Source organism: Akebia trifoliata, chromosome 3, assembly GCF_017979445.1.
Source record: "Akebia trifoliata isolate Shusen 1 chromosome 3, ASM1797944v1, whole genome shotgun sequence".
In the NCBI taxonomy this organism is placed as follows: domain Eukaryota; kingdom Viridiplantae; phylum Streptophyta; class Magnoliopsida; order Ranunculales; family Lardizabalaceae; genus Akebia; species Akebia trifoliata.
In genome coordinates, this window is record NC_141377.1 from 49,033,185 (window position 1) to 49,090,589 (window position 57,405).

The window sequence follows — 57,405 nt, forward strand, 5'->3', positions numbered from 1 at the left end:
CTAGTTTATAGTAAGATAATTAAACAATTAAATTATAAAAAAAATAAGTATTTTTGTAAAAAATAAGGAAAAAAAAATCAATTGACTCGGCTTAGTTTTATTGATTTGTCCGATATTTTTAAATATCGTACAACGACAAGTCAATGAATTGAACGACTCACATTGCATATCCGGTCCATTCGAAAATGATACTAAGATGACTTGGGCAAGTCATCTCAATGTTGAACAATATTTAAAATCATTCGTCTATGATATAACAACCTTGTGTCAATAATGGACATACGATTTATTCTTGATAATCGATTATATAGGAACCAAATCAACCCCAAATCCCAATTAGAGATTAAATATTCCTCTAACAAATCTAATCTATATACAAAGGATCCTAATGGAGTCTAATCCTATCCTAATTTCTATAAAAACATGATTGGAGGTATTGCAGTACATCTTATTACAATGCATCATACGTAATAATCTAACAGCCTCCCCCAAATTTATGGTGATTAAAGATCAGTGTGAGTTGCTAAAATTAGTCACCCCCAAAAATGTGATTGTCGATGAAGAATTGCCTATAACCAAGTGCTTATTGAAGAATTTAACAATTGAAATCCACCTTACTTTGTCAATTATAGAGTGTCTACCCGAGAACAAGGATGAATTCAAATATTAATATGTGGAAGAGAAATGAGCAAATAGCTCAACATTATTGGGCCTTGATTGGGCCATGAGCCATTGTGTGCGAAAACAAAATTTCATCGCTTATGAGTTTTATATTGCCCAAAACTCCCCTAAATCAAAAGAGTGCCTTCTAAAAATTTATTGATTCTTGATTGATGATTAAAAAGTCTAATATGATTTATATAGAAGAATCATAATCATATCTAATCAATCTAGAAAGATCTTATCTCAATCAAATCTGATCTTAATCATTATCATGATCTCTAGATGATCTGGTGTATCAAGATACACCTGATTATAATGCATCCTAAATATGATATGATGTATTTAAATACACCTTATTACAATGGATCATATTAATACTCTAATACCTTGAACCCTCCATTTGCGGAGCTTAATGCTATCAATCCATTAGGTGAATGCATATACTTGTTACAAGTGTTTCATCATTAATATATATATATATATTTGAAAAATCAAATTTTCAAGGCCAATAGTAGACCTTATTTTAAAATTTGGCCATCAGACTCATGGATTCAACTCATCGATATTGCAAATCATTTGAACTATCTTGTACATTGACTCAAAAACTTATTTAGTCTCATTATAAAATTGGTCTGAGTTACATTCCATATTTAGTATTCTTTTTTAATATTAATGTAAAATTTTGATATAATGATTTTTTGATATTTAATAAATTTTATATATAGTTTGACCGTCCTCCAATTTCTATATATATATATATATATATATATCTTTTTTCAATTTTCTTGCTACTGTTTTTAAAAGATTAGGGTGTTGGGTCCATGTGAATTATTACATTGAAAATCCAACACGATAACCTATTCATGGACAAGCTTAGATTTAAAATAAAATATTAAGAAAATAACTTTTTGAGCTTGATCCAAGATCTCTCAAATTTAAAATTATAATTCAACAATGAAAATTAAATCTTTTTGAATTATTTTTTAAGTTTTTAGAATTTTGTAATGTACAATCATATGGCATCAGATCATTTTTTTTTTTGGGTGCTGGTGTGCCACAAGGTGATGGTGAGAGAAAACTTTCCTTACAAAACTTAGTTCCCTCCTAAGTAGTTTTTGTTAAGTATAAATAAATAACTTGGAGGCCAAAATGAAAAAGAAAGATAACCTAATTTTAATTAAGGCCACATATACATCTTTATTGGTATAATGAGAGAAGGTGGATTAAAGTGAGGGACACCAAAATTTTGAATATCTAAAATGTCCCCCACAATCCACATACAGTTTTACCTAAGGGACTGATTAGTTGCACACCACTCATTACCAATTGCACTTCAACACTTAAAAATTCCCCTTAATTTGCACTCCATTTGGATGATTACACTCCAACAATAATAAAACAAATATTGTATTTTTTTTTCTTTTTTTTAATAAATTATTTTCCTCTCTCTCAACAATGCCCACATAAATAATAACACCACAAACAAGATTTCACTAAAAAAATCAGTAACATGCAACAAAAAGGACTATGTTTTTATATATATATATATATTTAAAAATCAATGTCAGCAATTTTTTTTAATATTTTTAGAATATTCTGTGTTTGTGATTCGTACTATTTAAAAGATGAACAATTGCAAAAGAATAAACAAAAGCACCATGATTCTATAATATAGAAGCAAAAGTAAATATATTTCTATCAACACTTCGAGTAGATAAAAAATCAAGAAAATCCAAGAGATGAGATTCAAATATAGATTCATATTAACTTCTAAATAAAATATAAAGAGAGATTGGAAAAAAAAAAAAAATACCTGAATTAGATTGGACCCAAAGAGAACACATGCAAAATCAGACAAGAGAAAAATAGATCACAAATGGAGATCACGAGTAAAGTACAACACAAACAAAGAACACAAAATTGCAGGAAGATGAATAAATCTTAAACTCTAAAATGTTGTGTATTGAAGTGCAACTTACAGGTTAACATACGGTTTTTTTTTATTATAAAATAATAATTTTTTCAACTTTGGTGTGCAACCAATGATTAATGGAGTGCAACTAGTTAATCCCTTTACCTAATTATTATTTTTCTCAAATTACCAAAATATCCTTTTATTTTCAAAATCATCTTTATTAATATAATGAACAACAAAAATGTACTTACAATATATTAGATGATAAAATATGAAATAAAATTAGGTTGTCTTTCAGAAAATTTTAAAATAATATTTTAAAGTAATTACTAAAAATTAATAATACATAAATCCTAATTTCTGTAATACGGGTGTATGCTACTAATGTCATAAAATAATGTAAAAGACAATTTAGAAGAAATTAAAACAATTGTGAGAACTTGAAAAAAATAATTTAATTTTGCATGGATCATCAAACAAAATTGATGCCGAGAAATTAGTTGGCATGACACTCACGTTGGACGAGTGAACTAAAAAAATGTATTTTCTTGGATAATACTCACAACATTGAAGAGCTTAGTGGTACAGATTGTAAAAAATGAATTTTATGCGATTGGCATGATACTTGATAGGCAATCCAATCTGTTGCAGTTTTATTTTTTTTTAAATCCCTTACTTTATCAAGTTTTTTACTTGAACAAATCTTATTTTATAATCATACTACCATGACTAACCTAGTAAGATTTCAAATCTTATTAAGATTTGTAGGGCCGACGTGGATTATCAAAAAGATATAGTTACCCAACTCCCAAATTTAAAATTAAAATTTAAAGGTGAAAATTATTTTTTTTTCTTCAATTTTTTTTTTTTAATTCTTAGAATTTTATTCTTTATAACTCTTTGACATGAGATCATATTTTTGGATGCCACAAATTAATATAGTTAGAATCCACTCCAAAGTATGTCAAGGAACAAATTAACTACATAAATTTGAATTTTATGACATGGATCTCAATCCATGGTTTGCTCAGTAACAAACTTCATAAAGTAAAGTTCCCTTGTTAGAAGTCTAAGATATTTTTTATGATAAAAATACAGCAGTTGAATTTATTTGATAAATCTCTTATAACAAAAAGCTCAATTTTATTAGAAGAGACTCAGTGTTAATAGCGTGGTAATTACTTCCCTCGTAATAGTGACACGTAGTATAAAAAGATAAGTGTTTTATTTGCTTAGTTTCAATCCTCAAATACAAGTAAAAGATATTTTGGGCATTGGATTTTTAAAATTTGGCGAAAGTAACTTTTATCATCTAGTATTTTTATTTTATTTTATTTAAAGTTAAATTATTTGATATAAATATTCTAATTAAATTAAACTTTTTATCTCATCTAAGAAGAGATGACATAAACGAGTCAACTCAGAATTACTAAGGTATGAGATGAACTGCCAAGTTTTAAAAGAAAATAAATAGAAACATTGTTTAAAAAATCATTTGAGTTTAACAAGTTTTTGTAATTTTTTAATAAAAATAATTAATAATTAATTATTTAAATATTAAATATTTATTTTTAAATATAAATATGATCATGTAACCTGAAAATTATCTAATTATCTATTTTTTATTAAAAAAATTATAATTTTATTCATATATAAATATGATGATGTGAATTGAGCATATTCTATTTCACCATCTAGTTTGAAATGGGATAAGTCAGACAAGTCAACTCTTGAGATGGGATTAGGGGCGGAGCTACCTAGGGACGAGTCATTGAATTTTTTAAAGAGGTAAAAACTCTGATTTAACCCCCTACCTTTGAGTCATATTAAATTTAACCCTTAGTTTTCTGATACTGACGACGGAAGTTGTTGTAAAATACATAAAAGTTGATTTTAATACCTATGTTTTAATTGATACTTGATACACCTCGCCCACTTTTCAAACTGACGACTTGCATCCTAGTTAGAGCCCATTGGGTTTTATTTACAACAATGAACTGCTATTGGCACTCCAAATTCTACTTATTACACCTAAATAAAAAATATGAGCTAATAATTGAGGATAAATAAAAGTTGGGGGTCCTAGAAGACCTTTCTTGTTTCTCGTTTTTGCTAGATTTCTACTTTTTGGATTTAAGATTTTATATGAGCCTAATTATAATTGTAAAACAATTATTGAAATTATTTAAACTAATGTAATAATATTTAGGATATAATTAATAAAAGTTGAGGTGCCAATAGCAACTCATAAAAAAAAGTGATTTAACTCTCTGAATTTTCTATCGATATTAGAGAGACCTTCATACTGTTAAAACTAATGACATGCATCCTAGGCCTCGATCTTCTGGTACTCATATCATATTAAAAAAAATTGATTTTTTTTTAAATTTTATAAAATTCTCAAAATTTGAGATTTACCCATCAAATCAATGAATTAATAGATAACTTTTCAATTAATCATTGAATATGATAAAATAAAAAAAAATTACCCTCACCCTTAAATTTATATTTTTCTTCAACATTCAAATCCTATAAGAGAGAGAGATTTGAAAGAGGTTGCAGATGATGTGTCTTATATATTAAGAAACTCAAAAACTTTATTTGTATATTTATTGAAAATTCCCCTATTTTTAAATGAATTGTTTAACTTATCCAAAGTACCCGAATTGTGCCCCTATTAAATAATTACCTATATGAATTCTTTTTATGGGTCCCGTTCAGCACCCTAAACTTTACCACACACTTTAACAAACGTGTTTTGTCCTACATGGGTTAGAAGTTTTGGAATGGGCTGATTTTTGGTGAAGATGATCTCTATGGTGAGGAGATCATCCTCACCAAAAATCAGCTCATTCAAAAACTTCTAACCCCATCAAAAATGGTTTACAAAAAATAAACGGTCCACGATTTTTCAACGTGTAAACATGGGGCTAAACATTTCGGAATGGGCTGATTTTTGGGGAGGATGATCTTCTAATCATAGAGATCATCCTCACCAAAAATCAGCCCATTCCGAAGCTTCTAACCCATGTAGGACAAAAAACATTTGTTAAAGTGTGTGGTAAAACTTAGGGTGCTGAACATTTCCCTTCTTTTTATAGGACTCATGAAAAATGGCTTGAGGAACCTCACTTTCAACATTTATCCAACTATTTTTTTTGGTTTTTGAAAAGGAGGGGGGGGGGGGGGATTATTAATTTAAACCTCCACGTTTTGATCAATTTTAGAGATAAGTTTGTGTTTGCATCCTTCACAAAGACCCTACTGAACTTCAAAAAAATAAAGTTGGTGATTTAGTTCCCCACGTTTTGATGGATATTAGAGATATCCCCAGTGTTTTCAAATTGACGATATGTGTCCATTGGCCTCGATCTGACTAAAGGACCCTCACATTCAATCGCTATTCATTATTAAGAAATATAGTAACAAAGTTTGGATTCTGTAATTTTTTGAAGGAGATTCAATTCAGATAGATTCAATTTTATTTTATTTTATTTTATTTTTTTAAAAGTAGGAAAAACTTTGAGAAATATAAAAATGATGTTTTGAGTTTCTTACCAAAATATATCATCTTCAACTCCCTAAAAATCATTTCTTATTCTTGAGACTTTAATGTTGAAAAAAATAAATTTTTTGACATATTAACCCTAAGCTGAGCTTTTCATATGTCCTGACATCTATGGTTTTAGTGAGAATATTTTGTCACTATTGTGATTATTGGACAACCATCATTTATTGTAATGAGCCCAACATTTATATAAAAAGAAATCAAAATTATAGGTCGACTATTGTTTTCACTTCGTCTCCACTAACAAAAAATCTTGGCTTCGCCCCTGGATGGGATGACTCAAACAATTCAAGTCGATCGCTTTGCGGGGAGATAGATTACAAGGTTTTAATCTCAATCATTGGATTTCATTTTTATTTTTTGGGTGGGGGGAATTGTTTTCTGTTTATGAGTTTCTTTTTTCACAATTACAAATCCCAACCCATATGAAATTCAAGAAAAAAAAATATGAAATCCAACATAATTAGAGTGAAACATGTACTTAAGGATGCAAAATGTATATCGAAAATAAATCTTGATTGTTGGATTTTTTGTTTTTATTTTTGAGTTTCTTTTCATGAGTCAATGGGTCCTGGAAAAAAAAAAATCCTAAACAAAACAAACAATTCCCATCTTATCCATCGAGGGATTGGATCTGGAAAAGGATACCAACTAGCTGCACACCACTAGCTTCCAATGGCACTCCAATCTAAAATATTATTCTTTTATTCTAAAGAGTTGCCATTGCCACACCAACTTTTACTAATGCCACACCAAATCTTGTGTAAATCACCAAAGAATTGCACATGGTTGGTGTGGCAATAGTAACTCTCTCATTTTATTTTATTTTATTCTTTTGTTATTTTTAAGATTTTTAACTTAACCTACTAGTTGCACTTCATGTGTTTGTATGGAAGAAACTTCAATCCCCCTATTTTTATTATTGTGTAAGTGAGTTTGTGTTGTTCATTCGATCATGAATCTTAGAAATTTATGTACATGTTATATTTTTCATTATGAATTTTCTTTACATTTTAAACCAAGCAAAGGTTTTCGCTCTTTCAACTACTTGATTTAAAGAGATGATTCGATTAGAAAATTAGATTTAGAGCATGTAAGTGGATAGACTAGTTATATTTTTTTAACATGTTCGATGGACAAGTAAAGGAAAATAAATAAATAAATATTATATATTTAATGATTTTAGAGTATAATTATACAAAACGGAGTACAAGGAGAATTTTAGTGGTGGAGTTGTCCGCCTTGCGGCTTCCTCAAAAGAAAAGTCCCAAAAATTTGTACTTATAAATAGCGTCTACATTCATTGAACCTAATATGATGTGGATATGGTTATATATATATAATTATTTTAAAGTGTAATTATACAAACGGAGTACAAGGAGATTTTTAGTGGTGGAGTTGTGCACCTTGCCGCTTCCTCAGGAGAAAAGTCCCTTAAATTTGTACTTATTAATAACGTCTACATTCAATGAACTTAATATGATGCGGGACAAGGTTCATGTGATCCACGCCCAAACTTTTCATTTGGTGGACCTAACTATGGCTTTTTGGACAAAACATGAGGATCATATTGTTGATAAAAGAGTCACTGCTGCAGTAACATTGAAATGTACATTGCTCCTGACATTCTGATGGAGTGGTGCATATATAATCATAGATGTTTTTCACTCATATCTCGATGAAAAGCATCTATGATTATATGTGCATAATCGATGTTCATTTTAATGTTACTTCAGCATTATTCTCGATGAAATGCTACACGGCACTGTTTTGAGTATATGATATATGATTAAATGACCCAACTCTTTAGGGGTGAACTTAGAGTGGGGGTCGTGGGGGCATTTGCCCTCACAAAAATTTTCAAAGTCTATGAATTAGTGAGCTATTGTAACAGATTTTAACGATAGATAAAAATAAAAAAAAGGTCATTATTGTCTTTACAATTTTTTTTTTTCAATGTTAATTGTCCTCACAACTATTTTTTTTACTCTTAGTAGTCTCCACAAAAAAATTTATACTCTTGATTGCCCCCACATGGGCAAAATTCTGACTCTTACATCTCTTTGTAGTTGTAGATCCCAAATATCAATCATAATACTAAACTCTAGACGTCCTTATTCATTACATGCTTTGTGCAAATGCATGAAAAATATAATTTAATTCAATATCAAAAAATAGTAACCATCAAATCAAACTGATTTTTATTGAGAGCTGTTATTGGCACCCACATTTTACTTCATGTGATTCACGTCCTAACTTTTCATTTGGTGGTACTAGTAGTGTTGACTATGGCTTTTTGTACATAACATGAGGATCATATTTTGATTAAATGCTACACGGCACTTCTTTGTGCACATGAACCATGAATTGCCCATCTCTTTGTCGATGCAAATCTTAAAGATCAATTGTAATAATTATTGGAGTTATATAGTAACTTATAGACATATATGCCTGCCAATCCAACGGGTCAAAAACTATTGAGATGAAGATGCTTCATATAACATGTAAAATTATGAGTCCGCCTAACCTTACTAAAAGGTCCTTTGGACTCACCTTTTGGCATCCAAAAACAAGACCAATGCTTCAATCTTGAAGAGGATAAAATTTAAAGAACTTTGAAAGAAATAGAAATTTAAAAAAAAAAAAAAAAAAATTTCACAACTCAATATCAATTTTAAGTTTGGGAGTTACGTAGAAGTTCAATAACTGTACTTTTTTCAGAACCTTAATTGGATGAAGTCAAAAGAAATTATTTTTAATTTTTAATTTTTTTTCGAATCTAAGTTTTTCGAAGAAACATAGAAAGCTGTGATTTTGAATTATTGATGTGATAATCCACTTGAACAAAATGACCCTTAATAAAGTTGAAAATCTTATTAAGTTAGATTGGAAAATGTTTCTCTAACATTATTACCATTTTCTTATAACTCACGAAGGAGTCAATCACACGATTGAAACTACTTGAAATTGTAACTTTCGTAGTCGAACTTTGATTGGGGCCCACAGAGTATCATAATAAAGTACTTTGTGATATATTAACAATTACCCTCTCCAACAGAGAGAATCGAGGAACAGCTCCACTTTGATTGACGTTGTTTACTCCATCTTTTAAAATTAGTATGATTTGGATAAGATTTTATATTTACTTATATAGTTCGACAAATATTATATTCTCTAGGCAATTCCACCGGCTTCACTCGCCGCGCTTACTATAAGAAGAACCTAGCTGGCTATTTTCAATTTCCCGATGCAAATCCACCTCTTCGCCACTTCCAAAGGCCAATTTTGCCACGTCATCATTTCGGATTACTCCTAAGGTAATAATTATTAAAATGCGAATGCGCAGCTATTTTCCTTTCCTCATGCATTGGTTATTTTAAATTTTAAAATCACTAGAAATATGTTCCTATAGAAGAAACAGTCCTTTTAAGGAGACAATTAAAAATAAATATGTTCCCATCATGTGTAGGGCATCTGTTTATTGGTTGAACACACCCATATATTAATATAAAACCCTCAAACCTTAGAGTGGGGATTTAGTCATAAAATCCAAATTAATGCGATTAATTTGTTACTTAACATATGTTAGAGTGAATCTTAATTGAGTCAATTTGTGACGTCCAAAAGTAAGATTTGATGGTATAAGATCATAAAGGACAAAATTTTAAGAATTAAAAAAAAAAAAAAAATTCACGATTGAATTTTTATTTTAAATTTAAAAGTTCAATAGCCATCAATTGTTAACACCTTCGATCAAATTCAAAAATATTTTTAATTTCAATTTCTTTTTTCTTTTAATCTGAGTTTTTTTTATTAAATTTAGAAGGATATGATGTTGGATTGTCAATTTGATAATTCATATGGACCCAACGACTCTTAGCAAGATTTGAAATTTTACTAAGTTAGTCATGCTAGCCTGATTCATAAAGTATAACAAATCAGACAAAGTAGGCCAGTCATGTTAGCCCGACTCTCTCTATAAAATCCCGGCACCCCCGCGTGTTACATGATTAATCACGTCTTAAGCTAATCTTTTGAATCTAATTCTAAGCTGATGTTATATAAGAAAATATAGGGCAGTGTTATTGTCACACCAACCAATATAATATGAATTCAACCCATAAAATCTCATTTTATATGAAGTCACTTAATGAAATCATATCATAATGGTGTGTTAGGTAGCATATTCCAGAGGTTATCCTACTTTGGCTCCCTTGTAACAACTAGACATATAAAGGGAGACCCGAATTTCTTCGTGACACCACATGAAAAGTTAAATTTTTTATTGCTCCACCAGTTCGATCTCATCCTTGAGAATTACCTATCCTCAACAAGTTAAAATATCTCAAACTCCTTGTCATTCATTTCTCATGACCACAACCAACCTACTCAAGTTTCTTTAGCTATTGTTGTCACTTATTTATACAAATAATTCTTCTATGTATTTTATGTTATCTTAATTGATGATAAGATTAAGTATAACGATTTTGTAACTCAGTGTGATAAGGTGACAAAAAAACTCAACTAATGTGTACCCTAAGAGAATCGTAGATTTGCCCCTTGGGATACACAATTGCATATCCACATAAAACATGTGCAATTGTGTATCATAAAGGAAAAATCTACAATTCTTGCATCCATCACGTCAACGAATTTTTGAGTTATCTTGTCAGGTTGAGTTACAAGATCAACACTCTAAGATTAAATATAATACAACCCTTTTTTCTTTGAATCTCTAATGTTAACCCTAATGCTCATATAGGTGACATATGCATATGAGTTGCAAAAGTTAATATTTTTTTACTATTAAATTATTTTTTATAATTAATTTAAGATATTTTATTTAATGATATAATGTGTTATTCAATGTAATACAAGGGTATTTTCATAATTTAGAAGATTAACTAATAGATTGGCATCAATTAAAATTTTATAAAATAATAATTTTTATTATTATAAATTATAAATCTTAGAAAGTTGGCAGGTGATAAAAATATAAATAAAAATAATCCGGAAACATCTTATAAAAATATGAATACTTAAATATTAATTAATTAGTAAATGAAATTAATAGTGGGTCCAATCATTTCATGGAATATACTTTTAATGTTTTTTTTCATGATTTAATAAATAAAATGTCTTAAAGATGATTTTGTAAATCTTTACCAAACTCATCACGTTTTCATGGTCTTGAAAAATTCACATATGTTTTATTTTTGACATTTTATTTATGAGAAAGAAACAAAAAAATTATTTTATGATAATTTCATTATAATTCATCTATTTCATTTTTATATATACATATATTTTATAATTTAATTATTTAATTAGAATTCATAATTAAAATAAAAATATTAATAAATAATTAGATATTAGGAGAAGCTAAAGAAAGTTGGGCGAATCAAAATCGACGGATTGGCTTATATATTGAGATGAGAGATGGCGAAGGTTTTCTACGCTTCCTATCTTTTTCCTTCTCATGCAGATATATAAAGAAGGAAGCACATACAAACTCTTAACCTCATTTCTCTACACCCTTCTCTTTCTGATTTTGTGTGTATTCTTATCTAATGGCGATTGAAGAAAACGAGAGTTGTTGTAGCAATGCTTTGAATCGATCGTCTACATATCTTCGGCAAAAAAAAGAGAAGCTTGGGGTTTTCAATGAGGTTCTTCGTCGTCTGAAGGATTTGAATAACGAGGAAGCAAATCTTCCTGGCTTCGATGACGAGCTTTGGGCTCATTTTAATCGACTACCGACTAGGTACTTAAAACCCTAGTTTCCGTTTTCATTCTTTTATTCTTATTTATTATTTATTATTTATTTTCCATTGTGTCTGTTGCGTTATCGCTCTATCTACATAGCTCTAAATCTGATCCTTGAGGGTTTAGTTTCCGATTTTTGTTTCTCTGACGTCCTTTTTTATTTTTGCGTGATTTTTTATTTATTTTTTTTTTTTTTGAGAACCAAGATCATAACGTTATTAATGTTTTTATATTAATTATAGTGGTTCATTTTATATCACCGTTACCAGAAATTTTATTTGGATTTAGTGTTTATTTTTTGTTTTTAGATTGTTACAGAGAGTGGAAGTGAATCGATTCTCGCTTTTCTTCTCCGTTATTTTCTTATAGTCATTGATAAACAATTGATTTAGTTTTTCTTTTTGTTTTTTGCTATTATTATTATTATTATCTGATTTGCTGTATTGTAGGTATGCGTTGGATGTGAATGTGGAGAGGGCAATAGATGTTCTCACACACAAGAGACTACTGCAACTGGCGCACGATCCAGCTAAGAGACCTGCCTTTGAAGTCCGTCTTGTGCAGGTAAGCACCATGATGCCAAAGTGTTTTGTTCTATATTGGCTAAAAAATTCGGAATGGGCTGATTTGTGAGGATGATCTCTACTGTGAGGAGATCATCCTCACAGAAAATCTGAATTTCTAACCCCAGTTGATAAGTTGAAGAATGGTGGACTGTTAATTTTTACCATTAATTTGTAAACAACTTTTGATGTGGTTTGAAGTTTTGGAATGGAGCGATTTTTTGTGAGGATGATCTCCTCACCATAGAGATCATCCTCACAAAAAATCAGCCCATTCTAGGACTTTTAGCCCATATAGGACAAAACTTTGACTCCCATTTTGGCAACCGAACGCTGTTCATATATATATTAACTAAGTACATCTGATAGTGGTAACATAGAAATGTATCGCAACAAATGATAGTGATCTTGGGCCATTATGAAGTTTGAATCAAAGATCTCTGATTTCTTGATTTGTTTTTGTTTGGGATACTATTGTCTATTGTTTCCCATCATGGGCTGCAGTGTTATTTTGAGCATTTGTACATATGTTCCAAATGCTTCTCCCATGCCATCCAGAGTTTTTTTATGGGTATCCAGAGGGTTTTTGTTCCTCAATTAGGTTTAGAATTCAGATGATACTCCGTAAGTATCAACATATAACTTTTGCAAGAATGCCCTCTCTACAAGGATTCTAATCAAGATTCAACTTCTTAGTCTTCAAGTGTGTAAAAAATATAGATATTTACATCTAATTCCATGAAATTTGGTTCACACCAGCTAGGCTTTTGAATTAACAAGAGATTCTTGTAGGTGTTAAGTGACTCTAAAAGTAGATCATATCATGATCTATGCAATATGTTGGATGCTAGAAGATATATGTGATAGATGTTTACACGTTTGCGCGAATTAAGGGACCATAAAACTAGAAATTTAAATAATGTTAGATTCATTAAAGGCAAAGATGAAAGAGTGCTAGTAAGATATGAAGAGATTAAGGAAAGGTGGAGGGATTAGTTTCGTAAATATTTATTAAAGGACGACCACTGAAGAGACTTAGGACTAGTAAGAGATATAGGGGATACATACTTTCTTAGATTTATAATTTAAAAACAACTTTTTCAAAGATGAAAACATATAGGACGAAGGGTTGAGGAAGATGTAGCTCATAGATTATAACTGGATGGTTAAAGCGGAGGTGCACTTCTAGATTATTGTGTAGCAGATGCATACTAATCAAACTATAAAAAAAAATTATTAGATAGTAGTAAGACTAAAATATGTTTTATAGAGCAGAATGTTTGGTAGTCAAGGAATATCATGTTAATGAATTTAGTGTAGTAGAGTTGATGGTCTATATCTAGATGATTGGAAAGAATAGGAGAGAAAGAAACGAAAGCATCCGAAAAAAATGTAAGAGTAACTCCAATAGGCGATTAACTAAGAGAAAGTCGACTAAGGTGGTTTGGGATGTTAGCATATTACTGACCCCAGTTAGAAAATACATTCAAATTGAAGGTCCTAAAAGAGAAAGAGGAAGCCCCAAAAGAACTTGGATGAAGATACTGAAAGCAGAGATGAACTCTCTCTCAATAGCAAAAGACTAGGCTTTGTGCTCGATGGAATGGAGGAAAAGGATTCATTTAGCCAATTGCAATTGAATCATGTATTGACTAAGCTGCAGCTAGATCACCCTTTGGTTTATAAGCTAAGTGATTTCTTCATTATTGCAATTGAATTCACGTAACTCTTCCTCCGGTTGAATTTGGAGGGTTGCTTGAACCAACATCTCCTCTCATAAAGAGTAGAAGTCAAAAATCAGGTTGATAAGCCACACCTAGCTTCAAATCTTTGAGATAAGCTTTGTTGTTGTTGTCTTCTAGGCATTTGGAAACTTATGTTACTCATATATGGCAAGACCAATGTAGATTGGATACGATATTTACAGTTTGCCTCATCCAATTTGAAATTTACTGCCATACTAGCAACAAAATTGGTGCCAATATTCTTAGCGCCGAAGAGAGCTTGGGGTTGTGGGTTTGTTTGGTGGTTGTAGGTCTTTTCTTTTTCGAGTTGGTCACCTTGACCTCCTTTAAAAAAACAAAAAATCATCTTTATTGATCACAAAAAAAAAATGTGGTCAATATGTGCTGGGCTTCTTGAAATCATATTATAAAAGCTTGGTTGTTCGGGCCACTCGGGACATCGAATATCCAGTTATTTTCAGTTACCCTTTGGTTGACTAAAAAATTGATTAACTCAAGTTTCCCTTGAATTGGTAAGCATGTCTATTCCCCTTGATTTGAACTACTTTGTATATATACAACTAGAGTTTGCTTGTGCCCTCCGGCATGAGCATCCTCTTTGGGTTAAGGGTGTTGAAGAGGAAAGAAAAAATAATATATATATATATATATATATATATTTTTTTGGGGGGGGGGGGGGGTGGAGGGGGGGGGGTATTCTTGGAAAGGAGGAGATGATAAAGGAAATAAAAAAGTTGTTCTCGAGAGTAATGGTTAAATTCCATTTATTATATAGATAGATATATCCATTCTTCTTATCAGAGAAATGTGTTATCTCAGTTTCATCCAAAACTGATATAAAAAAAGACTATCCATGTAATAAATTATAATTGTTCAATAATTTTGAAAATGCTTTAAAGTTTAAACCTTTGGCATTGTGTAGGATCTCACAACTTATCTCCTTTCTATGATAATTTATTCAGCTACTTATCAAAAAAATAAAATAAATAAATATTCAGCTCTCTTTGAGGAACTCAAAAAAAATTCTATGCTTTTATGTCTGTAATTTTTATAGGTCCTAATAGTTTTAAATTATGTGGGTACTAATATGTACACTCGCTCTAAAGAAGGTACACATAACTCAACAATTTGTAAAATTGTGGGAACAAAAATTGTTTGGATATTCTATCCATTATGTTGATACCATGCCTTAAACTTTAGTTATTTTACCATTTTTGTAGAATTCATATAATATCAAACTTCATAAAACTTCTAGTAATGCAACAAATTTTACAGTAGGATTTGCTACCTACAATGTACAGTTTATATTATTTTTTGTAATAAAGCATTTGTGTCAATGCTGGAGCATTGGTCATGATAATTTATTTTTTATATCATAGCAAAGTAAGCCTTTGGCCAAAAATCCAGGAGTCAGTTGATATCAACTACTTAGCAGCAAGGGCTATGATATCAGCCACAACTATCTCAATACATACCATGTCCTTGTTATATTGGTTGAGAGTAAAATGTGTTGTTCATGTCCAACACTTCAAAAATCCTACATGGGTCGTGTCCTTGTTGCTAGGTTGAAACTTGTCCTTAATAAGGTTTAAGCATGGCTCAATCCCTTAATGTGCTCTAAGGTTTAAGATTGAGAGTAGGCAGCCAACATTTATAAAATCCCACACATATTACCATCATGGTTATGAAAAATGAAAATTGTTCCTTTTCTACTGAAGAAGCTCTATTTTCTTTATTGCATATATCTTAGAGAATCTCTTTTTAAAGTATACTGACATAGAAAAGCATTTGCTGCTTTTGATCCCAATGCTTAAAAGCATTAATGTAAGAATGTATTTCTATAGGCATGTGAGCTGTATGTTTCAATGTGCATCTAAAGGGAGGCTCACTCTCACCTAGACGGAAGGGAAATGTAAAAACAGCTGAGGCATACACATGAGACCAAGAGGTGTCCCAAAGGCATGTGCAATGCGTGCCTAAGGTGTGCATCTTTTGGCTGAGGCACACGCTTCACATGTTAATAATTTTTGTTTTGCTCCTGTTTTTAAACATATACTAACCCTTTGCATTTTAATTATCTATTTACTGAAAGAGTTGAAGAAAGGCGTAGAGAATGGGCGGTATGACTTCCAGACCAATGTTTTTTGTCCATTTTCTTGCTGAAATGCAAAATAGTAATATTGTATATTACTATTAATATAGGGTATTAAAACATGGGATTTTATTTTGAGGATTTAAAACTAGGAACTTGGAAATATGTGGTGATTACCTTAATTTTTCTATTTTTCAATGTTATTTAATCATTCACTATCTAGCCTCATGCCTCAACGTATGAAAAAATTGATTTATACAATAGTGAACACCTTAATGTTGTATTTGGGTTGGAATGAGGAAATAAGAGGAGCAAAGTGATAAATGGAGGAATGCACAATTGTGGAAATTAGAGGAAAATAGACGGAGTTTGAAAATCATAGCTGACTTCTGATTTTGTGTTTTTGGTCCTACAGATTGCTTACCTTGATGGATCAATGGTCAGTTTTTTGAACACCTCTTCATTGGGATAGTTGGATTGAGAGAACTCTTAACATTAAATTAATTGCAAAGCCCTAATTAGGCTTTAAAGGTGATTACATAGTCTAATAAGTGGAAAAGACTAAAAATGACAAAAGACATAAAAAAAACTAATAACATAAAGTTATTCAAAACTCCCCTTCAAGTTGGTGCGTGGATATCGGCAATGCCTAGCTTGGACAAGACACCTTCAAAGGCGGTTTTGCTAACACCTTTAGTAAAAATACTGGCAATTTGCTGAAATGTAGGAACAAAGGGAGTACAAATCTGCCCATAAACAATTTTCTCTCTAATGAAATGTCGATGAACTTCGATATACTTCGTTCTGTCATGTTGAACAAGATTTGCTGCTATGTTAATAACTGATTTATTATTACAATATTGTGAAAATGAGGCTGTCACAGGAAAACACAAATCAGTTGGTAAGGTCTTTAGCCACAACAATTCACACACTCCAAGTGTCATAGCTCTGTACTCTGACGTAGCACTGTACCAACTTTGCCAAGTTACCATGTTGTCACCAACTTTAGTACAGTACTCAAAAGTGGATTTATCAGTCACTGAACCAACATAACTTGCATCAGTCTATGCTTCAACACGAAAGTGACTATGATTACTGAACAAAATACCTCGACTAAGATATCCCTTGAGATATCTAAGAATACGATAGACAACAGTAATATGAGATGTGCGAGAAAAGTGCATAAACTGACTTACAAAACTAACAGCATAGGCAATATCAGGATAAGTCATAGATAAGTAGATCAATTTTCCCACAAGACGTTGATATTGGCCAATATAATACCTCGTCAAGAAGGTCTTTCCAAGCATAGGACGAGGAATAGAAGGTCAACTCTTCACATCGAACACGTAGCTATGATATATAGGTGGTGACTGAAGAGTCACTTTACGAAAGGCAGGAAATCTCATGCTTTAAGTTAAAGATCTGGACATTGTTTTGGAGTTGCGAGTAGATACTCTTTGCGGAATCCCATATTTGATTTGCGGTCTTGAAGACTATAAAATCAACCACAATGTGTGGTTGCATAGATGTAATCAACCAAGAACGGACCATAGAGTCATTAGTAAACCATTGGGGGTAAGAAGTGTTAGTTGGTGCAAGTTGTTTGTCCACCCCTGTGAGGTAACCGATCTTTCCTTTTTCACCAATAAACATTTCAACCGATTGTGCCCAAAGAAGGTAATTAGGACCATCAAATTTCAAGATGGTAATTTCGATGTCTGGAAAGTCGATTGAATGAGAGGGAAGACCACTCGATCCATCACTATTATCGGTGATCTAGGAAGAAGACGTCTCAAATGCCATCAAAAAGTTGATGTGCCTTGGTTTGAAGAGATTTCAAATAAGAAACTGATCACAGCACCCTAAAGGTGGCAATACATGATCATAAGAGGCATGGAAGGTGATCAAATACTGTTGTAGGTGACCAGAGCAGTCATTAAGTGTCTGTTCTTTACAGAAGCTAGCTTTAGCTCCAGAAACTGGTTTCCAGAAGCTGGCTTCTGTAAGAAGCAAAAGCCCAGAGCCTGAAAAGCCATATATGGCAGAAGCTTGTTCGTTACAGAAGCACAGAAGCAAGAAAAGCCTGTTCGTTTGACAGTTTTTTATTGCTGGATTCTGGTAAAATGACCAGAATACCCTTAATGTTAATAATGCACCCATAATGCACAAGAAATGACCAGAATACAATAAATATATATAAATTATAAAAATAATTATTTTTAATTTAAATAAATGTATAAATTTTATAATTCTATTGAAATTTCGGCAGCATCTCCTCTTAAAAATGGATATATGAAATTTTCCTGATAAAGAAAATACATGCATAATACACAATCTAATATCCACGTAACATCTCATACACATCCTACATCCACATAATATCCCATACACAATGCGACATCCATATAATATCCCATACACATTAACATTCTAACAAATACATATTATACGAAATCAAAAGTGTTGTAATGTCATACAAAAAGAGAAATGAATACCCTGATACATTAAATGAAGTACCGGATCTTTTTCCTTTCTTAACCAATTCCACGTAGATAACAACCCAAATCTTATGAAGATAAGGTGTCCATCTTGCGGAATCAATTTTTGACTCTGTTTCTTTTAATTTTGTTATTTTTTGTCTCGGCATCTGACAATTTAATTTTTTTTTTTTTTTTAAAGAAAAAAGTAATGGATAAAGATAAGGAATGAAAAACGTAATGAAATATGAATAACAACAACAAGGATCATGAGCAAACAAATAATTATTGTAAACAAATATCACTGTAAGTAAATGTTAAAAATATCAAATAACATGCTAAGCACCCCGTTCCCCAAAATAAGATTAAATGGATATTTTTTCATTAAATGGATTAGTGTTCCCCATAGACAAACACTAATACCTAACAACAATTGTGTGTGCAAACACATACTACATAAGATCTTATTTGTGAAGACTCTCTTTCTTTTTAATTCTAACTTGGGTCCATAAATGATGGCATATCACAAAATACAATGACATTGTAATAACAAAATGACATTTATTCAATATAAAATTATACTAAGTTTTACAATTTTTAAAACACTTTAAACACCATCAACAATAATTCACTTAAGTTTGGTAATTTTACAAACACCTAACATACAATTCATCTAACCATTCACCTAATCCTAACTCATAATTTAAGAATCAAATAAAATATCAACCAATGTCATCAAAATCCAACTTACAGAATAAACTCAATCAGAAATCAACTAAGCCTTAAATTCAAAACTAATTTCCTAATTTATTTTACTAACAATCAACCATCAATTTATAATTAACTTCAATGAAAATAACATAAATTACCTAGATTTTAGATGAATAGCATTCCCTCGTATATATAAGCTAACAACTCTTAGTTTTTGGAAGTTTCTAAGAATTAAACTCAATTGTTATGTGCGCAAGAAGGGTAGTGGAGTACGATACACCAACCAAGCTATTGGAAAGAGAAGATTCATTTTTCTCGAAACTTATAAAGGAGTACTCCATGAGATCACAAAGCTTCAACAGCTTAGCAAACTTATAAAATGCAGATCCTATTTCATAGATCTCCTAATTTTGGAAATCTATTACATGAAATAGAGATTGGCATGCTAAGAGGAAGTAATAAAAGAACCACCATCCAAGTCAGTGAAGATTGTTCGAATGAACTCTCAACCTGACCACATCAGAAGTGTTGTATCTTTGTTTGTATTATCATATATGATATCAAATACAAGACTAAACTAATTCTATTTTCCATTTTGGTTTCAGAAGTTACAAGTAATGAAATGTAAATTTAAATGTATGTTTGGGAAACCATATTCACAACTAAAAATGGATGTTTTTAAGGTTATTAAAGGAAAAAAAATGGGGTTCCAAACAAATCCTTCTAAAGAACCACAATTAAATATACCCTTAAACTCCATACCATAGTCAGAAATTTCCAACCCCTATATATTTTATTTTACCCAATTTATCAAAAATCATTAAAACCCATCATTTTCAAATGGAAATAAACACCATCCTTAATTTTTAAAAGCAACCCAATGTAACAGTAATATAATACTACAATTTTTTGATGAATTGCCCAATAGTCCTCCAAAATCCAGGGTTTCTCGAGTGTCTGAGATATTGAAATTTGAGGATTTTTTGTTTTTGTTTTCTTCATTTTCATAATCTAGGCCATATATGTGTTCTTCTCTCCTCTATCTAGAGAAAATAGCTCCCCATTTAATCATAAATGATAAAATTCATGAGTTGAGACAGAATATCTCTTTCTAAATAAAGCTAAAATTTGTACCTCATGAGAGCAAACCCAAAGAAAAAACTACTTGATTTACAGTAAAATCAGTAATAAAAGAGACAATCAAAAAAATTGATACCTTAATTGGTCGTTAATGGCGGAGAGCAAGGGATGAGATTTGCCGTTACAGAAGAAGTCGTTAATGGCTGTCTGTAAAGAGACGAGATCTGCCATTTGTTGTTGGGCTTTTTCGTTTAGTTAGCTGTGAGGAAAAGATGAGAGAGAGAGGGAAGGGATCTTTGCAACAGAGGGAAAGATGGGAGAGGCAAGCTGCGACAGTGGATCGCTTGACCAAGGCACTTGGAGACGAAGATGAGAAACGTAAAACGTTTCTCGATTTCTTAAAACGTGAGGGAAAGATGAGAGAGGGGAGAAGGAACTCGACTGTACATCGTTTGGGCGAGGAACTTGCAGGAGATGAAGACGAGAGAGGCGAGAAGGGTTGCGACAGTCGATCAGTTCGATTTTTCTTTCGATTTAGGTTACATTTGGGTTGAAAATTCAATTAAAGGTAGGGGGCATTTAGGTAATTGTACTAGAACCGTTTTTCGATAAACGGGCTTCTCTCAAGAGCCTTACGAAGAAGCGGGCCTGGGGCGTCTTTAAAAAAGAGCCATTTTTTGGCTTTAATTAGAAGTTGTTGGAGCAAAAAAGCCCAAACGAACGTTATTGCTCCAGCTTTTTAGGCTTAAAAGTCAAAAAAGCCAAAAAAGCTGGCTTCAAAAGCCCAAACGAACAGGCCCTAACTCAATCGTAGGGCACCAAAGAGCAGTTCTGCTGCTGCTGTAAGTTTCAAACAACAACTTGTTGTTGTTACCTTCAAACAACAACACTATTGTGAGCACAGCCCCCAAATAGCATAACTGTTGTGGTTGCAACCCCCAACAACAGTTTTCTATAATCGCAAGTCACAAGAAAAAAAAAAAGCGCTTACCTCAATTTTTTAACAAATAGCCAAGGAGCTATTGCCGCAAGTCTCTGTGGATGATCCAAGGGCCACCATTTGGCCTAAAACCCCCATAGGGGTGATGTTTTAATCTAAGACGAGGGGTGTTGAAGATGGATTTAAGACAGGAGGGGAACGATGGGGTTTGTAGCAAGAAGGAGGGGAGGGAGAGACGATGGAGGTAGGCTCTGATACCAAGTTGGATTGTGAGAACTCTTAAAATTAAATTAATTACAAAGTCCTAATTAGGCTTTAAAGATGATTACATGGTCTAATAACTGGAAAAGACTAAAAAGGACAAAAGACATAAAAAACTAATAAAATAGAGTTATTCAACAGGGATTAACTTTGAGTCCCATGCATCTTGCATAGAACTTCTCTTCTGGAAGATATTGAAAATTTTCACTTCACGTTTTTTGTTCCAAGTTTCTTATCTTATACAAATTGTTGGATAATGTAAATATTACACTTGACTTGCTATTGCATTTGAATTATCTGTCATTTTTCTCAACTTCCTTTAATGTTGTATTTGTGGTGCTTTTTTGTTCTATTAATGGTTATTTGACCACATGGTGAGTAATACATATTTGTAACTTATATGCTTGGCCAAATGCATTGTGGCGACCTCTTTCTTGTGTAGGTTCCTTCTGATTCTGATGGAAATTTACTTGATTCTTCTCGTTCAAATTCTTCAAGAGAAAATGATGCTCAAAGTCCTAACTGCCCTCGTAGACAAAGGTATATTTTGTAGTGCATCCTTCATCAATTGCATAACACTTCTCCTCAAATGCAATTTACTCATAAACACGGATGCTTGCTTTATTCTTCTTCTTCTTCTTATTATTATTATTCACTTCATTATTTCTGTAGTTTTTATTGATTATACTGTGTTTCTATCTGTGTAACAACTGTTCAGCATTCATCCACCACCTGCCTTTGGTTCATCGTCTAATCTTGAAGATCTTGCACTTGAAGTGAACCTATTACTTGTTAAAAATGGAGACAACACTGTGAATGCCAAGCCACAGTTTTCCGGGTATTTACTGTCTTAAAATTTAGCTCATGCTAGTGAGTTTTTCCACATAATCTTATCACCTTTGTTATAATGTTTCTTAATTGCTTGATGTACTATATCTATCTTGCAATGTTTTTAAATATGTTACCTCTTCAATGTACATGATGTCAAAGGCTCAAGCTTCAAGGTGGTAGATACCTAATGAAAGTGAATTTTATGCAAATATTGCTCGGAATAAATGTCACTCATGTAGTAATTCAGCTCAAACGTATGCTAGGTGATGGAAAGAGAACCACAATACATTGTTGTGATGAGCAGACTTTGGAGATAGTGATGAAATGATTAGGGGTCCATTTGATTTACTTTGTGACACATATCCTATACTTGCACGATTCCCACTTATATCCTATACTTGCATGATTTACTTTGTGACATATATATATATATATATATTCTGAGATCTTAAAAATGATAAATAAATATGCGAGTTCAGCTGTTTACCTTAATTTTTCTCATATAAGGCTTCGATGACGACGATGATAAAATCGTGCAAATTTATTAAGTTTTCCATGAGATTCATTGTTTACAATTTTACAAAATATTCATCTTTTAATTTTTGTAAGGATCTGTTGATGTTTGGAATGTCGAAGTCTAAATTTACAACTCCTTGAGGCCCACATGGCAGTGAGTTAATGACTGATTTTTGGTGAGGATAATTCTCAGACACGGAGACGATTTCACAAAATCAGCCATTCATTCATTTGCATATGGGCATTCCGAGTGCGTGTCTCTTAGATGTGAACATTCCTGACGTTGGTGGATTTTAAGAGACCTCCAATGGCAATGCTATATTTGCCTCTTCAATTCCATATTTTGAAACAATAAAGTGAAAAAAGTCATATTTGACACGTGCCTCTCCAAGGACATATCAAAAAAATGCCATTGTTATGCTTTGGATGGCAATTTGGTAAAAAAATAATTCAAAATAATATTTTTTTATACTTGGTATGGCAATTTGGTAAAAAGAATAGTTCAAATACACTTTTTCTAACACAAAAGTCAGTTTAGCAAATTTTGAGATATTCTAAAAGTAATGCCAAATATAGCATTGCTTTTGGCATATTCCATTTTTTAGAGTCCATGTAGCACTTGCATTGAAGGGCATTTATGCGACGCAATTCCAAAATTTGGAATTGCCACCAAAATTTGAGACTCCGTTGGAGATGCTCTAATCCTTTGATATTTATAGTTCCCCTTTTTCTTTCTCTTTTCATACTTCGCGTTTATTTATGAGGTAAGTGAATAGAATTTTCACTGATGATGGTTCATGGATAAATGGTTATCTAGTTTGATTGCCTATCTATTTTGTAGTTTCAGGAGATTTCACGCTCTGCCAATTGACTGCAAGGGCAGTAAATTGCCGTAGATTTATTGAAGTTGCAAAATATTTTCACCAATGGATACTTTTTTATAGTAAATAATTTGCAAAAACAAGGTTCATTGTGCAATGTGCTTTCAACTATGAGATGAGCAGATGTAATTTATATTTGAAGGAAGCAGTAATATGAACAGAAGAATGCTTCCAATTAAGAAATGATTGATCCATTGCCGAGTGGGACACATTTCTATAACAACTTGGGTGATTGTTGAGCTTGTAACTTGAAGAAATCAGTTTCCTGAGGTCCCGAGGTCCATATTGTTATTTTAAGGAGATATACTCCTTAATGATTGTCTCATTTAGCTTTTCAAGGGATTAGTTAGTTGCTTAACTATGTGTGTTACCTTTTATTTTGTGCAGATGGTCTTATATTCAAGGTGAGGTACATTTGTGTATGTTATTTGTACTAGTTGTATTGTCGGTAAATGAAACTAGATGGGGAGTAAATTCACAACTAGAATAGTGAACTATAGAGACATTTTTTTAAAAGTGAAGATATTTTATTAATAAAAAGTGGGATCGAGATGATCAACCCGAAGGAAAACAAATATCACAAGAAGATAACAAACCAACCTAAGGCGCCTACCACAATACACTACCCCACATCTATCCCATATTACCAAAAAGCTTTCAAAGAAAATTCCCCTAAATTCTTTAAATAATTTGCACCAAAAGAACAACAACGCCAACGAAGAGACAATAAAGCCCTGAATAGGCAGCTCCTTTTTCCTTCAAAAACACACGCATTCCTTTCCTTCTAGAGGCTCCAACAGATGATGAAGGGAACCGAACACCACAATGTCTCTATAATGACATTTTTTTGGCTAGGCAAAGGTGATTACTGTTTGGTAATTAGTAGGTGAAGGCTGGCATTTATGGACCTGAATATTGTGCTTTCTATAAACAAGTTTGATGGAACAATTGTTGTAAAGATGAGGCTGTTCCGATGGATGAGTAGTAAGACTAGGTAAGAAAAAACCACCTATGAAATTTAGGAATAGCTCTAGCAGGAGACACAATAAGTGCTTTTTTTTTTTTTTTTGGGAGGGGGGGTGAGGATGAGATGGTTTGGGCATCTACGAAGAAGACCAATAACAATATTAGTGAGAATGAGTGCTATGGCGCAAGTCGAGGGTCCTAAAAGGGTAAGTGAAAGATTGAAAATGACTTTTAGTAGTATGAAAAATATGTAGGGACATGCTTTGACTAATGCCATGGTTCATCATAGAGTTAAACGGAGAATTGGGATTTATGTTGCTGACCTGGTTAATTGGGTTAAGATGTAGAGGATGACGATGACATTTCTATTTGTTGTTTTTACATCTCTTGAAGATGTGACTTTAGTTAGACTTGGTTCGGGAAAAAGAATTCTTTTTGATGTAGTGATGTTTGCTACTTCTTTTTTCCCTTATATTTTCATAATTCGTTCACACGCTGCTTTTTAATTATTCATAGATGATATAAAACTAATATGGTGCACAAACTGACAGTGAATGACAAGTCTGATTAAACTCATCTTCATTGGTTCTGGGTATACCTATTTCAACACTGAAACTGCTAAGAACTGGAATAGTAGGTTAGGGTATACTCGTGCTTCGAAACTAGTTGAAAATGGAATCCATGGTATGGAGCCACTTTCTCTGTGCATATAATAGATTCTGTTTTTGGTTAGTCTGATGTCTTACTGATCTTTTCAGATATTGAGGATTTTCTTAGAGGATTATGATTGCTTTTAGGGTTTGGACTTCACTTTCCTGCTAGACTTCCTTTATCATATGTGGTTGAATGAGCTGAGATGTATGTTTGAATTGTTTATTTCATTTAAGCCTAGTTTCAGACTCATCATTTTAGGTTCCAGTGTCCTGCTAATGCTTAAACTTGTTAAGATAATTCGGCTAAGTGGATAATTATTCCTTGGAGTTACACTTCCAGATGTTTGGTTCTTCACTTTGTGCCCATCATTGCTTGTGATAGCTCATTGATGTGATATTCTTACATCTTATTCATAAAATGCATTAAAAATAATAATCCCTATATTGTAAATGTTCTTTAATGTCTTTTATTTTAATATTCAAATTTATCATTCTTTTCTTTCTCTTTCTATCATTGGTAGACTAGTTTTTTTAGTTGTTATGGATGAGATATAATTTTTTTTACCTATGAAACTGTTAATAATCAATTAGCCGACCCAAAGCTAACTTTGGGATAAGGCTTTGATGATGATTCAAGGAAAAAATGTTGACCTTACTTATCATTTTATGAGAGTACTGTTGGAACACAGGGATTTGCCATGATTCTTTTCGCATTTGTTCATAGAAAAAATATTGCTTATTGATTGTGAGGAGTTTTATTTTCTATTCTTACTCTTCTATACTCTGAAACTCATGTTTCCATATGATTGATAATCATGTAGGCCTATGCATGAAATCACTTTTTCAACGGATGACAAGCCGAAACTTCTTAGCCAGGTAACTAGTGGGTTTGTTTGTTCTATTATTTATTCAAGTAAATTTGTTGCATTCAACTAATATATTACAAGCCGTACAAAAACCTGAAAGATATTACCATATACAAAAGGTGTATACACCAATTAACCAACTGTATGGTTAGCAATTTTTCCTATGTGATTAATATACGCCAAAAATTGATAACAAAGTTCTCCCCCTTGAGTTTGTGAATCTTTTTTTTTCCAAATGTTAGTTGACTACTCAAAATTTAATAGGCTATACACATCAAAATTTACTCTATTCTGCTCTTTTGACACTCACCGACAAACAAAAAGGAATATCCTCTAAAGAATCTTTTCTCTAAAGCCAAATGGACCATTATTCCAACTAAAGAAAACTATTCACAATTCAGTTTTGGAAAACCCAGTTGATGTGAACAAGCCACGAAGAAGCTCCTCATCTTCATAGTTAATTTGCAGTTAATGAAGGAATGGTTGTCATATTTTCGTGCTCCTTACATCTAATGCATTTATTCTTAATCATCAACTTGCAATTGTTGGAATGATCAACTATTCGAAATTTCCCTAGAACGTGAATCCGAGCAAATGCCTCCCACTCTATGGAGAACCTGACTACCACATATAGTCTTGATTGGACATATCTCCTCTAAAATTCCCATTATTACATTTTAGGATGACCACACAAATAGATCTCTTTTGTATCCTTTTTCCAGCACAGGAGTTCTTTTCATTGGGAGGAAATATTTTGTTCAAGTAATCACATTGCTTAAGATTTCCTTTTAGTGAATAAATGCTTAAGTAATAGAATTGTCCATCAAGAAATGCTTAATTAGTGTTGATCAATCAGAGAAGGAAATAAAAGCGGAGAAAGTTGAACTATACTAAGTTTTTTTTTCCTAACATAGTGGTAGTAATAATGATCCAAGTTAACTAATCATAGGAATTTAAATTAAATAGAAGTTTAATTGATAGATAGGAATGTTTAATATTGTATGTCATTGAAAAAACTTGGGACAACTTTCTTAAAGAAGGTTTTTTTACTTCTCATCAACCCTGGTGAGAGCTTTCTTTACTTCGCATGCTAGTTCTGGATTTTTTTTATCCCCTTTGGAAATATTGATATTAGTAACTTTTTCTCCCAAGGGGTCAAGTGTTTATTAGGTGTCACTGAATAGAATTGGTGATGCTGAACTTATGCATAAAACTCCTTTCACCCTCTTCTTGTCCTAAATAAAGATTGTATGTATCATTATGCGTTTAAGTCTTTTCTTTCATCTTTGTGATAGATTTATCTCTGTTAAACTTCCAGTTGACTCTATTACTTGCTGAAATTGGTCTGAACATCCAAGAGGCACATGCTTTTTCCACAACCGATGGGTACTCTTTGGATGTCTTTGTTGTTGTAGGTTGGCCAGATGAGGTATTTTCTACTTTCTCTCTACATCTAAATATGAAACCAATGACTTTAGTAGTATTGAGATAAACATTCTGTTATTAATTTGTCGTGTGTCATCAAGACAAGGCTAGGTCACGTAAAGCTTTATCGTTATCGATTTCCTTCAAGAGGGAAACTGCTTTTTTTTTTTTTTGTCTTTTATCTTGGTTTCCACTTCTTACTTTTTATTATTAGGTTGAATTATTCAGTTTGGTTCTTAAACAATATATATGTAGTTTAGTAATATATTACATGTTCCAATACCTGGATGGTGGATTAAATAGTCTAGTTTACAAGCAAAGTTTATTCGTGCTTATTTTATTGAACATTATTTGACATTTAACAATGTTTTAAAATGCATTTGAGGCTCAAGGCTTGGCTTCTCCAAATTCCTAAAGGCTTATAAAAGCTTAAATGCCTGGGAGGGCCTCATCAACCAGGGCTTTAAAATAGCCGTATCTTACACCTTTTATCCCTTTTTTAACACCTCTTGTTAGAGGCTTGCACCTCACATGCGTATGCAACGGTTACAAATTTAAGGTTGCCTTTCTTAAAAATACTCAATTTATTTCCTTTTTCCGTTTCCCATCTGATCGTTAGTTAAAAAATAGTAAGTTTATTCTAACGTTTCCCACATGAATTGTTCCATTCTTCTTTTTTTTCCCCTTAATTTATTCTAACGTTCTATTTTTTTATTATCAAACTGATTATATTACATATTAATTATTTTTTTAGCATTCTTTTTAATAAGGTGTGCTAGGAGGCTTATGGTTCACTATTTATTCATGGAACCACCTCAACTTGTCTTTATGCTTTTAAAATCATTCGGAAACCATGAGCCCCTTAGATATTTGAATATCAAATCTATAAAAAAAAAATTGGTTGTTAAAATTTCTTCCTTTTCCCTTCTTTTTTGTTTTAGTGTTGGAATTAAGCTTTTTTTACCACTGTGCCATTGGTTGAAGACGGTTGGTTGTTCTTGAGGATTGCTGTCAAATATTTTGCAATTACCACTTTCTTGATTAAGTAGGCTGGAAATTTTGGAAGTTCTATGTCAGAATTGTTGTTGAGAGGGTTATCTAGATTGGCATTCAGTGCTGGGAAGCTGCCCTCAGTTGTAGTTCTGTCAAAGTTTTTCAAAAGCTTTCGTTGGCAGAATAAAGTTATGAGGCTTCACTGACTGTGAAATTTGCATTTTGCTTGTTTCCCTACTGTACATCAAGTGCATCTTTTATTAACTCTGCTCTGACATTTAACTATAACATTTTGACAGTTAGACATTCAAAAGATTCATAAATAAATATGCAAAAAATAAATAAATTGGGTATTTAATTATTTTCTTTCATCTGAAAGTAAATTAAGGAAAAGAGATGCATAATATTTCAAAAAATTTGTAAATGTGGAGTATTCGGCAGTTTGAACAAATATGAAAGGGTCACAAAAACAATAGTAGAAAAAACCTTAAGGGTATGTTTGATTGCATGGAAAGTCACTTTCCATGGAATTTGAAATCCATGGAAAATTAGTTGTGGAAAATAGGTAGGGTTGGAAAATCAAATTCCATTGTTTGATTTCACTTGGATAAAATCATGGAAAAATATGAGAAAAAAGAAGAAGAGGAGAAGGAGGAAGAAGATGAGAGGAGGGGGAGAGGAAGAAGATGACGAGGAAGAGGGAGGGGGGAGGATGTGGCGATGAAGGTGGCGGCGGCAACGACGACGACGGCGGCGATGGTGGCGACGGAGGTAAGTGAGGAAGATGGGGGGAGAACGGCGTCGTGGTGGCGGCGGAGGAGGTGAGGGATGGAGAAGTAGGAGAAAAAGAAAAGAAGAAGAGAGAGAGAAGATGGTCGGAGTCGGAGTCGACGGCGACGGCTATGGTGATGACGGCGATGACGACGACGGCGAGGTTAGTGTAATGGTGGTAGTGGTGGTGGTAGGGAAGAATTGAAGATGGAAAATATGGGTGGATTTCATTTTCCCACCCATATGGGTGGGAAAGTGAAATCCATGATTTAGTGGACTTTGAATGGGGTGGAAAATGAATTTCCATTTCCATGTGCAATCAAACACTTGAAAAATGTCATTTTCCATGGAAATTGATTTTCCACCCTATTTTCCATGTGCAATCAAACATACCCTAAATGGAAAGTACTATTTTCCATAGAATGTTTCCTTCTAACTCTGCTTATTTGGATCATCTTCCAGGTTAATATCAAAGTAATCCGTGTTTTCGTATTTTTTCATCATATAGGAGTGCTGATTTTATTATTTATGTTTTCATCTATTTTTTTTAATATGATTATTGGTCCTGATCCTGTTCTTGGCTTACTATCCTTTTCCCTAGTTAGTGTATAGTTGCTGTTTATTTGAAAAAGTGACTAATTTTAGTTCAGAATCATATAAACAACATAATTGGGTTCAGATCGAGGCTTTCTTTTTATTAAATGTAAAATATTAATATTTTCTTTATCCCCTTTTGATTCACTATAAATTGCTTGAGCTACTCACATTTTTTTATTTTTTTAGGAAACTGAACAACTTAGACATGCGTTGCAAAAGAAAATCTTAAAGATCGAGGTGATTTTTTACTGTGCATGATTTTGAATTTTTTTATACAGTTTTCAAGTTAAGCATGAAGTTCCTAGCCATCTGTGACAGTGCCATATTGCTAAACTTGTCATATTTAACAGTTACAGTATTTGCATATGCTGATGCTATGAAAAGATTGAGAACTATGGTTACAGTTATTAGAAATGGTTGCACAGAAGTTACATTTTTCTAACCCAATTGGCTGCATTAACTAGAGACTTAATGCAACATTTTTGTTGATTAAGAGCTTGCTTTCACTGTATCCCTGTTGAATTGGTTCTTCACTGTGATCATCATCTAAAAGCCTTCTCCCAAAAATTTGGGGTCTTCTGATTCCAGAAGCATCAATGATTTCCTTAAAGTTCACGGCATATGATGTTTCTTTTCTAGATGATTCCAGAAGCATCAAAGATTTTGCAAAACCATTAAAGCAGTGGCATTATATAATTAACTTAATAGAAAAGGAAGGATCTGACCATGTGTATGGGGAGCGCTTCATTTTGTGTAGAATTGCAATGTTCAAACAACACATTTTGAATACAAATATCTTTTTCTAATTCCACCTGTATGTATGTTGTGCGCAATGAGACATCTCAACCAAGGCTGAAACAAACACTAGGAACAAAACAATGTCTTGATACAAATAGATGAATTCACATCCTACAAAATCCATCATACCTTGATGTTCCTCTAACCAGAGATTATAAATGATAGGGAAGAGAAAGGAGACGAGCTTTGCTAACTCAACTCAACTCTTTTATTGGACGTGCAAGAGCTCTACACCGAAGAGTTTCTACAAAACGGATAAAAACTACTTTGTTCTCCTAATGAAAGGTTTAGACACTAAATCCTAAATCCTTTTTTTCAGTCCTAGCCTTGGGACTTCCCAACAACATCCTACCACACATTTTTCGAAGATTACATTAATACCCCCAAATGACATATTCTCCTTTTGGTTTGTGTTTGGATGTTGAGAGAGGACGCCCAGTCCACACTACATTAATGACATTATGATTTTCAACATTAAGTGGACAAGTTTGTTGTGTTATTTTGTATGATTTGTAAAAAATATACATGCTTCATATAAGGTCTGAATTTCTTAAATTAGTATTCTGGTACAAGATAGTACATACCCTGTGTATCGTGTATGTACTTACTGAACTAGAAGTCTCAACAAGGATGGAATAGGACTTTGGTTCAGTGTTTTCAGATGTTGAGGCGTGAGGCGAGGTGCTCTAATAACCAATGACTTGACGCATAAGGTGTAAGCCTAACATGCATGAAATTTTTAAATAGATAACAATAATGTAACATGTGTAAATAATATAGAAAATATAAAAAATGGAGTACCAACCACATAATTCCAATTTTCAAGTTTCAAATCCACAATCAAATTCCAAAATTTAATCTTGTGCATCGATAATAATATAAAATATTATTTTTACATTTTTTTACAAGAAATAATTGTTTTATATTTGAATTATTGGAAGATTTTTCAGTAGATAACTGCTTTATATCTATTGCAAAAAATATAATTAAATACTACTTTTTTTCAGTAATTGTATACAAATACTAAATACTGAAAAAAAAAAAAAAAAAATTGTTTATGAACAAATCAATTGAACAATTTTCTTTGAATATATTATCCTGTTAGATTCAAATTTATTTCTAAATGCCCAATTATGTTGCATGTCTTGCATCGACAATGAATAGAACAGAATTAAGAAAAGAATAAGCATAAAACAAGAGGGAGGAAGAAATAAAAAACATGTTCAATACATTGTTTTGTACAAATATAAAATTTTACGTGAGGTGTACACCTCAGCCAAAAGGCATGTGCTTCAGTGAAGCCTCATATCAAGATATGGTCCTTTTGTCAGCCTTTTGGTCTGAGGCGTAGGACTTAACTTTTATTTATTTTTATCTTCTTCCTTGTGCCCTAGGGCGTATTTAATAAGCCTCACCTCACCTGAGGCGTATCCCATAAGTGTGAAATGATTCTAGAATAGTTCTAGATTATACCCCCAAAATATTCATTTATTTATCTGCATCCCGTAGTTTCCCATAGACTAAAAGTTCATTTATGCCTGAACATAGTATATTCTTATCTAATGCATATTTTCAGAGAATAATTAAGTGTTGATACCTTGATGGCATGCTGAAGAATTTCAGCGTTCTCATCTTTGTGTTTATTTATTTTTTGGAGTTATTGTTTCTCTTCTATCTACAATATCTTGGTTTTATAGATTAGAATCTTATCATCATATTGAACCTGGACAGAACACACAACTTTCATCATTTCAGTTCAGAGGCATTTAATTGAGCTTTATATTGTTGAACTTATGTCTTTCAGAAGAAGTCTTGGTTGGATTCTCATTCATTACCTTTTGTCGGAGAGCAAGAAAAAAGTGGGGTCAACCCCATTCCTGATCATGTAAAAATACCGACTGATGGAACTGATGTTTGGGAAATCAATGTCAACTTGTTGAAATTCGGAAACAAAGTTGCATCTGGATCATATGGAGATCTGTAAGTTCCTTCATTTTTTTTTTGGCCCCACGTTTGGATTGTGTACGAGTGTTTTTTATTTGTGTCTTTTGACTGTGCTTTGGACACACATTTGATTTTTCAGGTACAAGGGTACCTATTGCAGCCAAGAAGTGGCTATTAAAGTCCTCAAGTCTGAGCACGTAACTGAAGATAAGCATCAGGATTTTGCCCAGGAAGTCTATATAATGAGGTTTATTAAACTAATGCGCTTTTACATGTTAATGGCATTGGTTGGCTCTCTTCAAATCTGTTATTTACAAGTATTTTTATTGATATACATTTGCTTCACTTTAGTATCGTTTGCCCAAGCAGAAAACTTCTCATATTTTGCTGGAAAATGCTTTAAAATTATTGTTTTTCTTTCGCATGCCTTGGCACAAATAACATGTTCATCCTGAGTATATTGTATTTCAGATTTCATTTTATCTAAGCAAAATTTATTATACCAATGTCATTGTTTTTCTTTTCCTACACGGTTTTCTTTCACATGGCTAAGCACAAATAACATATTTATACTATCCTAGAATAGAATTCGTCCCACCACATGAAGTATGGAGACCTGAAAAAAGGAAACTGTTTTTCAGTATCAATTTCATATCCCACCAACCATGTCTAATCAGCATTGAATTGAAGGCTCCTCTTATTGTTTAGTTTAATCATGGTCCGAGCTTTAAATTTGTGATAAACACACCCTTGTTATATAAGTCCAGGATATGGAACTCACTACAGAGCTAACTTTAGTACTCTAAAATATGAAACTTCTTCTTCCAAGATGCGTCTATGTTCTCAGTTGAATCCCATTGTTTTTTTTCCCTGTTATCTCTATATCGAGGAAACAGATCTCACCTGTCTTGAAAAGGATAAAGATCTTCGTTTGTTTCTCACATGGATTTCTTCATAAATTTTGCCTGTTTCAACTCTATTCCTTTCCCTTGCAGGAAAGTTCGGCACAAGAATGTTGTGCAATTCATTGGTGCATGTACCAAACCTCCTAGCTTGTGTATTGTAACAGGTGTAAAATTCTACATGGAAAGCTTTAGTTCCATAATATCATTTGTCGTGTCTAAATTGATCTTTTATTTTGTTTCTTACAATTGCTAATTTCATGTTGAGTGTTTGTTTTTTTCTGTTCCAGAATTTATGTCTGGTGGAAGTGTGTATGATTTCCTTCATAAACAAAAGGGGTCCTTTAAACTTCCAACCTTACTAAAAGTAGCATTGGATGTTTCTAAGGGAATGAGCTATTTGCACCAAAATAACATAATCCACAGGGACTTGAAGGCTGCCAACCTTCTGATGGATGAAAATGAAGTAAGGGATTCCCGTACATGCCCATGTTAGTTCGTCAGTTTCTTTCATTAATTGTCATCTTTTTTCTTCTTTTTTTTTCATTGTATATGATACTCTTAAATTATCTAAATCTCGAAGTGCTATTTTTCCATCATTTTTTTCACTAAAAGTCCTTTAACATAAATCAGCATTTGATTCTCTTCTTCTGTTTCCATTTCTACATAAACTGCCAAGCACAGTTATTGTGATCAGTTCACATTGAAATTGGATATGAATGACCTTTAAGAATATTTTGGGTTAAAAACAGATCCATTTCTAGCTCTTGGTTTGCTTCATTTCTCTATAAACAAGTAAATAATTTCGTTCTTATTTTATTTAATCTCCTTATTCAACTCACGTGTCACATCCTTGTCTTATGTAAAAGACTATCACTAAACTTAATTAAAATTATGCTTAGTTTATTTATGAGAGATTCTATTGCCACATCAACTTGGCTAACGCCACCCCAATTCATATGTAAATCACCAAAAATTAGCACACATCCTGGGGTGCTGTTAGTAAAAGTTGGTGTGGCAATACTTCTTGTCTCTTATTTATAGCTCTATAATTTTTAGTAGACTTGCAGTCTCATCATACTTCCACTTCTCTAAAATACCTTGGGCCTTTGTGTCAGGTTGTTAAGGTTGCTGATTTTGGAGTTGCTAGGGTGCAAGCTCAATCCGGTGTGATGACTGCAGAAACTGGAACATATCGTTGGATGGCTCCTGAGGTGAGCATCATCAACCTTGATGGATCTTTTAAAATTTATACATGCTGTTCCATGCTAGATATGATTGTTCTATCTATGGAGATCTATTTTATTAGTGACCCAACCCAAAAGTAGTAACTGACAATTCTTGCATAATGTTGGCATTAGTTTGATGCATCCATCCATTGTTAGGGTCTTAGGGGTATTGCACCATTCAGATTTACTATTTTCTCTTCTTGGTTGTGATTGTTTGCTCTTTTTTTCCTTCCATTTCCAGCAATGTTCTCTAACTACTTTTAGTAAAATTCTCATGGTGTCAGTACAGTAAAAATATTCCAGTGGTTGCTACATATAATTGCTCTATTTCAATTATTTGTACTTGCAAAAAATATACGCAGAGGATCAAGGTTATCATTAGTCACGTCAGTAACAAGTTCAAAGGTGATAGTTAACAGTTTTGCTAATCTCCATTGGAAAGCTATTTGTGTTTCATTGGACTCTGTGCTCTCTTGGAAGATCTTTCTTTCGGCAATGTCATAGCATTTAGGGCTCTTGTGTCTTTTTTGGAGACATCACCTTCATGTTGCTCCCAGTGGATGTAGTCCATGATTTTGCTTTGTTACATATCCTGCTATTGAGTGCCTCATAAAGTGCTCTATGGTTGCTGAATTCATGGCCATGGATTTTGTTGCTTCTAATTCAGATTAAAAATGGCATCCTTGTATCACTCTTTTTGTATAATGTGGATATTATTGCCAAGAACTTGATTCTTAATTGGGCTTGAATATGAGAGTTCAGTTAATTTCTCACATGCTTTAACAGAGAATATTTCGTAAGGGTGTCAATGAGTGCCTGATTACCAATGCCTGATTTGAACCTCAAATGATTTCAGTTACAGGTATAACTGTTTCATTATTGGAACTGGAATTGTTAGTAACTGAATCCATTGTATGTAAGAGGTTCCAGTTGTGTATATTGTGGTACCTGACCTAAGTGGAAGAGGAATCAACCTCGTCTATAATAATGCTAACAATGTCATGTTTCTCCTGGGAGATCCTTTGTGTTTCTCTTCTTTTCTTTTCTTTTTTCTTTTTTCTTTTTTTACCTTTGTTTTTCATTTTTAATAGAATGAACATATACCGAACACTTTCTTGAGTATCGGAAAAGTATTGTTCGGTTCGGGATCAACCAGTTTTAATACTCCTATTGAAACCAATAGAAAACTGAATGTATTAAGCTCTGATTCTGTGTCCATATATACCTGAACTAGAGCTGGCCTTTTGATATGTCAACTTTAAATAGAAATGAATACCAGACTATGATTCATGTCGTTTAAGGATGTTAATTATCATGATGATTCCACATGCTTTTTTCTTGATATCTTTGAAGGAATCTGCAAGATGCAACTGTAAATCTATTTCTTCTTGATATCTTTTTGACCTAAATGCTGTTAGTAAATATAATTGGAGTTTTTTGGGTTATGGGTTGATGGTTGTGATATTAAAAACTAGGTTATTTTGATTTTGGGAGAGATTAGCAGGTTCTAGAAGTAAGTTTTAAAATTTTATTAAGAAGAATATTGTTTTGAACTTTTAAGTTTCTCAAATGTTAGTACTAATATGTATGGGGCTCACATTGATGTTATATGAGATGGTACAAACCTGTAGCTTGCAAGGAAGAGAATTTTTTGGGTCAGCTGTCATCAAACTTCTCATTCTTAGGTCAGTACATTTTTGTCATTTTGATTCATGTTCGTGATGAAGCAGAATCTTGGAAGGAGATTTGAAGTGGATGCTTAAAACTTTTTGGGTGTCTAGCCATATAAATTTGTTGGTGTCATATTTGCTGCATAATCATATGCTTTAACTCAATAGGTGGATAAAAACACATTCGTTTTCAATGTAATTCTCACCAATTGCCTTCTTAAACAAGTCTGATCTTTTCTGGCATTTTCATGACATCATAATTATGCTTTCAAGGTCATAGAACACAAACCGTATAATCACAAGGCTGATGTTTTCAGTTTCGGAATCGTGTTGTGGGAGCTTCTAACAGGAAAGGTAACAAAGGCCTTAGTTTTATAGAATATGTTTACATTCCTTTTTTCTACTGAATAATGATTTTCTGACGCCCCCCTCTGACCTATGCTCTCATCACAGAACCATAGATCATTTGCCTCGGGATATGCAGATCTTATGGTTCTCTGATGGGGGCGTCAGATTATCATGACTCTTTTCTATTATTAGACCAAGATTCTGAATGTCATAAACTTCTCTCAACACTTGCTAGTTTTTTTGTTTTATGATGATTTGCCAGCTTCCATATGAGTACTTGACCCCATTACAAGCAGCAGTAGGCGTGGTTCAAAAGGTATCTTAAGTTTCACCATTTTCTTCCTTGGAATTTAAACCTTGGTTACTATACTAAATCTTTTTTATGTGGTAAGCACACTAAGTTGGTAATTTCTAATATAGGGTCTCCGGCCCACAATCCCCACAAACACTCATTCGAAGCTTGCGGAACTGCTCATGAGATGTTGGCAGCAAGACCCAACCTTGAGGCCTGACTTCTTTGAAATTATAAATATCCTGCATCAAATATCCAAGGAAGTATGATTACATTCATGACATAATTTTGGACCTATTATCATTTTCATAAATCTGGATATATAAGCTTCTTTAATTCCAAACAGGTTGGGGATGAGGGAGTGGACCGGCGCAAGGAGAAATCAAGCCGATTCCTCTCAGTTCTTAGACTGGGTCATCACCACTGAAAGGACAAGAGGACACTCCTTAAACTGTTTATGTATGCTCTAATCTTGTGGGGTCGTTTCCCATCTCTTACTTTCAGTTTCACTATTTTTTTTTATCAACTCATTTATTTTTCATTCTGTTTTTAATTTTTTCTCTTGTAAAGTTTTATTATCCGTTTCCTTCCCCCAGTGCTTATGTAGTAAGGCTCCAGCAGTGATGGTGGTAATCACAAAAGACTTAATGATTTTTGAACTCAACCTGACAGCCGGATTCAAAAACTCATTGACGTGTCATGCACAAAGAACAGTAAATTCTTTCGCTCGGGATACACAACTGCAGATGTCAGGTCGGTTGTGTATCCTGAGGGAATGAATCTCCGATTCTTTGGCCATGCCACCTTGGTGAGTTTTTGAGTCCTGTCAGGTTGAGTTCAAAAATCAGCACTCATCATAAAATTGTAGTTCATGAGTTTCTCTGAGTCAAAAAATAAATATTGAAAATCTTTTTTGGGGCACTATTTGGTTTCTTTTAATGTTTTATTATATCCCAATTCGCACTTGCCCGATTTAGCAAGTCACCTGAATTCCTAATGATGAGCAAAAAGCAATTGAGAATCGATTTGTGCAATGCCTCTCCAATCTTTTTTCTGATTCCAGCCCAAATCCCTAGTCCTTTTTTATACATTTTTTCCGACAACACTTCTAAATATAGAAATTACCCACGCTGAAGTCCGCATCAAATAAATTCTCAGAATTCACTACACAACTTTAAAATTTGAAAGTTTTTATAAAATGACCAAAGTACCCTTGACACTTGCACACATAGTTATTATTTAGATTTGGTTACATTCCTTATGTGACTATTTAATACCATAAATTACTATGTATATAAAAAAAAGATAGAGAGCTTCTGTTGGCACCCCAAATTTTCACTTGTTTTCAACCAATCACTTATTTTCTTTATTTTTAATTGGGGTGTAATAAGTAAAATTTGGGATGCCAACATCTTTCTTATAATCACACCCCAATTTCTTAGATTGTTTATCACACCCCAATTGAAGATTAAAACACAATCTTCAAACATTATCAAGGTTTGGTATAGATTATCATCTCAACATTACAAAACATTGTAACACTCCTTTCAAACAATTTCAATAAGCATTTATAATTACGATTAGGCTTATATAAAATCTTGAACCTAAAATATAGAAATCTACCAAGAAAAAAAAAAAAGATAGACAACTTACATGGGCAACTCAACTTTTACTTGTTTTCAAGCATTCACTTATTTTCTTTATTTTTAATTGGGGCGTAATAAGTAAAATTTGAGGTGCCAATAGCATTTTGTCTTATTTTTACACACCAAGTTCTTATATTATTTATCAAAGCCCAATTAGATTAAAACACAATCTTCAAACATTTAGTTCAGATTATCATCTCAACATTACAAAACATTATAACACTAGTTTAAACAATTCAATAGTTAGTTATAAATAAGCTCATATAAAATCCTAAACCCAAAAAAAAGAAATCTAGCCCTAAGAAAATAAAGATAAGAGATAGCTTCTATTGTAATGCACACAATATCTCTAATAATGGTATGTAGGGACCATCTTGATTGAGACTTGCATGTTTATATATTGGCACGGCCGAACTCTAATTGTTTTATAAAACTCAATGAAACAGATATGGATCAGATTTGGTACATGTAGTTAGAAATTGATGTGTCCGGTTTATAAATTTCATAAAACCTTGTTCTGCTCCCAATTTAATTAGTGAAAAAGGATAAAGCTGTGATGTATATAAAGCAACTACTATAAAGGATTTCAATTGGAAGGAAAAATTGTAACTCTATCGAGGATTTTAATAGGCTGATGTGTTCATAGTGGGAACATTTAATCCAAAATAAGTCATACCACTTTCTCGAAAGTGTAAGCTCTTCACCAATGCACGTTGGTATACAAATATCAGGAAGTGAACGACCCACAGGCAATAACCGCTTATTAGTCCGAAATTGCCATTGAGCCAACCCCTCGGATTTAGTGCTTGGGTTTTATTACAACCCCAATGTGCACATATCTAAATCTCTAGATGCTAAGGTTATTGCAACAAAGAATGTAAAAATCACGGGAGGCCCATGGTCAAACCAACAGGATTAATTGAGTTTTTTAAACAAGGGTATTACAAGTAAGAACAAAGAGATGGAGGGGAAAAAGTAGATGTGTGGTGGTGTGAATGCAAATGTAATATACAAGTGAGTATGCTAAGAGATGTCCTACTTTAAATGGTAATTGCTTGTAAATAAGAGAACTACCAAGATTAGAGAGACTAGGGTATCAAACAAAACTTGAGACCATTAAAAAGATTACCCATTTTACAAAAACTCCCAAGTTTACTTGGGACGACATTTTACTTGTTCCTCCCAAGTTTGAGCAAAAACAGCTCTAAAATTGATTGATCAGTCATATATATATATATATATATATATATATGGGTCCCGTTCAATGGCCAACAGTTTGGCAAACACTTTTTCAAAACATGGGTTAGAGGTCTTGGAATGGGCTGATTTTTGGTGAGGATGATCTCTACTGTGAGGAGATCATCCTCACCAAAAATCAGCTCATTCCAAAACTTCTAGCCCCAGTTTACAAGTTGAAAAATCGTGAACCGTCCATTTTTTGTAAATCATTTTTTATGGGGTTAGAAGTTTTGGAATGAGCTGATTTTTGGTGATGATGATCTCCTCACCGTAGAGATCATCCTCACCAAAAATCAGCCCATTCCAAGACCTCTAACCCATGTTTTGAAAAATGTGTTTGCCAAACTGTTGGCCATTGAACGCCACCCTATATATATATATATAGGGAAATATATATGGGAAATGTTCAGCACCCTAAGTTTTACCACACACTTTAACAAACGTTTTTTGTCCTACATGGGTTAGAAGTTTTGGAATGGGCTGATTTTTGGTGAGGATGATCTCTATGATTAGAAGATCATCCTCTCCAAAAATCAGCCCATTCTGAAATGTTTAGCCCCATGTTTACACGTTGAAAAATCGTGGACCGTCCATTTTTTGTAAACCATTTTTGATGGGGTTAGAAGTTTTGGAATGAACTGATTTTTGATGAGGATGATCTCCTCACCATAGAGATCATCCTCACCAAAAATCAGCCCATTCCAAAACTTCTAACCCATGTAAGACAAAACACGTTTGTTAAAATGTGTGGTAAAGCTTAGGGTGCTGAACGGGACCCAATATATATATATATATATATATATATATATATAGGGAAATGTTCACCACCCTAAGTTTTACCACACACTTTAACAAACGTTTTTTGTCCTACATGGGTAGAAGTTTTGGAATGGGCTGATTTTTTATGAGGATGATCTCTATAATTAGAAGATCATCCTCCCCAAAAATCAGCTCATTCCGAAATGTTTAGCCCCATGTTTACACGTTGAAAAATCGTGGACCGTTCATTTTTTGTAAATCATTTTTTATGGGGTTAGAAGTTTTGGAATGAGCTGATTTTTGGTGAGGATGATCTCCTCACCATAGAGATCATCCTCACCAAAAATCAGCCCATTCCAAAACTTCTAACCCATGTAAGACAAAACACGTTTGTTAAAGTGTGTGGTAAAGCTTAGGGTGCTGAACGGGACCCATATATATATATATATATATATCATATCATATCTGATGGTGAGCCTTCATCCATTAGAGGCAAATGGAATAATTCAAATACCCTTATATTCCTGTCCCAAAGAATAATGAGTGGTATCTTGCAAAAGGGATCACAATTCCATTTCATTATTGGGTGAACATGTAATTTTAGTCACGCCCATGAACCTTTAATGAGTTGACTCTATTTTTTCTTGTTCAAATATGCTTAGGATCACTAACGATGCACCAAGAGCACCACAAAGGGTAAACCCAAATGAATGAATTAACCATGAATGAGAGCTGATTTACCACTTTAGTGGTGCAACACCACAATTTGAAACCTTTTTTAAAAGTGAGTCCATTCCCCACAAAAGGTAAAGATTCAGATTGCTTTCTCTAGGATTTGGAATACAATCCAAGCACAAAGGCTTGGAAGATGTGAATCAAAGAGAGAGCACAATAACTTGTCCTTTGGATAGTAAGGTATAAGCTCTTTGGAAAAATTCAACTAGAGTGGAAGGAAATTTTTTACTTCCAAAAGAAATCCAATGTGCAGAGAGGAATTTCTTCAATTCAATGAATTTGAGATGATTCCGGATTAGAACTCCGTTAACTATGTGCTGATGATTACTAATACAACATGAACAGAGCAACATGTTATACAATCAATGATTTGAAAAAATTACATATAAAAAAAATCATCTCTACAAATTAAATTTTTTTAGTTTTTATTAATTTATTTATAGTGTAATCTTATGATTAAAGGAACAAAATATGGACAACTTGAATTCTTCCCTAAGTGGAACTCGGCCATATTAAAGCTGGACAAGGTTTGAAATCCTCAATCATTGTCATTGTATCTTCCGTTTGACCCGTAACTTTGGGCTTACACCCATAGTCCAGTTGGTTTGAGTTGACACATTGTTCAAATCCAGCAAAGCAATAAAATCAAATTTGAGGCATAAATATTACTTTCATTCTCTCTTTCAGACATGAAACATCAGCCTATCAGATTACCGTTTTTTTTTTTCTTTTGTGGATGCTATTAGTGCAGCAAACAAAATTCTGAACCCCCCAACTAATTATGCATTTCAGTCAGCCGTCCAAAATTTTTTTTTTTTTTCCTATTCTAAATCTGACGCTTGAAAGTGTCTATGAAAAAAAAGTTGATGGTTCTTAAACTTGTTTTCACGTCTCGTCCTTGCACAATACCGAATTGTCATCTCGTTTCATGTCGTCTCGTTCAGCTGAGACTATGGTTTTAAACCATTTAAAAAATACGGTAAATTTCTGTTTTTTTTCTTTTTTCTCAAAATAAGAATTTTTATGGATGGGAGAAAGAGATAAATTACCTGATTTGAAAGAAGATGAAACAAACCGTCTACAAGTCCATCTTGATTTAGAGGAGGAAGATGACCAAATAATTTTCTTCGCTTGTTTAATTGGTTGATAAGAACAAAAAATTAAATAAATAAAATAAATTGATTTGGGAGTGAAAGAATAGGATTTGGAGAAGAAAATAGAGGAGATCTCATTTGTCTTGGAAATCTCGGACGAGACATCCAAAATCCCATTTGATATGTATTGTTCGTCTCGTGAGATGGTACCAAACCCTAATAGTTTGTCCATTCGTCTAGTTGTTGGGGGATACCGAGATGACTTAGGCGATACATCTCGATCTCGGACGAGTTTTAAAATCATGTGTGAGATTGCAAACTTGGAACACCCATCTAATCATTAAGAACTAGGGTATTTAGACATGCCCCCTTATGTTTCGTTGACTATAGATATAACCCCCTATGTTATGAAATTGATGACATGCATCCCTTGACCTTGCTCTTCTAAATAAACTGAGGGAAAAAAACTCAAATGCCCTCATCTTTAACATCTAGCTAAAAATCTAGATTTTTCTTCTTATAACCAATCATCTTTAAGTTCTCTAATTTCCATGTTATATCTATTCAACTTAATCTTTAGTTCATCATGTTCTACCTAGAATTAATCTTACATTTTTTCTACTTAAAATTTTATCATTTTCAATTTTTCTAAAAATATTATGTATTTTTTCTTGCCAAAGCAAATCATCTTCAAAACTCTTCAACTTCTAGGACAATGCATCATTTTCTTCCTTGCCTTCTTTAGAGGTAAAAATCTTAAGATAATTGATGAGGGTTAAAATTTTTATCCAATAAAAATGAAGATGATTGGATTTTAAAAGAAAATTTTGAAATTTTTATTAGAGGTTGAAAATCAGGGTGTTTAAGTCTTTTTCCCTTAGTCTATATAGGTAATTAAGGTCAAGAAATACATGTCATCATTTTTAAAACATAAGGGGGTGTCTCTAATATTTAACAAAATATAGGAGGGCATATCTGAATCACCCAATGAATTATGAGTTTTATAACAACACTAGAGTCCGCCTTTATCGTCGTAGGCACGTGCATCCTCTTTGAGGGTTAAAGAAGTAAAAGAGGAAGAATAATAAAATTTGAGTGTCATTATTAAAAAAATCTTTAAGATCGAAAGAATAAAACAGGATTAATAATAGCGTTAGAGGGGTGTTACTGAAAAAATAAAGGGGTGGGAGCGGAAGTGATAAAAAACAAAAAAATAAAGTACTCGTAACCATTTTGAAAAAGACAACATCCACTTATCACGAATGGATGGTAGTATTGTACGATATCACAGGGAGATGGACACTTGTAACAACAATGGCACTAATGGCCATAACCCACCAAGCCTACCATTGGATATTGAGACACGTGCCCTAAAAGATTAGTAGAGAATCTTTGCTTATAAGTATATCAACTATCATGTGTTGTACCATTTATAAAAGCAACATATCAATAAAATGACATCCGTCAGACATATTGCAATTAGGGTGATGATATGATCGAATAAGAATATAAAAAATGTTTAAACATGATTAAAAGTAAGAAATAAAAAAAAAAATCCTCTCGGATTGGCTAAATGGAAATTTCGGATCGATAAATAGTTAATGCTTGTAGGTCATGAGTTTGACGCCTAATATTAGCATTAATTCGTCATAGGCCAGCTGTGATGGTGCACACTCACTTATTTGGTGCGTGTGATGTGTGGGTGTTGCACGTACCCCTGGGACTAGTCATTGGTCAAAACTATGGCCTATGAATTGGGCAAAATCAAAATACAACACTGATCTGCTATCTCCCAAGATACCCAATTAAAAGAAAAAAAAAGTGTGCATTTTATTAATCAAAAATATTAAAATTCTTTCAAATTAATGATTGACATGATGTATGATTATTTGTAGGATAGTCAATTCAAAATCTAGACGAAAATACGAGGAGAGGAAGGATTGATCATCTAAGCAATAACCCTTGGGCAAAGTCCATATACAACCCTGATCTACTATTTCTCAGGATACCCGATTAATAAAAAGTGTGCATTTTATTAATCAAAAAAATTAAAATTCTTTCAAATTAATGATTGACATGATGGTATGATTATTTGTAAGATATTTAATTCAAAATCTAGGTGGAAATATGAGGAAAGGATTGATCGCCTAAGTTGTTCCCCCCCCCCCCCCCCCAAAAAAAAAAAAAAAACCATTCAATAGGTCTAAGTTTTTAGGTGTACTCTCCATATAGGAGGAGTCACCAATTCAACGATTAGATAGGAAAGTGATAATCCTCATCCTTATAGAGTAGTTGCGTATGTGGTTGGCATTACTAATTGATTGATCATCATTACAAGTTAGTCACACAAATGTTGAAAAGTGACTAACTAATTGCACACCACCCACTATTAATTGTATTTCATCACTTAAAATTTTTCATTTGCATTTCATTTGACTGATTACACTCAAAATAAGAAATAAAAATATTGCACTCTGTTGTGTTCTCCATCCATATTCAAATAAATTATTGTTGATTCAATATTTTTTAAAAAAAAAAATTGACCTTATAACAAGTATGTTTATAATTTACATGAATAGAGATGATGAAGTCACAGAAAAGTGAATAAAGTGCAAATCTTAATATTATCAATATTGAAGTGTAATTAATAAATTAAAATATTGATTATTTAAAAAATAATGTTTTTTTTAACATCGGCGTGCAATTAGTCGGTCCCTGTTGAAAAAGCTGTAGTAGGGTCTCTGATTTAACGTGGGTTCAGTAAAGTTATCGTTGAAGGAGTTTAGGTCACTAACGACGTAAGCAAAGTCCACTAACCAAACCAAAAGGCCAAAACATTCTTTTCCCTTTTAATTTTGTGTTTTTTTTGTCGCTTTCTTCCGTTTTTCAGGTTTCGTGTTGCTGCTTTTTACAGAGGAAAATGTTGGAGGTGACATTAAAATTTAAAATAGACATGGATTCACAAAAATGGGCATTCCACTTCAAAATTTGAAGAAACCCATTTTTTTTTTATCAGACACGTGGCATATTAAATTTATTTTAATTCTCATATTTTTTTAAATTTTGAAATACCTTCTTAAAAATATCACGTGTAATCCAATCAAGAGGATTTCTTCAAAATTTTGAAACGCATTAATGACGTGGATGTGTACGGAGTCATAGACGCTTTTCATTAATTCACACATTTAAATGCTTCAAGTCTGTCAATGAAAGAGAGATGTTATTTCTAACGCTAATTTTAAAATTATCTTTATTTAAGGTTAGGTCTCTCCATGTTATTGCTATAATTTTGGCCAATAATATCCCTATATTATATTCGACATTTAACAACTTATACAATAGTCAAACTTATCTCGGAAACACCATGTTACTTATAAATTACTTTCTTAACAGGTCGTTTTCGTGGACCATAGCAAATTGTGCAGTCATCTTAAGGGAGAACGTCCTCCCCAGGTTTTCTTCGGATGAGATTGTCCCTCCAGATCACTGTTACATATTTATTGTATATATATAAATGAGCGAATCAGAGGTCGACATTCTTATCAGTAGAGCGGCATTTTCGCTCACACGGCTCGAGACAAAGGAGTTCCTTCTGCCGAAAATACCCTCATTTCATAAAAAGAATATTACTGTTTATAGTACACTCATGGGCACACCATGGTCCCGGTACTGGCATATAATAATCCAAACTGTTCTGTCTTTTATGAAACAAGATCCGTGGGTTCTTTCGATGATTCCGTAACCTTCTCGTCCTGCGTAGTGATCCAACTTCTTGACACGGTGATTTTTAGAAAACTTCTAGAGTTTGGACTTAAAAGAAAGATAAAATTTGTGTAGTTTTACGTTTGTTCATTTTCTTTTTATAGAAGACTTGAGACACCTTATTGTGAATTTGTGATGCATGCTACCTTATTGGAGGTTTGACTAAACCACAAGTGTTACCTCTAGTATGTTAAATAATTTCATCTCTCATTGTGATCGTTTTTAGATCAAATGCTCTCATGCAATATTAATCTCTCTTTCTCATGAATGAGTTAGTATTTGGTTTAACACTTTGGATGAAAAAAAAAAATTTACTTAAACTTTTTAAAATAATTGATTTTAAATTTTTGTGAAAATTATCTAATTAAATCTGAAACTAGTGTTATGGGCCTTTGGTTATATTCATTAGAAAATCTTTAATGAGTATGGTTGAAGGTTAATTTGTAATTATATAGTAATTTTAATTTAAGTTTTGAAAATAAAATATTGACACATATCAAAATATGTATAGGGTAACACTAGTGACATATTTGGATTCTTAACGTTGTGTTTAGAGTGAGAGAAATTGAGAGACGAAAAAATAAATGAATTTATCTCCATTCCTTTTGTTTAGATTGTTAAGTGGGGAGAGAAGAAAAAAAGATGAGAGAAAAAATGAGTTTTCTTTCCCTCCAAAAGTGGAGAGCAGATGAGAGAAACTGTTTTAAAATTTTTATAATTCCAACTCTGCCCCATATCTTTTTTAAGATATTTTAAAATTTCTAAGTTATCCCCACTTCTCTCTTGCCAATCCAGACATGATTGAGAGAAATTGAATTTCTCTTAATGAGTTTCACTTCTCTCAATCCAAACATAGTATAAAAGTTGGTTTATCACACTCGAACCATGACATGATGAAAGAAGGTAATTCCTATGAAATAATAATTGTTATAGTTAAGATGTCACTGTCAACATTAAATGGAACAATGTTAAAATAACATGTACAAAAACTCTTCTCTAAAATCTCATTACTTAGTCGAATTGGCTCATAACTTGATCTCAAGGTATAATTACAATATTAATGGAGGGTGGTGGCCCTTGAAAGGATCGAGAGATTCAACTCTTGGGGAAATTGGCAAGATAGGTAAAGAGACCCTAAAATTTGCTATTTTAGGTTTGTGATCCAATATGAGATTTGACTGTGACTAAAAATTTGTGTTTCAAAAAAATTTGACCAAATTGACTTGTGACTAATGATCTAATTTATTTTGAATAAATTTTGTAACTGTAAAAATTTGAGAAGGCAAAGAAAATAAAAAATAGCACAAAACACAAGGATTTACATTGTTTGATAATGTGCCTACGTTAATAGATGAGACTATTTTCTCATAAGTTGTCCTAGAGATCTCTATTTAAAAAAATAGGGAGTAGTGAAAAATGTCTCTATCTCCCCAATTAAAAAGCCTTTAAGAAAATATTGCACAATTGTCTTTTTCGTAACTTTAAAAAACTTGGGTGAGGGATGTTATCCTCTGCACCCTTGCAACTCTGCATAGTACCAATAAAATACAAGAATTTACACAACAATGATAAAATTGATTTGATTAATGAACCATCACTTTTTAGTATTATCTTTTTATGAATATAAATAAAATAAATTAGAAAATTGTATACACGTTTTTGCATTTTAAAAAATAATAATAAAGATATCAAATTGAATTGGGATCCAATCTATTTGAAAAATATTTGGTTCAATAATTAGGGTTGTGTTCTGGGTAGGTAAGGCAAATTAGAGGGTAAAACTGAATTCAACCCAAGTGGCAAAGTCTTCAATTTGAGTATCGAGCCTAAGCTCATTAATTCAAGCTCAACTCAAGTTAGGTGATTTTTGGTGAGTTGGACTCCTTGAAAAAAGACTAGTTTTATTTTGATTAATTGAGAAACTTATTTTAAATAATAAATAAAATTATTATAAATAATTTTTTTTATATCTTAAATAATAAATAATTAAAAAAATACTTTAAATAAAAAAAAATATATTATTAATAGAAGAATATGTATGTACTATTTTAGGGTGTCCTTGGCCTCACCTCATGGTATCAAAAAACATGATCCGATGCTTCAGGATTGTAAAGGACAAAATTTTATAGTGGAATTTTAATTTTAGGTTTGAGAGTTAAGTGGAAGTTGGAGAATTGTCCATTTTCGTAACCTTGGACCAAGTTCAAAGAAATTATATTTTGAATTTATTTATTTTGATATGAGTTTTTCGATGAAATAACCAGAATTTAGTGTTGAATTGGTGACGTGATAATCCATTTGAGCAAACACAACTCTTAGTATGACTCAAAATCTTACTATGTTAGTAAGTAAAGTGTTTCACAATCTTCCAATAGTTGAGAGATGAGTCATGTAATTCTGAAGGCCTCGATTATATATTTAAAAAAAAAAAGTAAAAAAAATTATTAAAAAAAATATATATATATTTTATATAAAATCTCACCAATGACTTTGAAAATGAACGGCCACATAACTCCAACGTTTTGAACGAAGGGATTTTGATGTTTTTGGCAGGTGGCGCAGTATCAACCGTCGTACAACACTACATGTCACGTACCTCTTAGATACTATAGAATCGGTCTGCTCCACATTTCGAGAGAGGAAAAGGTAATCTGGTAATTAGATTCAAAAGAAGGGGGCTTTCTCTATATATTTCTGCTGCATGTTAAAGTGGTGGTCTGAAAGCCCGAATCCCAACAGCTTACAATTTTGATACGAGTTCCGATCATATACACCGAATGTGTACAATTGAAATCATTGTCCCACACCTCCATACATGCCACGTAAGTTAGAATCCGAGGAAATAATGCCTAAAATCTATTTTTTTATGATTTCGTTGGATTCGTACTTACGTGGCATGTATTGATGGGGATTGGGGAGGAGGGTTTCAATCTCCACCATAGTTGTACAGTATACAATAGATATTCCTTCCCACCTATTCACTGTCACAGTACCATCTTCTACAATTTAAACTTTCTTTAATGGCGGACAGTGTACACGCGTCTCTTGTTCACGACAAATTTCGTACCTAAACTATTGAAATTGGAAAGAACATCTGTTCTGGTCCCTCTCTGTCTGACCGAGATTTTCTTTTTAATACTAGAAGAAAGTAGAAAACCTATTTAATGGAAGCTCTGAGAAAATCCTTTAAATCACTTGGTTCACACAACCAACGCCAACACCCTGAATCGCAGCCAATCCTCTTAGATCACGAAGAAAATCGAATGGTGAGTCCAGTTAATTCGGAAGTCCGCAGAGACGTGGTTGTCAAGATCGATGGAAACGAGAAGAACAACAATGAGCTTGGTATGGAGATCAATGGGAGTAAGATTTGGAGGGAATCAAGCTACGATTTCTGGAAAGATGCAGGTTCAATGGCTGGAGAAAGCGGTAGTCGCTCTGGATGTCGCGAAGGTTTTGATTTTCAGCAACGAAGAAATGAAGGAATCGATGATCCACCTTCGAAGCTTATTGGACAGTTCTTGCATAAGCAGAAGGCTTCAGGAGAGATGTCTTTAGATATGGATTTGGAGATGGAAGAATTTCTTGAAGATCGTGATCTACCTACAGTTGCAGAGAGCCCAACCAATCAGCAAGTTTCACCTAGAGAGGTCAAGGTTTCGTTTCGAGAATCTCCCCAGAATCATGGTGAGATTACTACTGAATCCATTCGAAGACGGTGCAAAGAATCATCAGATGAGGAGAATCACTGTGGTGATGATAAAGGAGGTGATAAAGGAGAGGTCTTGAGATGCAGTTCGAATGCTTCGTTTCGGAGTAGTTCAAGCTTCTTGAAGACCAAGACCCTGAAATCGAGGTTAATGGACCCTCCACCAGACGAACAATATAAGAAATCAGGAAAAACAGCGAAATCAGGGCAATTGAAATCTGGTATGTTGGGTAGAATAAACGATGAAGATGAAGACGATCCTTTCGCGGTAGAGGACATCCCACCAGAATTCAAGAAAGGAAATTTCAGTTTGTTAACAATCGTTCAATGGTTGAGTCTCATTTTAATTGTGGCAGCTTTCGTTTGCAGTCTTTCGATACCTTACTTTGCCAAGAAGAAGCTATGGGACCTCCCTCTATGGAAATGGGAGCTCTTAGTTCTTGTTTTGATCTGTGGGAGGTTGGTCTCTGGTTGGGGAATTCGAATTGTAGTCTTCTTTATAGAACGTAATTTCCTTCTTCGAAAACGGGTTTTATATTTCGTTTATGGTGTTAGGAAAGCAGTTCAGAATTGTTTATGGTTGGGTCTGGTTTTGATTGCTTGGCATTTTATGTTCGACAAGAAAGTTGAACGAGAGGTCAATAACAAGACCCTTCCTTATGTTACCAAGATTTTGATATGTCTCTTGTTGGGTACATTGTTATGGCTTGTGAAGGCTCTTCTTGTTAAGGTCCTGGCATCATCCTTTCATGTGAGTGCCTACTTTGATCGAATTCAGGAGTCCTTGTTTAATCAATATGTGATTGAGACACTCTCGGGAATGCCATTGATTGAGATAGAGAACACTCAAGAAGAGGAGGAGAAGGTCATGGTTGAGGTTCAGAACCTTCAGAATGCGGGTGCTAAAATGCCTGCGGACCTCAAGGCCACGGCTTTCCCTACTATGAAGAGTGGAAGGGTAATAGGCAGTGGGGGACTTCAACGAAGCCCTCGGGTTGTAAAGAGTTTCAGGACTTCTGGGGCAATTTCTAAGCAACAAGATGAGGGGATCACCATCGATCAACTACACAAATTGAATCAGAAAAATATCTCGGCTTGGAACATGAAGAGGATGATGAATATAATCCGACATGGGGTATTGACCACATTGGACGAGCAGATACAGGATTCAAATCATGGAGATGAGTCAGCAATGCAGATCAGAAATGAATATGAGGCAAAATGTGCAGCTAAGAAAATCTTCAACAATGTGGCTAATCCCAGGTCCAAGTAAGTCGTTCTCCTTTCCCCTTAGGCCATTTTTTGTTTCATGCCTTATGCTGCAGATTCAAGTCGGCTTCCAGTCTTTTCGAGCTAAGGATTATAAGTATTTTATCATGGTGATCACTTTCAAATCCTGCAGGGAGGATTTTATATTTTTAATTTATGATGTTCTGTTTATTCCAATTACCATACTAATTTCCTAATTGGATGGAACCAGAGTAATTTGGGCAGTTGCCAAAATCTAATTGATATCCATTATATATGAAGCCCCGTAATAGAAGGGACCATGGATTCACTAATTGATTAATAGCATTTGGTATTTCCCTGATGGGTCCTTTTGTTAGTCATTTTATTTATCATGGTTTTCGAGAACAAAAGGCGTAAAAAGCTTTTGCTTCTGGTTGGAAATAATTAAAGAGAAATAGAATATGAGTTTTTCATCTAAGCAAATGGAAAAAACTATCGATTGAACATGTGGAAATTCTCTTAGTAATCATTTTCGTTACAATCTAGACTATCTGCATTTGAACTTGAGAAACCTTAGGCACACTTCCACAATCGCAGTGTATCACATCATGAAGGAGTTCCACCATTCAATATACTCCATTTATGTATTGATTTATGAACACAATGTAAGTGGGTATAGAAACAACCTCTGATTCCTTAATCAAATCAACACTTGTAATCGTTTTACCTTTCAACTGCCAAGCTTAATGATGGAGTAATGATTGAAAATTGTAGTGAGATGAACTTGCTAAAACTCTTCTTATACTTGGAGAATTCTCTTTAACTTCGAACTTTGATTTCTCTAGAATGCCTTGATCTAGTCAGTTGGCTGTTTTTGTTTTGCATTCTTTTTTATTTTCCTTTTTCTCTTTCTGTCCTTTGTTATGCTACAAATAATGTTATTACTGGTATTTTTAGTTTTGTGAAGTTTTTCCATCTCATTAATCATGGACTCATGGTTTGATTGAATGTAGTAAATACTTATGAAGATGATGTAATCCATCTATCATTGAATAAAATTTAGTAAACTCTAGAACTTCCTCCAAATATACTATTTTAGGAAGCTGTAAAATTTTTTTTTTATCTAATTTAAATAGTTCCTTTTGTGAAGATCTACTAGAGTCATAGACTTCCATTTACTGCAACTAGGCAATTTCAGTTCCATTCGTTCAAATTTCAAAGAGAGAAGGAAAGGTTGTGTCATAGTTGTGATGTTAGAGGTTAATGTTTTTATTGATTCCACTAGGTTTGATTTTCATCTATAATCACTTTTGTTGGGTCAAGGGTGTGACCTCATCATCCCCTTTATGTTTTGTCGAGTTGTGGTCCAATGTATGCCTTGCAGTTTGAAAGCATTTTTAATCTCGTAAGTTATTGTTTTTATTGACAAAGATATAGCTGAGTGCTCAATTATTTTTTGTAACAGGTATATCTACCCGGAGGATCTGATGCGTTTCATGAGAAAAGATGAAGCCTTGAAGACCATGAGTCTCTTTGAAGGATCATCTGAAAACAAGAGAGTCAACAAATCAGCTCTTAAGAATTGGGTGGTAATGATCTATTTTTCGTTGTTTCAGTTCACATTGGCAATAACTATTTCAGATGAAATGCACTTCCTTTGCTTGTGGGATCGAGATTGTGGGTTCTATCCTGCTGGGCAGGTTTCCCAATGAGGTGGTAGTACCTTGGGTCAGTACCCCATTTCATTCTATGGGCAATATCTTGCCTTGCCAACTTGTCTAGCAGTCCTAAATTTTTCTTAATAGGACAATCCTAACCATCCAGTTTTGTAATTCTTTCTACACCAGTCATATATTTTAAGACCCTCCGTTTTAGCCATCCATGTAGGTGCACTAGTTGGGCTTAAATCCATAGCTCAGTTGGTTTGACATTTTGCAAAGCAACTTTGGGGTTGTGGGTTCAAGTCCAGCTTACCCATAAAAAAATGTAGGCACAGTAGTTCTAATGTGGTAAACTAATTTTTCAGGTTAATGCATTCAGAGAAAGGAAAGCACTTGCCTTGACACTTGATGATACGAAAACAGCTGTAAACCAACTCCACCGCATGGTTGATGTTGTCACGTGCCTTGTGATGTTGGTTATCTGGCTCCTCATACTTGGGATCGCAACCACCCAGTTTCTGGTATTCATAAGCTCTCAGCTTCTCTTGGTGGTTTTTGTGTTTGGAAACACCTGCAAGATGGTATTCGAAGCAATCATCTTCTTATTTGTGATGCACCCATTTGATGTTGGTGACCGGTGTGAAATTGATGGTGTACAGGTACGTAAGAAACTCAAATTGAATAGATGCATGTATTTTGCATCTAGGTTTATATGTTTTATATCTTGTTGTTCTAATACCTACTTCTATGGGTCTCAGATGGTAGTGGAGGAGATGAACATCCTAACTACAGTATTTTTAAGATATGACAACCAGAAGATCATATATCCAAACAGTGTTCTGGCTACCAAACCCATCAGTAATTACTACAGGAGTCCAGACATGGGAGATGCAATTGACTTCTGTGTCCACATTTCTACTCCAGTGGAAAAGATTGCTGTGATGAAACAAAGAATAACTGGGTACGTTTGAATAAATCCTCCATTTTTGGTTGACATTTTTTTTCTCATGCCCTTTATTTAATGCCTCATCATATATAATGAGGAGATTTATAGTCTCTGATGGGACTGACCATCTGGCAATGCCCAGTGTGCCGCCATTGGATCTGATCAGACCCTAAATTCGATCCAATGATTACTGATCTGGATCGATGATTCGTTTTGATAACAATCAGATTCAATAGGAATCCAATTTGATAACTTATAGGATTGGTTTTGGACCAACGGTTTCCTGATCTGATAATGTGTTTGAAAATATATATATATATGGGTCGGGTTCCGTGTACACACATATGTACTCATATATCTACAACGTGTTTTTTCCTAGTGGCTAAAAGTTTCAGATTGAGCTGATTTTTGATGAGGATGATCTCTATGATGAGGAGATCATCCTCACGAAAAATCAGCTCAATCCGAAATTTTAACCTTGTCAAAAGTGATTTACAAAAATAGATGGTCCACAATTCTTCAACTCATAAATATGGGGTTAGAAGTTTTAGAATTAACTGATTTTTGGTGGGGATAATCTCCACGTCATAGAGATCATCCTCACCAAAAATTAGCTCAATCAGACACTTTTAGCCCACATAGGACAAAACACGTTGTAGATATGTGTGTACACGGATTTATATATATATTATGTATGCTTTTAGTAAATCAAATCTAATTGGATTAGGACCGATTCAAAAATATTATTTTGCTGGATTTAGTCAGATCAGATCCAAAACATTACATTTCGTATCAGATTGGGTCTGGACTGAAATGACATATTCAATGGGGTCCAAGTTTAATAAGTTTTCAGTAACAGGCTATAACCCACCATGTAAAGAGTACCCTATAATGAGACTCCTAGTCTAAAAATGACCCAATTACCGATTGTAACTCACTTTTTATACCCTTGGCATAAAAAGTGTGATAGATGTAAAAATCATCCAATGAGGTCGGTTCTGATCCTATATCTATACTTATGTGGGACCCTCTGCGTGATGGGCTTCGTGCCCCTTGTGGTTAATAGGTTTTATTTGCATATATCAATTCTGGCAGGACGCCAATGCTCCATGCATTCAGACTCCATACATCCCCCAGCTTGCCTTGCAACTGGTGAAATTGGGGGGGGGGGGGGGGGGGGGGGGAGCAGCACCTTGATCTGAACCATGCGACCTGTGGTTATATTTTTCATTTGGTTTCTGACCCAACATAAAACCAACACCACTCTACCAAACAAAAAATAAAAATAAAAATAAAACCAACTCTATGAACCTAACTGATCAATTGCTTTCTATTGGTTGATGGAAAACCATATGATCACTTCATCTGCAAAACAGAGCAGTTTACTGGATGTTTATGCTCATAAGATTGGTTCGATACTTAGACAGTGGGCCAGTCACTATAAGGTGTCCCTGTTCAATCAAATTTCCAAATGCCTAAGAACAGTGCATCTGTGTGCATTAGTGCAGATGACTGGCTCACCTAGGCCCAAAACAAACTCGTTTGGTTGATCATAACCATATATATTATGCAGAGGTCTTCTTGGGCTACTGGAATATCTTACCATCCCAAATAGTGGAACAAGTTGTCTGGTTCCAGTAATTTGATCAATCTATTTTCATGTGGAGAGGTCTGATGAACAATTCTTGATTTTGATGTTGCAGGTACATTGAGAAAAAGACAGAACACTGGCATCCTGCTCCAATGGTTGTCGTGAGGGATGTGGAGGATATGAACAGGCTGAAGTTGTCAGTGTGGCCAACACATCGAATGAATCACCAGGACATGGGGGAAAGATGGGTAAGAAGGGCTCTCTTGGTTGAGGAGATGATCAAAATTTTCAGGGACCTTGACATTGAGTATCGCTTGTTGCCTTGTGATGTCAATGTCCGAAACCTGCCAGCTTTGACCTCAACTCGACTTCCCTCGAACTGGACTGCTTTATCCAGCTGAGACTGCACAGATACATTAACGATCGTTCAAGCCACCCAAGAGACATGAGCAGCACTGATCTGGGTATGAATGATAATAGAGTATCTTTATGGTGTACCAAAATTATGTTTAGTAGAATCCGTTACTATTAGGTCAGTAGAGAATTTATTACTTGATATAAATCAGATTTGTAATATGTACCTACACTAGAGAGCACATTTTAATTGGAAAAAAGGATTGATTGAAAAAGACATTAGAAAGAGAAGAAAAAATATATAAAAGACCTTGTTTGTTACACCAGAATCTAATGTAATGTTTGTGATTCCAAAATCTTGTTAATACAGGGGGTTCACTGATCATTGTTATCTCGGATCTATTATACATAAAGAGGAAGAAATCGAGGAAGTAAAGGATTTTGTTTAAAAATAAATAAGAGAAAGATAAAGTTACGAGTACACAGGAGGCATACCCTAAATTACATAATCCAAAGTTGCGGAAGGTTCAACTCATTACCCACCAAGGTGGTTTGCACAAGAAAATTGAGATCCAAAATATAATCAGGGTCATTTTTGGAAAAACAATACTCTGAACTTAGTAACATTAAAATGGACATTGATTCTCACATTGCTGACAGGATGTATGTATGGAATCATAGATGCTTTTCATCGAGATAGGAGTAAAAAAACATCTATGGCTGTGTGTGCACCTCCACATCAGCAGTGTGAGAATCGATGTCAATTTTAATGTTACTTCAGCACGACTCCTTTAGTTATAAAGTCATGAAAAATTGACTCAAAAAACATTTATGATTTTGTGCCATGGTTTTAAAACTTGTTTTGACGTGTTGTCTAGTCCGTGAACGAGACCGAGTCATCTTGGACGAGTTTTCTGATACGTTTGAGACGTCTTGTTCAACAATGAGAAAAATGAATGTGGATTTTAAATCTCATCCGGTACATTGACTTGTCTGTCCATCTTGTTGTTAGGTGATACTAAGATGACTAGGGCGATACGTCTCGATCTCAAATGAGTTTTGAAATCATGTTCTATGCACATGCTACTTCAATTGAGTATATTTAACTATCTTTTTTCGAGTCAGGTTATCATTATTCTTGTTATAAAACATATCATTTTAATTAGAGGTTTATCACTGTTCCTTTGTCCAAGTAATACTTCTCTTGCCACAT

General features: G+C 33.4%; 2 protein-coding genes across 2 annotated transcripts; both read left to right on the top strand.

Moving 5' to 3' along the window:
• The first annotated feature begins 11,542 nt into the window (after positions 1-11,542).
• Positions 11,543-38,056, top strand: LOC147407604 (serine/threonine-protein kinase STY46-like). The gene is made up of 16 exons (XM_086436246.1): positions 11,543-11,910; positions 12,362-12,476; positions 22,227-22,324; positions 22,503-22,622; positions 26,453-26,507; positions 27,816-27,926; positions 30,470-30,520; positions 32,886-33,061; positions 33,165-33,272; positions 34,021-34,094; positions 34,218-34,393; positions 35,046-35,141; positions 37,100-37,180; positions 37,437-37,490; positions 37,595-37,729; positions 37,813-38,056. Exons 1-16 carry the CDS (start codon positions 11,717-11,719, stop codon positions 37,891-37,893), a joined length of 1,725 nt encoding a protein of 574 aa, XP_086292372.1. The 5' UTR covers positions 11,543-11,716; the 3' UTR covers positions 37,894-38,056.
• An 11,662-nt stretch (positions 38,057-49,718) lies between these two features.
• LOC147407605 (mechanosensitive ion channel protein 6-like) lies at positions 49,719-56,534 on the top strand. The gene is made up of 5 exons (XM_086436247.1): positions 49,719-51,679; positions 53,106-53,229; positions 53,667-53,960; positions 54,060-54,262; positions 55,951-56,534. Exons 1-5 carry the CDS (start codon positions 49,866-49,868, stop codon positions 56,237-56,239), a joined length of 2,724 nt encoding a protein of 907 aa, XP_086292373.1. The 5' UTR covers positions 49,719-49,865; the 3' UTR covers positions 56,240-56,534.
• Positions 56,535-57,405: the final 871 nt, after the last annotated feature.

Coding starts and splice junctions, on each gene's coding strand:
- LOC147407604 (XM_086436246.1), top strand. CDS start 11,717: ATGGCGATTGAAGAAAACGAGAGTTGTTGTAGCAATGCTTTGAATCGA. Junction 34,394..35,045: donor TTCTGATGGATGAAAATGAA/GTAAGGGATTCC, acceptor CCTTTGTGTCAG/GTTGTTAAGGTTGCTGATTT. Junction 37,181..37,436: donor GGGAGCTTCTAACAGGAAAG/GTAACAAAGGCC, acceptor ATGATTTGCCAG/CTTCCATATGAGTACTTGAC.
- LOC147407605 (XM_086436247.1), top strand. CDS start 49,866: ATGGAAGCTCTGAGAAAATCCTTTAAATCACTTGGTTCACACAACCAA. Junction 53,230..53,666: donor CAGCTCTTAAGAATTGGGTG/GTAATGATCTAT, acceptor CTAATTTTTCAG/GTTAATGCATTCAGAGAAAG. Junction 53,961..54,059: donor GTGAAATTGATGGTGTACAG/GTACGTAAGAAA, acceptor TATGGGTCTCAG/ATGGTAGTGGAGGAGATGAA.